General features: G+C 35.9%; 5 protein-coding genes across 6 annotated transcripts in view; 1 reads left to right on the forward strand and 4 right to left on the reverse strand.

Moving 5' to 3' along the window:
• The window catches only part of LOC110709645 (probable xyloglucan endotransglucosylase/hydrolase protein 25), a 3308-nt gene extending 2861 nt beyond the window's left edge, over positions 1–447 (reverse strand). Inside the window, exon 1 of the mRNA XM_021887853.1 lies at positions 1–447. This exon is cut by the window's left edge and continues 286 nt beyond it. The gene's annotated coding sequence lies outside the window, so the exon portion shown is untranslated.
• A 20286-nt stretch (positions 448–20733) lies between these two features.
• On the reverse strand, positions 20734–25982 carry LOC110709628 (purine efflux pump PbuE-like). The gene is made up of 3 exons (XM_021887834.1): positions 25152–25982; positions 22221–22963; positions 20734–21607 (listed from the first exon to the last, which is right to left on the reverse strand). Exons 1-3 carry the CDS (start codon positions 25443–25445, stop codon positions 21127–21129), a joined length of 1518 nt encoding a protein of 505 aa, XP_021743526.1. The 5' UTR covers positions 25446–25982; the 3' UTR covers positions 20734–21126.
• Positions 25983–27093: 1111 nt separating this feature from the next.
• On the forward strand, positions 27094–38889 carry LOC110709629 (FH protein interacting protein FIP2-like). 2 transcript variants are annotated; one of them, XM_021887835.1, is made up of 11 exons: positions 27105–27260; positions 27563–27672; positions 29219–29353; positions 31400–31552; positions 32691–32774; positions 32881–32927; positions 33118–33191; positions 34547–34605; positions 36371–36430; positions 36599–36679; positions 38320–38889. In XM_021887835.1, exons 1-11 carry the CDS (start codon positions 27221–27223, stop codon positions 38371–38373), a joined length of 897 nt encoding a protein of 298 aa, XP_021743527.1. In that variant the 5' UTR covers positions 27105–27220; the 3' UTR covers positions 38374–38889. The 2 variants fall into 2 exon arrangements, with proteins under 2 accessions (XP_021743528.1, XP_021743527.1); XM_021887836.1 differs by lacking the exon at positions 31400–31552 and having other exon boundaries at positions 27094–27260.
• A 325-nt stretch (positions 38890–39214) lies between these two features.
• Positions 39215–44857, reverse strand: LOC110709630 (post-GPI attachment to proteins factor 3-like). Its single transcript, XM_021887838.1, has 6 exons — positions 44698–44857; positions 44467–44561; positions 42586–42847; positions 42240–42433; positions 40851–41038; positions 39215–39863 (listed from the first exon to the last, which is right to left on the reverse strand). The coding sequence occupies exons 2-6, from the start codon at positions 44559–44561 to the stop codon at positions 39577–39579; spliced, it is 1026 nt and encodes a 341-aa protein (XP_021743530.1). The 5' UTR covers positions 44698–44857; the 3' UTR covers positions 39215–39576.
• Positions 44858–55156: 10299 nt separating this feature from the next.
• LOC110709550 (dual specificity protein kinase splA-like) lies at positions 55157–56491 on the reverse strand. Its single transcript, XM_021887768.1, has 2 exons — positions 55636–56491; positions 55157–55494 (listed from the first exon to the last, which is right to left on the reverse strand). Exons 1-2 carry the CDS (start codon positions 56489–56491, stop codon positions 55157–55159), a joined length of 1194 nt encoding a protein of 397 aa, XP_021743460.1.
• Between the last annotated feature and the right edge of the window lie 15598 nt (positions 56492–72089).

Below are 72089 nucleotides of genomic sequence, written 5' to 3' on the forward strand. Positions count from 1 at the left end.
GGTAAAAAGATAAGCCTAGAAATTTATATTATGGAGTTGATTTTATTTGTTGTAGTGTTTGTTAGTTGTAGGAGTTCTTATAGTAGTAGTGAAGACAAAGTTAAAAGCATGTGAATGTATGGTTGGGAGTGATGTATGGGAAAAGGCTCAGGTAGTATTTATATAGGTGAAGACAGGGGTTTAATTAGTATGTGGAGAATAAAATTGTATTATATGGAAGTTTATGTTTAGTTCTCTTTAGTTCAATTTTTTTTTTAGTTATTTCAAACAAAGTAAGTGCTTTACACGACATGAGTTGGACAAAACTTAAAATCCAACCCTATTTAATAAATAATATCTACTCGATTTTTTAATAGTCTTTTTCGACTATTGCATTATTTTATACACAATATAAGTCGAATAGAACAAAGTTTAAGACCTAACCCTACTTAATAAACAATATCTACTCAATTTTTGAATAGTCTTTTTCGACTATTGCATTATTTCATTTGGTTGTATATATAATTATATAAACATGTTTGATAAATAATGACTTTTAATTTTTTCTTGGCATGAAAGTTGGTTTTTCTTTTTTTTTTTTAAAAAAACCTTATGATATACAGAGTACTACAGAAATTCCGACGTACTTAAACATTTACCGGCGAGCATAATTGACCCACTTGATCTCAAAAGTTACCTCGAATGGGTAAGAAATACATATCTTTAATATAAGTGAGAATTCTGTTACTTTTAAGTGTCTGGACCGCAAATTGCTAAGCAAGAACCAAGGGGTACGGTAACAAAGATGAGAGTATAGGACCAAAGAAAAGAAAGAAAGAATTGCATGGCAAAGGAAAGGAAAGGAAAGGAAGAGATCAAAGTTAAAGAGGCGGTAGAGGAAAGGGAAAGCTAGCTAGCAAAGGTCGGTGAAGTTTGTCATGACGTATGTAAACACAGAAAGAAGAAGACAAGTAGCAGCTGCCTCACTGGCTCCCTCTCACCAAGCCATAAGGACCAAAACTCCTAAAAAACTCAGGAAAATTCACCACTTCAATTCATTAAAGGATTTACATAATATACCAAAAGGGAGATTTAACGTACTTATAAATATAGGACAAATTTATGCATATGGTACGGTGGTGATCATATCTTATTCCTCATAATATATATCACTAATAAATAAACCTACATATCAATCTGATCTAATATCATATCATATCATATCATATATATATCACTAATAAATAAACCCGGTCTCGCAGTCAGGTCACGAGACAGCGAAACTTGACATTCCAATTTTTCGCCAAGTGTTGCGCCACGTAGGCGAAAAATAAGTATTATTGTGACACATATGATACTAAGTAAGCAATTTTTGCCCGTAAAAAAAAAAAAAAAAAAAGTAAGCAATTTTTGGATAGATTTTTTAAGATAAAATTGTTGTATAGAGTTTTATTATTAATATTTTATATAAACAAAATTAATAAATATCCTATAACTCTGTTCTATTTCCATCGTAAAAATTTCGTTTTAAAAAGTTTTTTACAATAAGATCCATTTATAACATATTTAAAATTATAGAGAATTAGTAAAAATAAGTTTTAACCTGTAAAAATACTTTCAGTTTAGTAAAAATAATATAAGTATGATATCACATGCCTAAATATCCTGCATTATCAAAAATGATTATATGATCGTATTTAACATTCAAGCCAAAAGGTTTATCCTAAAACTCAATAAACAACTAGGGGATTTTTCTATATGTGGCTGGCCACACCGTGTAGCCGGGGTTACTCGAGTTACTCGGTCAGGAGTTACTTGAGTTATTCATGACCGAGTAAACCCCTAACCGAACCCTTAAGTAACTAGTAACCCCTGACTAAGTAACTCGAGTAACCCATGACCGAGTAACCCCTCGAGTAACCTTTGATCGAGTAACCCTTGACCGAACCCCTTAAATAACCTCTGACCAAGTACCCCTGCCACACGGTATGGCCAGTCACATATAAAAATTTGCCTAAACAACCTGGGCATTGCCCGAGGCACAAAACCAGTCACTAATAAATAAAGTCGGTTTCGCAACCAGGCCACGAGACAGCGCATTCCAGTTTTTCGTCAAGTGTTGCGCCATGTAGAACATATGATGCTAATTAAGCAATTTTTGGATATATTTTTTAAGATAAAATTGTTGTATAGAGTTTTATTATCGATTAAATTCTAATATTTTATATATGCAAAATTAATCATAACTTTTAATAAATATCCTATAACTCAATTCTATTTCCATCATCAAATTTGTTTTAAAAAGTTCTTTAAAATAAGATTCATTTATAATATATCTAATCACAGACTTTTATACTATAGTGGATTACATTATAAGTGGTTACTTTGTTAGTGCTATAGGGGTTACTTGGTCAGTGTTATAGTGGTTACTCAATCAGTGTTATAGATAGGGTTATTTAGTCAGTGTTAGTGGTTACTCAGTTAGTATTATAGGGGTTACTCGATCGGTTTTATAGGGGTTACTTTGTCCGGTCAGTTGGTGTGGTTAGCCGCAAACAAAATGCATTGTTATTTAATTTATTTAAAAATATAGATAATCAGTAAAATAATTTTTAATCAAAAATAATTTTAATTTGGGAAAATACTTTTAGTTTATTGAAAATATTTTAAGTTCAATAAAAATAATTTCGAGTCAATAATAACGTAGATATCTATTTACAAACAAAATTACACAAAGTACACTCCATATGATACTGTAAATCTAAAAATCCTACATTATCAAAACAAATTATTTGACCGTATTTAACATTCAAGTAAAAATGTTATCTTAATATTTTATCAACCATTTGGGCGTCGCCCGTGCACAAAAGTAGTCACTAATATATAAAGTCGGTCTCGTAGCCAGGCCACGAGACAACGACACCTGGCATTCTAGTTTTTTGCCAAGTGTCGCGCCACGTAGGAGATAAATAGGTATTATTGTGACACATATGATGCTAAGTAAGCGATTTTTGGATAGATTTTTAAGATAAAGTTGTTGTTTAGAGTTTTATTATCGATAGAATTCTAATATTTCATATATACAAAATTAATCCTAACTTTTAATAAATATCCTATAACTCAATTCTATTTCCATCATCAAATTCGTTTTAAAAGTTATTTAAAATAAGATCCATTTATAATATATTTAATAACAAACTTTTATACGTAGCTGGCCAAACCGTGTCACCAACTATTACAATAGTTACTTCGTTAGTGCTATAGGGGTTACTTGATCAGTGTTATATTAGTTACTCAATCAGTGTTATAGATAGGGGTTACTTAGTCAATGTTAGAGGCTACTCGGTTAGTATTACATGAGTTACTCGGTCAGTTTTATAGGGGTTACTATGTTCGACTAGATGGTGTGGCTAGCCGCATACAAAATGCATTGTTATTTAATTTATTTTAAAAAATATTAAAGAATCAGTAAAAATAAGTTTTAATCAGTAAAATTAATTTTCAGTAAAAATAATTTAAGTTCATTAAAAATAATTTCAAGTAAATAATAACATAGATATCTATCTACAAACAAAACTACAAAAAGTATTATTATATAAATATAAGCCATATGATATCGTATGTCTAAATATCCTACATTATCAAAAGGGATCACATGACCGTATTAATAAATATTTAAGCCAAAAGTTTTATCCTAAAATTTTATCAACAATCCGGGCATCGCCCGGGCACAAAACTAGTATATATATAAAGGGGAGTTTTTTCCCAAGATTTTAAAGAGCCACGTAGGATTTTAAATTTTTAAAAATTATTAGAGCGCCATGTAGGATTAGTATATTTAGAACGTTACGTATAGAATTATGCCACGTAGGATTATTATTTTATAGCGCCACGTAGGACTAAAATTAAATTAAGGTTTAAATTTATTATAAAAAAAATATTATCTTTTAAAATTGAAAATTTTATCTAAGAGAAAATAAACAATTTATTTTATTTCATATATATACAAAAATACTATTAAACTTAAAAAATGAAATTCACGTTCAATTGATTTTTTTTTAAAAAAAATTGGATTAGTTAAAAAAAATAATGAAATGAGGAGTGATTATAATAAAATATTTTTTTCAAAAAACACTAATAAAAAAATATGAAATCATGTTCAATTATAAAAAATAAGAAAAAAATCATTGATACTATAAAAATATATCCTTTCTCTTTTTCCAACAAAAAAAAATGTTTATCATTTATCATTTAATTGACTAAAAGATTAAGTTCTACGTTAATAAAATTTATCATATCTAATAAACTTTATCACCACTTTAAATCAGTATTTTTTCAATCCTATATAATCTAATGTTCCAAACAAATAAACGTAAAACTTTTGCAGGCAAAGAAGCATGTTTTAGAATTTGAACATCATGAAATTCTCGAATGCGATGAACAGTGATCATAATTAAGAAGTCAGTCATAACTCATAAGTGTTAATTTTGCAAAGATGTTAATTTTGCAATTCAAGGGGGTGGGTTTAATTACGCAACTTATCAACTGGCCTGGTACGATCAACAATTGATTTACAAAGGATGATGGAAGCGTGGAAAATTTAAAATTTGTTTGTATATGTGTGAACCTTAATTGTATAAGGTTAAAAAAATAGTAATATTATGTATTAATATTTTGTTATTTTGATTAAATATTAAATGTTAAGTTTAACTATAAATAAAACCTGTGCATCGCATGGGTTTAAATCTCGTGTATATATATTTATACTTACTGTGCGTGCTTATTACTGGAAGAAGCACTACATATATATTCATCTTTCATTTCATTTTACTTTTGCAACCATTATTCAAAAATGGATTTTGTCATTCATAGCCTGGTAGATAAAGTTAGATAGATATAGAGATACTACCTCCGTTAACAGTTATTTACAACGATTTGACATAAAGTAGAGAGGAAAAATGTCTAATCGTTGCAAATAACTGTTAACGGAGGTAGTATGTTATACAGTTCTTCCATTATTTTTGTGGTCACATTTTGACTTCTATACAACTAGCATTACAAACGAATTAGTTAATGATATCTTATGTAACATTTGGACAATTTTGCAATGTTGCATTCAGAAAAATAAAAGTTGGAGTAAATTTTTCATCAACAAACCTAGCTTAAAAATGAGTTTGATATATACAAAAAAGATTTATTTATGTAAAAAGTTAGAAAACAAATCAAGACAAGCAAATATGATTTTTTATTTAATTTTTTTTTTTTATCTAATATAATCTTATTTCTTGTTTGATTAAACTTTAACCAATACTGTACAAGGCATAACAATTACGATTTATAGGTAACATTTGAAGTATTACAAATTAAAGTATGTAGTAATATAAACAACAAAGTATAGTACTCATATTAGAGTTGTAACCCCACTAACTACATTTGCTTGGGAGTGGATATTTCCTTATGATAACACGATATTATACATGATTTTATATGTTATATTTGATCAAATTTTATTGTGTTTTCTCCATTCTCTTACTCCTTTAGAGTTATTATTCTCTATATTTCGATACTGCTCTCCTTGGTATGTTTTCTTATGTTTTTGTAGGAAAAGAGCTCGGTTTGCTAGATGTTTTCCTTGATCGTGGTTTGATTTGTTAGAGCAAGCGTTTAGTGCGCAATGGAAGGTGTGGCATCCTACTCCACAACCTGCTTGAGGCAAATTGTTCTCCGCCACAACTCTCTTGTGGTCGTTCTTTCAACTATGCGTTTAGAGTCCTAATAAAATAGAATTTCCTAGTTTTGTACTAGGATATATATATATATATATATATATATGTAAAAGTTAATAGGAAGATATATAAACAAGCTTTTCATATTACGTTATATTAGTTTTATGTTTAGCTTCCTCTTCTCCTTGTTCTTTATTATTTAATTTAAGTATTTTCTCTCCTTTATTCTCTTATTATTATTGTTATTATGTTTTCTCTTATTGTTTTTTTTATTTACTTAATTATCATGTTTGAATAATTTCATAATCTAAGGTTAGGTTGAACCCTAATATGGATTGATGTGCTAATTGATTCCCAATTCCCAATTTAATTAATTTATAATTCTTCTTTATTTGAGTTGGTTTTATTATCAATAAACAACTAGAAATAGTATTATTGAATGTGATTAGGTTTACAACGAAAGTTGATTCTTAATTGATTTTAGAACCCTAATTAAAAGTAAGAGCCTTTATGCATGAAAATAGCTAATTGTTCTTGCTAGGACTTATAGGATGTCATTCTCAATGTCTTTAATATGTATGATATGATTCCATGAGAATAGGTATGATTACTTATTAGGGAAGCTATTAGTTGATCGAAAGAAACTCTTAGTATTATTATAGGGAGCATCTGTCCTGTGAAATATTGACTGGTTTAATTGAGGGAGGAGGGATTGTTTTGGTGCATTGATTCATATTAGTGGGGATACTTAATCTTAGATGTCTTTTAGTTCTTGATTAATTCCGTATTATTTCCGTTGCTTAATAATTAATATTTGTTTTAGTAGAGATTTCTCAATATAAATTGGTTACTTGCTTAGTATTAATTTGAGTCAGTTTAATTAGTTAGTAGTTAGTGTCTTGGGATTCGACCCCTACTTGCTCAACTACATGGTAAAGTTAGTTTGGTTATTTTTGTTAGGTACGCAACATGCCTATCACCTTACCACCCTCTCTACTCTAAAGCATTGACTTGTATAGCTAGACTTGCTAGTTTAGCTTGTGAAAGGTGTTGATTTAGTAGGGTTCTTCATTAAAAAAAATAAATAAAAAAAAATTAAAAAAAAATAAAAAAAATTCCCTTAATATAGTATTTTATAAAGGTTTTTTTTTTAATAAGGAAACCACCTCCCCTAATTTTTTTTTTTTAGATAAATCCATTTATGTTAATCAATTCATACATCATACTCCGTACAAGTCACTTCAAATGAACCAATTTACTCAATGTCATAGTCATATATATGTCATATGTGCCTCTTTTTTGGTGACGCTCTTTTGTGTTTCTTTCACTTGTTTTGATATGTATTTACCAAATGTCATCTCACTTGCCTATATGAAAAACAGAGTGTTAAATTCTCTTAAAGCAGTCCGTAATGCACATGCAAGTCACGTAGGGTATAATTAAACTGGTACATTTTGGTAACTAACGTGTCTGGATTTTGCAAATTGATTAAGAACATCTTTGAAAATTGAGAGGATTATAATCTTTAATAATCTAGGTGACTTCATACTTAACTAACAGACAATATCACTGATTTCACCGCTACTAAGATCATGCTCCTACTAAGACGAACTAAGACAGTAATAGAAGTATCATTCATGTAATTATGGCAAAGTTCTTTTAGGCTTGTTATTCTCACCTTATTTACACGTATTTAGGTCTAATAAGTTTAGATAATTTTAATAGTGTGTAGATTTAATTCAAAAGTTCGGATAAGTTTAATGCTTATAATTTTATATAAAGATTAGGACTAATAAGTTTAGACATGTTAAATTTTGGTGAAGTGAACACTCTACCTTAATGTATGATCTAGTTGGGTTGGTTTAATCTCTTAGTCTAGCTAAATTCTAAGTCACTGTCTTGTTAAATAATCTCTATCTATGTAAAAGAGGAACATTTCAAGAGTATATAGAGCGACAAATAAACATGAGAAAAAGAGGAAAGCATTTGATTTACATCAACTAAGTATTACAAATAATCTATAATTATGTAATCACATTATTTCGGTATGAAAACAATGGGGCCTTTGGCAGGCCCTTTTGAGGTGGAGAAGACTGGTCTCGGTCTATAGAACGCTGGAGCCGAGGATTTCCTGCACAACAAAGAATACGTAAAACTGGCCTCAGGGGTTGTGCCGAGGAAGGCCCCAACGATGTCGAAGTCAGTACGGCGTTTAAAGGGAGAGAGAATGAGCTATGCAAGAGATTTAGGGCTTGAGGCTGATTGTGGATGCATGTGAAGTGAAGAGAAGGCTAGCTTTTATACCTTTGCTTAATTGAGGGGCTTGGGCCCTTGGAGTCAAGTGGGCTTGCCACTCGGACTGAACCTTTGACTGACTTGACATTGGGCCGGAGAGTTGAACCTTACTTTTGGGCTTTGGATTGTATCATTTGTGGACCAGACCCAATTGAGGATAAATTGGACCCAAACAACTTGCCCTCCAGACCCGGTTTGGAAGAATGATGAATCGGGTTTTGACTTGCAAAATTGGAGGGAAGCAAATGATGAAAAGTTTAATTAGTAGACGTTTAAGAGGTTACTGATACTAGTAACCGTTAACTTAGAGATAATTGGAAGTAATGGGGAAGTGGAGTAGATTAGTGGGTCATTAATTAGAGGAGAATACGAACAGTCATTGAGCGAAGTGGGATTAATGGGGTTATTAGTGGCGTGAATTCCGAAAATCTTGCTTCCAGAGGATATTTAAGCCATTCGCACCTTAATCCTTGCTCACCTTACTCATATTAGCATAAACAACCCAGCATTTCACTAAGTTTCCCTCTTTACCCGAATTTGCTTTTCGCACATACCCAACAATCCGAGGCTTTTAGGCGAAATTCGTTGCTCCGAACTCAAAGATCGGCGAATTCCGCATCTGATTGAGGTAATTTTTTCCTGAAATTCCCTCAGTTTTCTTTGATTTTTGAACTTCTTTCTTTTTCTGCTCTTTTGAACTTCCGTTCAATTGAAAATGGCCGGCGACCAGGGAAAGGAACCAGTTAGGTCCGAATCGAGCGCCGAGGAAGAAGAAAAGGAAATGCCGCAGCTAATTTGAGGCGGAATCGCCCTTTGGCGATGATGCCTTTTCTTAGTGGCCAGAACCCTAATGTTAGGGTTGGGTCAGCTGTTGTTTAGAGTGGCGATGCGCTGAGTGCAGTGCCTTTGACGAGCATTCCCCCCACTGACTCAGCTGAAGCCAGTACCTCTGGCCGAAGTGAGGCTTCGGCATCAAGGTCGTTGACTCCCAAGGAACGGGAGTGGACCGAAGTCAGAGAGAATGCGGGCATAATGAATGATGCGCCCTACTCTTGGTGGATTGAGAATAACGCCCAGTACCATTTTGCCGAACAACTCGAAATCTATTACGACATCATGGAAGAGGACGGTTATTGGTGCCGAATGCCCAGTGCCATTGATAGGATTCACCGACCCCCACTTGGTTACATCGAGGTTTATACTCGGCAATTACAGTATGGGCTTCGGTTCCCCACTCATTCCTTCATCATAAAATTGCTGAATGGATACAACATATCCTTGTCCCAGCTGACCCCAGTGAGTGTCCGAAGGATTATGACCTATCTTTGGGTCTGTTTATTTTATGGATTTGAGCCGAGCGTTCACTGTTTTCGCTGCATTCGCAAACTCATGCCGAACACCCAATCTAACAAATGGCATGGCCCTGGGTGGTGGCAGATAGAGGGTGAGAAGGGATTTCTTTCGTCTTATCCGAATGACACTTCGGATAAGGATTGGAGGGGGAAATGGATCTGGATTCGAGCACCCTCAGATGAAGCTCATCCGAACTATTTCGGCGCTCCCCGATATTTAAGGAAACCAGATCCCAAAATGTCTAGCATCGGCCCTGATGAGTTCACCGATGTTGATCATCGCCAAATGGAGTTATTTAGCCGATGCCGAATGCCTGGAACTACTGGGCGAATGGCAAATGTGCCGAGTACCTGGTTGCCTTGTTGCCATTACATCTTCCAAGAGAAGATGCTCGCTGTTGTCGGCCTCAGCCGAAGATACCAAGGCGGTAAAGGATTCGGCTAGGGCCGAAGTCTTTTTAGTTTTTTATTGCTCACTGATTTGTGAACTTAACTCTTTCAGCTGAACTCATTCTTGTTCTCTTTGATTTTCCAGAGCTGTACAAAGAGAACTTAGGCATTGACTACGAAGTGCTTAGGATTAGCCGGGAAAGGAATTCGATCACCAACACGCCGAAGATAACAGAGTCCAAAGATCGGCCCCTTTCCCTACATTCAAGAAAAAGTTTTCAACGCCCTTGAGTACTAGAGGCAGAAGCCTTGGTACGGGAAGATTGATCCCTTCTTTCTTCATTCAGCTGAAGAAGCCGCTGCTGCTACTATTGCTGCTGCAGCCCCTCAGAACGAAGCAGAGCCTTCTACCTCAGCTGCTGAACCGAGAGGAGAAGTAGCCGAAGAAGTAGAGAACTCCGAAGACGAGCGTCTATTGGCGACTTCGGTGAGTTTTTAATGTTTTTCAACTTGTGAAAAAATTGCTCAAGTATAGAACTTCGTCTACTTTGCTTTTTCTACTCTGAGCTTTTCAACTTGTGAAAATTGTCTAAGTATAGAACTTCGTCTACCTTGCTCCTTCTACTTAAACTTTTCAACTTGTGAAAATTGTCTAAGTACTAAGCTTCGGCTTGAAGTTTTTTTTTTTTTTTTTTTTGCTTGTACCTTTTGATGCTTATACTGGTCCTTGCCCCCCTTTTTCTCTTCTTCTGTAGTCTGACGAAGAAGAGGAGAAACAAGTAGACCCAACCCAGGCATTTCCTGTTCCTAAATACTCTTCAGACGAAGGAATGGCGGGTGAAAAGGAGGAAGAGGCAGCTTGTCCGACCTAGGCAGTTTAGGGCCCCGACTCTTCCTAAAAAAAGGCCTCGACTCGAGGAGGTTCAGCAAGAGGAGACTAAGGAGATCACTTCTCCACCTCCTGAAATTCCAGCTGAGGGGGTGATTGAGCTAAGAACGCCCCTTCCCTCTCCGAGCCACGTGGTCGGAGATTTCTCCGAAGAGATTCGGAAAGAAGCTGATGCGCTAATCGTCCATGTTGAGGACGAAGAGCTTGATGTGAGCGAGGATGGTCCGAAGGAAATCGAGGTAGAAACCGAAGCTGAAGCAGCTAAAATCAACGATGTGCCATCTACCTCGACTGCTGGTTCCTTTAGGACTTTTCAGTCCTCTACGATAGGGTTCGGCTCAGCCCCCTTGGTGCCTGTTCCTGAGTATGCTCGGAACCTTTTTGAGTCCAAGCGTAGTTCGGTGGCTGAATTCTACGGCGACACCTCAAACTTGTCTGAGCTGGACAGGGCCAGAGCGTGGATGGTAGGCACGGCATCTGGGGCATCTGAGCCGCTGGCCAAAGTGCCGAACCCATTTTTAGAGAATCAAAGATTGCTGATGCAGGTGAACTTTCTTACTTAGTTTTCTTTAAGTTTTTCTTACACTTTGCGCCAAATTTCTGAATTTTTTGCGAAAAATCTCTTAAGTGTTGAACTTCGGCTAACTTGCTTATTTCATCACTCTCTTTTTTTTCAGGTCGTTCATAACCACTTCCTTGCCGTGGAAGAAATGAACGACGAACTAAAGGCTAAGGCAGAGAAAGATGAAGAGGCTGAGAGCCGAGCTCGGTCTGCCGAGCTGAAGCAGATGAACGCTGAGGACGAGGCCTCGACTCTAAGGGAAGATATATATGCAGACAATGAGCTCCAACTTCCTCACCTTTTGCCAAGGTCTAGAGCAGACTGTCTTCCCCTGGCTAGATGAAGGTCATGCTCTGATCCAGGAGTATGGGGCCGAGAGTATTATTGCAGATTTCAAGGCCCGCATCGAGGATAGAGTGAAGAGGGAGGTTGAGTCTCAGCGCCTTTTGGTTGAAGACTACCAAAATCAGATTGCACTCGCTGAGAAATAGGCTAAGAAAAAGCAATCTGAGTTGGAAGCTGAAAACCAAAAGCTAAAGTAGGAGCTACAGGCCGAGAAGGATGAGACTGCCAAAGCCAAGACTGATCTTGAAGCTGCTGGAGACTCGGATATATACCGAGGAAGAATATGCTGAGGGCTTTGAGAATGGCTTCAAAACTGCTCGGCGATTGGCTTTCCACGTTGATCCTGCAATCAACTAGGATGTAGCCGAGGGCTGGTATATGGATCCAGATGATGCCCATATGACCGAGGCCAGCCCAGCTGAATTAGCTTTCTTGGTTCGTCAAGTAGAGGCTGAGGCTTGGGAAGAGAAGAATGAAGAGGCTGAAAAGCCTGAACAAGAAGTTGCCCAGCATGCCTCATCCTCAGCCGGAGCTGCACCTTCTCAAGTTCCAAGCGCTGATGCTGAAGCATAGGAACTCGGGCAGCCGTCTTCAGAATCATGCGGATCAACCTGTGCTTGATTGATAGATGCTGCATCTGCTTTTGCCTTAGTTTTTGTTTTCATCTTGCCTAAAATTTGTACAAACGATTATTATTTTCTACATTATGTACTTTATTCGGCAGCTGTGCTTTCCGCTTTGTAGGCGGTTGCCGATACTTAGAATTTCTTATTTGTTGTGTTGACATTTTGAAATCCTCATTTTATGCTTATGAAGTATTTTCTCATCTTTCTTCTCTCATTGCCTGCTTTAATGTTCTTTGTACTTTAGCTGCTTTTCTTAAATTTCTTCAAAATTTGGCTAAGTGTAGAACTTCGGCTTGGAGATATACTTGGCTGAGAATTTACTTTATTTGAGAGTACACTGTCTCTGCTTGTATTCCTTTTGCCTTACTCATTTTACTCGGATATTTCAGCTTGTGACCATTTTTTCCAAGTACTAAGCTTCGACTAGGAACTTTCCAGGTGAGTGCCTCTTACCCCCCCAGAAATCTGAAGATGATGTCTTCAGGATTATGGGATAATTACTTTGATTTTGCAATATTTCAGCTTCGGAATTTCTGCTCATTTTTCTTTTTCTCTTCTATTTTTGTTTTCAAAAGCTCTGATTTCTTGCTCAAAGAGCCCTAGGCTCTGAGAGCAATACTCTTGTGACACTTTCAATTCATCCGAGGGACCGACTATCCGAAACACGACGCCAGGGCTGTGATCTATCCGAAGTTTAATATTTCGGAAATACAATCACCACCTGGAACTGATTCATCCGAAGTACGAGGCATCACTATGCAATGCTTCGGGGCTTTATCAGTTCCTATTTTTTAGGCTATGTTTCAGATGCGCCTATGGCCTCTTTGCCCAGTGGAACAGATTCATCCGAAGTACAAGGCATCATTATGCAATATTTCGGGCTTTTATCTTTTATCCTCATCTTGGCAGGTTTTACGACTTTCCGAAGTACAATGCATCACTATGAAATACTTCGGACAGCGCCGAACGAAAACCTTGAATTTTTCAAAAACCATGGAAGACAGAAAAAATAGAAATATAGCCGAATTTGAATAAACGGTGGCTCAAAGGCCTTTCATTTAATTAATGAGGATGTACTTACATAGATTGTTCTTTCCCGAAGGGATTTACACATGATATTTTTTTAATACATCAGCATTCCAGTGATTTTTCAGTTCAGTATCATCCAACTGTCGAAGTCGATATGTGCCTGGCTGAAGCTCATCATATATTTCATAGGGTCCCTCCCAAGTTGCTGAGAGTTTACCATGAATGCGGCCTTTTTGCACAGCAGCAACATTTTGAAGAACCAGGTCTCCGACTTTGAGAAGTCTTTGATGGACTCTTCGGTTATAGAATTTGCTGATTCTCTGCTTATATGCAGCCATTCTATCCCGAGCTGAATCTCTGGTCTCATTTAGGAAGTCAAGGGACTCTTTCATGAGTTGCTCATTTTCCTCAGCTTAGAAGAGATTTACTCGCAGACTTTCTGAGCCAATTTCCACTAGAAGCACAGCTTCGGATCCATACACCAACTCGAAAGGTGAATGTCCCGTTGCCTCTTTTTCTATCGTCCGAAGTGACCAGAGGGTCCCAGGAAGCTCCTTTATCCACTTGGATTTTTTTATCTTCAACTCTCTTTTTGAGAGCGTTGAGAATTTGCTTATTTGCAGCTTCGGCCTGACCATTACTCTGCGGATGACAGACTGCAGAATATGCCAGTTTCATGTCGAACTGGTCTATGTACCGCTTCAGCGGTAGATCATCAAATTGCCTTCCATGATCAAAGACAAAAACTTTAGGAACCCCGAAACGGGTGATGATGTTTTGCTATATGAATTTCCTGACAGTTTGCTTTGTAATGTTCGAAGCAGCCTCGGCTTCGATCCATTTGCTAAAATAGTCTATACCGACTATCAGCCATCTTTTTTGATAAGGAGCATCAGGAAACGATCCCAATATATCCAATCCCTATTGGGCAAATGGAAGAGGATTCAGGATTGGCTGAAGATCTCGGGATGGCCGATAGATGACTAGTACGAATTTTTGGCACTTCTCGCATTTTCAGACCAGATCCTTTGCATCTGCGATCATGGTTGGCCAATAGCACCCGGCCCTTAGTGCTTTATGAGCTAGAGTTCTTCCCCCTATGTGGTTTCCGCAGATGCCGAGATGAATTTACCGAAGGACGTAGTCTGCATCTGTTGGACCCATGCATTTCAATAGTGGGGTTGAAAAGGATTTTTTCAGAAGTTCCCCTCCAAAGACAACGAATCTTGAGCTGACTCTTTTTATCTTAGAGGCTAACTTTTGATCTCCGGGGGATATTCCAAAGTTTGTAAGCTAGGATGGGATCCATCTAGCTTGGTTCATGCGCAACGCAGCATATGTTAATTGCTTCGTCCACACTTTTTTCTCGGCGCACCTCCACATATACAGACCGGCTCAACTCAGTTAAAGTTGAACTTGCAAGTTTGGAGAGTGCATCGGCTTGTGCGTTTTGACCCCTTGGGATCAGCTTGATCTCAAAAGTTCTCAGCTTCGCAATAACAGTTTTGATCTTTGCGAGGTAAGCCACCATTGAAGGCTCTTTGGCTTCATAATCACCTCGGATCTGATTTGCGACAAGCTGAGAGTCTGTCTTTAAACAGACATGCTCGGCTTCCAATGTTATGCACAATTCTAAGCCTGCAATTACCGCTTCATATTCGGCTTCGTTGTTCGAAGCTTTGAAAAAGAATTTTATTGCATATTCAAAGGTTTTGCCTTCAAGAGAGGCTATGACGACCCCTGCCCCCGAACCATTCACGGTGGAAGATCCATCCATGAAAATGGTCTAGATTTTCTTTCCTTCGTCAAGCGTCTCTTGATAAGAACACTCGGCTAGGAAATCTGCTAAGGCTTGCGCCTTAATAGCTACCTTGGCTGGTAACTGATACTGAACTCGGTGATCTCGAAAGCCCACTTCGTTAGTCTACCGGATTTTTCCAACTTGCCAAGGACTTTTTCTGGCGGCTGATCGATTAGGACCACTACTTGATGGGAATCAAAGTAGGGCCTCAACTTCCGAGCAGCTACCACTACTGCGTATGCAACCTTTTCGAGTAAGGGGTAGCGTGTCTGACAAAATAGATCGGCTGCTGAACTTTTTCTTCTTCCCTTAGCAACACCGCACTTACTGTGGTCGAACTAACCGCCACATATAAGTATAGAGTCTCTCCTTCAGTTGGTCTTGCCAGTGTTGGGAGTTGAGCTAAATGCTCACGAAGTTGCCGAAAGGCTTGCTTTTGCTCGTCTCCCTAGATAAGCTATTTCGATTTTGGGAGTTTGAGCGCTTTGAAGAAAGGTAGCCCTTTGTCTGAGGCTTTAGAGATAAACCTGGACAAGGTGGCCATTCTGCTAGTTAGGCGCTGAACATCCCTCTTTGTCTTCGGCTCGTCCAGAGCTGCTTTTACTTTGGCAGGATTAGCATCGATCCCCCTTTTACTGACCATGAAGCCGAGGAACTTGCTTGACTTTACGCCGAAGACACACTTCTTCGGATTCAGTTTCATTTGGTGGCGAAGGTTTCGGCCAAGTCCATAATATGGTATTTTTCTTCCTTGCTTTTGACGATAGAATCATCAACATAGACTTCCATATTACGGCCTTTTTTCTCGGCGAACACTTGATCAACCAGCCTTTGATACGTTGCCCCCGCATTTTTCAATCCGAAGGGCATCATCTTGTAATTGTACACCCCGAAACTTGTAACAGATGTCGTTTTTGCTCAGTCGTCAGGGTGCATGAAGATCTGATAGTACCCAGAAAATGCGTCCATGAAGCTAAGCAAGGCATGGCCACTTGTCGAGTCGACTAGCTGATCAATCCTCGGCAAGGGATAGAAGTCTTTCGGACATGCCCTATTTAGATCCGTGAAATCAACGCACATTCTCCAGCTACCATTTGCCTTTTGAACCATCACCACATTAGCCAGCCATTTCGGATACTGACAAGGTTCGATGAACCCAGCATCCAAGAGTTTTCTGACCTCGGCTGCGATGTCTTGGTTCTTTTATGCGGAGTAGTTCTACTTTTTCTGCTTAATGGGTCAACACGTCGGGTTGACATTAAGCTTATGAGAGATGAGGTTTGGATCAATCCCACACATTTCTTCTGCCGAGAATGCGAACACATCTTTGTTGTCCCGAAGGAGTTGGATTAGTTCAGCACGAACGTCTGGTTCAAGTCCTAGTCTGATGCTGACACACATTTCATAATTCCCTTCGGCCAACTCTATTGATTCTATCTAGTTATCCAGTTCCATAGCTTTGGCACCATATTCTTCGGATTCCGGCCTGCTGTCTATATCAGCAGGCTTGCTAGACTCTGGCTGATCTTCTGAGTCTTTCGGCTCAGATGAAGAACTAGCCCTTTCATTCCCCAAAGATTTCTCTTTTATCGGGGTTCCTTGGGCCAAAGCACTTAAGCCTTTAGGCTTTTTTGCGCTACGATCCCGATCTTTTTCCTCCTCATCATCCTGGTCGCTGCGGCGACCCTTGGAGGCTTGAGGTGGTTACATCTTCGGGCTTCCTTTCGGCTGCCCTTTATTTTTTCGGAGTGTCCCTCGTCTGAAACGTATATCATCGTTTACGTCGAGACAACTCCTTGGATGTCGTGAATGAGGGGTCTCCCCATAATCACGTTATACATAGAGGGGGCATCTACAACCAGGAATTCGGCCATGATGCTCCGCACTGCTCGGCCTTTGCCGATGGTGACAGGAAGTAGGATCTTCCCATCTGGATATGATGAAGAGCCATTGAACCCGGATACCGGGTAAGGTATCGGAGTTAGGTGCTTGGCCTCCATCTTCAGCTGGTCAAATGCTCCCTGAAAGAGTATATTCACCCCGCTGCCGCCGTCGACGAGGGTTCGTCAGACGTTGCGGTTTGCAATGCTCATTACTATCACCAATAGGTCATCATGGGGGTACACCACCCCCTCACGGTCTTCGGCTATGAACATAATGTTTAGCACCAGAGACTGAGGCGCCCGGAGCTCAGCATGATTTACTTGGTGGGTCAGACCCCTCAAGTGGTGTTTTACTGCACTCCGAGAAATTCCCTCGGAAATAACAAGAATGTCAAGGGTGTCGTTGTCTTGTTGCTTGTCTTTTTTCCGGAGAAAGTCAAGATCTTGCCGAGAGTCTCTCTTGGCTTTCTTCTCCTCGCGGTGATCCGCGAGGTATTTCTTCAGGTAGCCTTTCCGAACCGGATCCTCAATCTGTTCCTTCAGCCGAAGGCAGTCCTCGGTGCGATGTCCAGGAGACTCATGGAACTCGTACCATCGATCCTTGCCCTTCTGCTGATGCCATGGTGGCAACGGTCGAGGCTTCTTGAATCTCCCCTCGTCTCTTGTCTTGCTGTAAATCTTAGCACGAGGTAGAGTAAAGGGAATGTATGAATAGTATCTCCCGAATAGGGGAAAAATTTTTCTTTCTTCGGCTCGGCGGCCGAGGACGGTTCTGAGGCCTTGGCCTTCCCTTTCCTCAGCGCCGGGACCTCGGACAGTTGTCCTTTAGCTTTCCCAGCCCCTGATTGGGGCTGAGATTTCGCCTTGTTCCATTCTTCGACTCGAATAAATTTATCCGAGGCATCCAAAGCTTCCTCCAAGGTCTGCGGGGGATGCATGACCATGAAGTCCAGGAACTTTCCAGCTTGCAGACCATTCCGTAGTGCAAATACGGCAAGGCCTTAATCCATACTTGTAATTCTAGATGACTCGTTGCTAAAGCAAGTCAGATAATCGCGGAGGCTTTCACCTTCGGCTTGCTGCAGACTCATCAGCTCTGCAGTTGTCTTTTCTCGGCGATGAGTCGTAGAAAATTTGCTCTTGAATTTGTTGGAAAAGTCTTTCCAACCAGAGATAGAGCCTTCTTTTACCCCTTTGGTGATCCACGATTGTGCAACACCTTTGAGGGTTGTTGGAAAGTACTTGCACCAGGTAGCCTCGGACCTAGGGTTAAGATACATGTGCCCGTCATAAGAGGCAATGTGATCCTTTAAGTCCGAGGTGCCATCGTAAGTAATGTGCGCCGGTATTTTCACCGTCGGCACATGCTCTTCTAGTATCCAAGTTTGGAAGGGCGAGCTTGTAGGGGCCATTACGGCCTTCCCTCTTTGCTTGGCTGAAGGGACCTCGCTTCTCCCTCTTAGAGAGGTGGAAGTGGTTTTCGTCCCTGGCCGAGAAAATTCGAGGTAGGACCCGGTCTTTCCTGGGAAAGTGAGGCGGTTGTGCACATCCACCTCCCTTGAGCCTAAGCGTTCATGAACACTTCAGCGAGCGGACTCCTCCTTGTATGTGGAGGTAGTAATGCTGCTTCGGAAACTCATTGAGTCCTGAGTTTCGGAATGGTCGAAGAAGTGAGGGTTCTTCTTCCTTTCCTTGCTGGAGTTCCATGTGTTCTCCTACCACTTGTTCCCAAGCTCCTTGTAGGATGGAACTTGTCCATCCTTCTCTTGACCGATTCTCCTTCTCAGGTGTCTCGGCTGCGAAGATGAAGACTTAAGAGGTGTTGGTTAGAGTTGACCCCCTTGGGCCTTAAGGAACTCCATGCAAACCGCCACGGCCCTAGCCACTTCCTCCGTAGAAGGCCCCGATAGAGGGGTTTCTTTTGGCTGTGACCGAGAACGCTGGCTGTTGTTTGGTGGAGGACTCCTCACATTAAACCCATTCGGCCTAAGTGAAACTGTTGGATGTCGAGTTTGGTGCGAGGATGAGTCTCTTAAAGCCTCCCTTCCCTGAGAATTGGGGGCTCTTGATGCCTCCCTTTAGTGGGAATTGGGAGCTCTTGAGGAAGGAGAGGATGGCTCCGGCAACAGTGAAACCGGTTGATGTTCCCTCACCGTGATCAGGTCTCTTTCCTTCCTCTTTCTAGCACTTTTGGTGCTTTTGCCACTCTTAGTCATGTTTTTCGCTAGGAGTGATGGATTTTTGGCTTTGACTTATTGTATCATCCCCACAGACGGCGCCAAATTGTTTCGGTATGAAAACAATGGGGCCTTCAGCAAGCCCTTTTGAGGTGGAGAAGATTGGTCTCGATCCAAAGAACGCTGGAGGCGAGGATTTCCTACACAGTAAAGAACACGTAAAACTGGCCTCGAGGGTTGTGCTGAGGAAGGCCCCTCCGATGCCGAAGTCAGTACGGTGTTTAAAGGGAGAGAGAATAAGCTATGCAAGAGATTTAGTGCTTGAGGCTAATTGTGGATGCATGCGAAGTGAAGAGAAGGCTAGCTTTTATACCTTTGCTTAATTGAGGGGCTTGGGGCCTTGGAGTCAAGTGGGCTTGCCACTCGCACTGAACCTTTGACTGACTTGACATTGGGCCGGAGAGTTGAACCTTGCTTTTGGACTTTGGATTGTATCATTTGTGAACCAGGCCCAATTGAGGATAAATTGGACCTAAACACACACAATTCAAATCTAACTATCTATGTAAAAGAGGAATATTTCGAGAGTGTAAAGAGTGTCATAAGGTTGAGAGTTAAGAAAAAAGGATTTGAATGATTTTCAATAAACAATTGCAAATGATTAAGCTATGTAAACTAAATACAATGTATAACTTTTTACACACAATTCAACGATTTATAATCTACATACCATGAAAAGTGGAAAATAGTTTAAACAAGATCCACTTATGATTTAGAAGCCTATAAATTAAACCTATGTTTTGATATAACTTATGCATGTTTGATATTTAAAGTTTCATTTAATTTATCCATTTATAAGGGGAACTTTTCTGGAGCATAGGGAGTGTCAAATAGAAGTACAATTTAATACGTAGTATAAAGTATAATACATGGGCAATAATTCTAGAAGAAATTAGGCTATGAGTGTATGACTCGTGAATATACAAAGGTTTTATTTTTATTTTTATTTTTTTTATTTTATTTTATTTTTATTTTTTTTATTTTATTTTTTTTTATTTTTTTTTTATGTAGGGAGGTTATAATAATGTGAATGTATTGTTAATTTGTTATTGTAAAAAAAAACAAAAAGTTAGGGCCAAAAAGGAAAAACAACATTCTAAACCAGAGCAATGCGAGCCATATGTAGTTAGGGCTTAGTACCCAACATCAACTGTAATTTCAAGCCAATTTCCCACATACTCTGGTAAAAGATATCCGAGGAACACTAGTTGATAGCCCTTAACGCCCCTAAGAACGCCTCCTACTCTTCGCAGGATACCCAAAACAGTCGAGCAGAAAACGTTCATTTCAGTTAGATCACTTAGATAATGCAAACAGTATCTGAGCTGAATTAGCAGGCATGCAGATTGCAGATTATATGGTTTTTCCTCAAAAAAGCAAAGTTGCAAATAACTGTAAACGCCATGATCTTTCCTTACCTTCGTCTATAACTCTATATGCTGTTTCCTGTTTCCATGAATTCTGTTGAACATTTGATACGGTACCTCCAACTTGAAAGTCGGTCTGTCAATACTTGAAATGGAGGTTAGATAACTCAAAAGTACTGATCAATGGTAAAGCATATATACAGCACTACGTAAAAATCTAATGAAAAAATACTACACTCATAGAATTGGACATCATACAATGCTGTTCTGCTGTTCCTGCAGAAGTTTTGACGCAGCAAATATAGGTACATTACAGACTTAGACAAGCGTGACCCATATCCAATCAACCAATCTAAATTAGCAGACACGAATCTGAATTGTTATCGATATTACATGACCTAAATTTACACAAACAGAAAATTATGCAAACAAGGTAACAAATCCTATTCTGTACATTGACAAAAATACAGTTTGTTCTTCACATGTTTTCTTTTTGCGTTACAACTCAAAATATCCTAACCTTTCATGGAAAAATTTTGCAGCTACCATGAGAGTTAGTTGAGAGTAAACTTAAAAAATATCAGACATTTTTGTCACCTAAAGTTACATTACATTATAAAGCATAATCATCCTAGACGACATCAACTATCGATGGTGAAGCAACACTCTAGCATCACCGTCTCCCACTTTGTAATCCATCTCAATGCTTCCATCCTCGAAAAGCAACCCTTCAGATTTTGATATTTCTGCCAAAGTGTATTGCCCTTCAATCAGGTTATCAGCCTCCAGTTGCTGCATCTCAGACTCTACTAAAGCCTGCATTTGGGCACGCTCCTTATCTCTTGGGTATGTGCAATACAAGAATGAATAGATGATGCAGCACAAGGATATTGGAATAGCTATTGCAACATAAAGAGCGCTGGCTAATGATGCAGCATTTGCTCGATCTGTTGCTATTTCTTCTGTGATAGTGGATCCTTTAGAAACGGGCTTGTAACCATAGACATGCTGAGCCAATATGCCGACAACAGGTGGTGCAAAGGATGAAAGTATTGACTCAAATGATCGATCCAATGCATAGATACTTGTTCTTGATTTTTCAGGAACAATTTCTGCAAATATTGGACTGCGCACAGCATTTAAAATCTTGAATAAAAACATTCTCTTTTTAGACAGAGAATGTAACACAGATAAGTCCAAATATTGAAGTCCAAACAAAAATAAACCCACAAAGAAAACAAAACAATCTAATGGTCAACTTGGTTGACAAAGATGCAGGATATCAGGCAACACTAACACACCATAAAAATAAACAAAGATGAACTAGGTTATGAAAGTTGAAACCAACATTCTTGAGGCTACAGTTGATAGACATTCCTGTCAAAAAATTTACCGTTAATCTCACTTTATCACCTTGAAAATGACAGTACCCTATATATAGGCTGTTGAGCCAGCTCTTAAAAATACCTACGAATATTTCTGTAGATTGTTAGTAAAACACTTGGGACCAGCAATCATGGGTTTATCTGTGTATAATTTTCTTTGTTCCAATTCTTTGACAAATTAATTGATGAAAGGTTCACTTATAAGAGAATGTTCTATTGCAATCAACCTTTAATGAAGTTCATGACACAGCAGCATCTTCCATCAAGAGGCTTTTTTACTATATGAACTGCATATTGTGTGGCACGCAAAATAACAAACCATGTTGCATTATAACAACATTCTCCAAGACTTACTTGTTAGTGGCAGGAGCATTCCAGGATATGAAAAACCCTGTGATAAACATGAGAAAGCCATGCGCCACAGCAGTAGAAGGATCATCAGGTAAAACCAACAGAAGCAGACCCGTTAGAGGGATTGCTGACCCAGAGCTTATCTGTGCTAATATTATCCTTCCAGCATTAGGTAAATGCCTAGACAATTTGTCGCCCAGCCAACCACCAAACAGCCCCCCTATTGAACTAGCAATAGTAAATAGCCCAATAAGAATTGCAGTCTCTGTGTGAGAAAAACCAGTGAGTTCCAACCACATGGCTGCAAATGACAAAGCTGACCAAGGGAAAGAACCCATGACACCCTGGGACACGATAATCTGGAAAGATGGAATTTTAATAACCGATTTTGCTTCATCGACTAATTCTTTCACCTGTGAAGAAAATGATCCATTGGCCTTCACTGAAGTATTGTCATCGGAGAAATGTGGATCTTTGGCATATAAACGTACTAAAATTCCCACGATTACACTAATTATTCCAACAAGATGGAATGATATTCTCCAACCTGGAATTCCCATCACTGTTATTGGAGCAATCAAAACTGAACATAGCCCACCCACAACTGAGCCAAGATTGGATGTCAGCTGCAGCCACCCAAATGCTGTTCCTCGATTACTGTCATCTGTTGAGTCAGCTACAAGGGATTGAATAGCAGGAGCAACAATCGCGAGTCCTATCCCATTTAGAGCTCTCGAAACTGCCACCTACGCATAAAATTCATTTGACATATTTCTGAATAGTTAATAATTTAATCTCCTCCAACCTGAAATGCACATTAAATTGCAAATTTACTAGGAGTATGTAGCAGCTGCGCAAAGACTACGATAAGGTCACAATTTATGAGTAAGAACTGTAAATCCACATTCTTCTTGACAACAGATCAGACATTTCATACAAGCATTAGGCGTACACTATGACAGCAATGCTAAGGCTAAAGGCCAACAGCTGTTCTTAAGCAACAGCCAACAATACCGAAACTAGTTGTGAACGGGGTAATGGTGAATGTCAAAGTTGTAAATGCGGCAATTTTATTGAATATCTACTAGGAAATCTATGCGCATGCTTTTCTCTAGCTCCATTGTGTCAATCCTACCGTAGCAAATCTCCTTTCACTCTTTATTATGTACCCAGTAAGATTGCTGCTTTTACTAACCCAATTTTCAATCCACTCCTTCAACATTCCACCAGTCCTCTTCCATTTTTGAGGACAAACATCTCTTGAGTGTTTCATTGCCCTCTACCCATTTCATTTGACAACTGATATATCTCTTTCATTTAGGTTATAGGCCAAAGATCATTGCTTTTTAGTTATTTGGTTGAAATTTTCTACATACCTTCCTAGATTAACAATGAATCTCCTCCACCGAGGAGTAAAGAAGTGAAGTTGTGACTACAAAAAACCTAAAATGTTCCTTTCATTAGCTAACCAATGCTATGCTGACTGTCAAGTCATTTCAGAGAAAATAGCACATGACCCCAGCACCCCATTTCTCATGCATACAAATTCTGAACCCCTAAACTATAACTGGTTGGAATATTGGATTCAACTCCCCCCCCCCCCCTCTCCCCCCTCAACACACACCCACACCCACCAAAGTGAAACTTTGTACAAACAAACAGAGATTACGCATAAACTCCAGCCCCCTTTACTTCCCAACTTCAGAATGAAAGCATGATGCTAGTGCATTAGAGTCTTGATTCTACCGCAGCTTTGGCTCTCATTTAAGAGTATATACTTAATGAAATAACAGGACAGATACGTTCAACAAAACTTGCCATAAAATATTTAGAATATATATCCTGCCTAAAGTTTTCTAGCTAGTTCACAAAATAGTAAGAAATTTATTCACACTTGTATCCACATGGCCCGTTTGATAGGTGGTGGTGGTAATGGTGAAGTAAATTTGTGAACACAGACCATGCTAATCCCACCTCAAATACATCACTTTCTTCATTATCTTTCATTATCTTCCATTACCACTTTAGCAGTGGTATTGTGGGGAAATGGAGATTTATAAACAAAAACACATGTTTGAAGATGAATTTCACTGATATGTTAATCAACACGGAATTTCCTTGTGAGATTACATACAAATTTATTAGCATTTTCGCAATTTATGACTGCTTACAGCTTACCAAATTGGGCTGTCAATGGCATAAAAATAACCATTTGAACAACCCTATCACATAAATAACTATCGAAGCCCCAAACACCATCTCTTATCTTAATATAGTTCTAGCTCTTCCGTAGCAACCTCTATTCTTGTTCCCGATTTAGGGTGACAGTTGTTCAAATGCGCACACACAAAGTCTACTGTATAGTAGCAAGCTATAATACTATATGGAGAACATCAAACACTAACAGCCTAATTCTATTCCACAAATCCAAGACGAATGCATACAACACCATTAGAAAAGAAACCCCAACAAGACTCTCGCTTACAATGGGGTAAGGAATTGATATCCCTATATACCTAATTTACAAACCTAGACTTCTAATAATATGCTACTTCCATACTTAATCTAATAGGCCAGTGATCATTCCAATTTTCCTCTCCACAATAACAACAACAAAATGAAGATCAGTTCATCAAGACATTTAATTTGGTCCATCATAATCCAAAAGACGGAAAATTCCCAATATGTAGTTGATCAATAACTGTTCCATTTTTGTTCCAAAAATGGATTAATCTATACATGCAAGAACAACATCCATTCAACAAAACCAAACATGGGTGTAAAAATTGCAAAATTCACCTAATTCAGTCCCCAATTGCAGTCCAATTCCTCATAACTAGCTCAAACATCTACAATCAACAACTAAAACAAATTAAGCTAAAAATCTACTAAAACAAACAAAATCCAATTAAGATCAAAGATTAGAAATACTACCTGAAAGAAAGTGGAAGAGATGGCAACAAGAAAAGTAGCGGCAGCCCAAAGAAAAGCACCAAGAGCAATAACATGGGCACGGTTATGCCGTGCAGAGAGATAAACAGCAAGTGGGTAACAAGCAGATTGAACAATGGATCTAAGGAGAGTGAGTGACCCTAATTTAGTGGGGTCAGCATGAAGAGCTTCACCAACTTCTTTGTAAACTCCAGGTAAAATTGATTCGTCTGCTTTCTCCATTATTCCTGCTAAATTTACTAGTATTAATGTTAGGCTTTCTGCTTTAATCACCATTGTTATTGTTCTGAGATTTTCACAGATTTCTGGGTTATTGTGTTTGTTTTTTCAGGTGATTTTTAAAAGGGGGAAGGAATGAAATGTGGGAATTTTCTGCCCATTTTTTTTTACATCTGATTTCAAAGTTTAGACTTTTACACCCTTTTTTCTCGGGGAAGATGGGAGGAAAGAAACAAGAGCGGTGAGGGAGATGAGATCACAATGCTGACTGACTCTGCCACTCTGCTGATCTGCTCCCACTATTGTCAATTTGTCAATTGTGGAGAATTTTGAAGTTTCTTTACCATAATTGATCACCGAGCGTGTTTCGATGATAGTCCCTCCATTTTTATATACATTGCTCCATTTAATTTTTTATGCGCGAAGTTTTAGCGGAAATTTGAAAAAGGTAATAAAATATGAACGTAGTGGGGTAGGTGGACGAAAAAAAAAATTATAAAAATCAAAAGTAATTGAGAGAATTGGAGTAAAGAGAATATGAAATTAATAAAATGTGATTTAGGCTGGATCCACTAGTTGAGAAAAATAAATTAAATATTGTAAAACCTTTTCAAATAAGGAAATAGAACAATTATTTAAAAACGGCCGGAAATGAAAAGTTGAGCAAGTATTTCAAAACGGAGGGAGTAGCTTTTTGTGTACTCGGTTTGCCAAGTACGGAGTAATATCGCACAAGTATTGCAAAATTGTCAGAAAATACCTTGCTTTAAAGTCAATTTGTAAATAATACCTTATTTTATTTTATTTTTGTCAACTAATATGTTGAATTAAATTTTGTTTTAAAAATGGTACCTTGATGACGAATTCTAGTCGAAAAGTCAAATTTCCAGCATTTGACTCTCATTTTCTCTCCACCCTTTTTACGCGTGCAATCGTGTGATGCACGTACTTAAAGATTCACGCCCCTAAGGTTTATAAGTCTAATTTGATGAATCTACCATTGCCTCCCCAATTGAAAGCTGAAACTTGTGGGCTTCAACTTATGGAATTTCAACAACAACGAAAGTTTGCATAATTATAGCCTTTAACGGATAAATGAATGAGGAAAGGGAAGAATGAAGGTAGAAATGATTTGAATTTCCTATTTATGCATTGGCTAGCTCTCACATGCTCCATTGTGACCAAAACTGATGGAAAATTGAAAGTCCAAACATCACAAACTTGACTTTTTAGTCGAAATCTGTCATTAAGGTGCCATATTTAAAACAAAATTTAATTCAAAGTATTAGTTGGCCAAAAAAAATAAAGCAAGGTACTAGTTCACAAATTGCCTAAAAACAAGATATTTTCTAACAATCTACACAACGTTCCTAAAACAGAATACGTGTCACATGTCACATTTTTTTTAAGCACTACAAACATAACTAGACTTAAACTTGAGACCAATACGTGTTAAGCTACAACTTACAAGTCTTACCATTTTTTTTTTTGAAACAACAAGTCTTACCATTTTAGTAATTCATTTATTGTGCTTTTCTATCAAACAAATTATATTTAACTTGGATAAGATAATCAGTGCTTACAAATGTTTTTTTCAAGTCATGAAATTCAAGAAGATTATCAAAACATTAAAAAAAAACAGTCAAACATGATTAACAAATTAAACAAGTAAGTACAAACTAGCATCCCGGACAGGCCATTTTGCCGTTAAATGGCGTTCCTTACAAAAAAGTGTGAGAATGTGAAAAAACAGTGCCAAGTCAGTCGTCGGCGTGCGTTTACCATATTCTCTCTCCTACCCACTCTCTCAATCCTCACTACTCCCGTCGATCATGACTCCCGATTCTCCCTCTGTCGTCCGTCTCAACATTGGTATTCTCTCTCGTTCTCTCTCCTATCTCATCTGTTTTTCTCTATATATTTTCATTCCTTCATTAACAAGCAAAGGATTTTGATTTTCAAGAGTATAATTCAACTGTGATTCAGTTCAGTTTTTCTGATTTTCGTTATTCTTCAATCTTTTGATGATTTTTTGGGCAATTTTGAGCCAAATGCAACTTAATTGGGACTGAATTACTGTATAATTATACCATTTTTTGATAGTTTATGCTGAAAATTTAAGTGAGGTTTCTTGATTGTGTTTGAGTATTTGTTGTTGATGATTTGAATTGTAGGAGGGAAGAAATTCTGTACAACAGTTGATACATTGACGCAACGAGAACCTGATTCGATGCTTGCCGCGATGTTTAGTGGTCGCTACACTGTTTGCCAAGATTCTGACAAGGTTACCCTTGTTGCCTTTTTTTTTTAATTGACTATATGTTTATTATTTACATTGTTATCGCGGTGATTTTTGTACTGGTCATGGATTAAGGGTGTAGTTGAGTCTCCGGTATACTGAATAACGCGAATTTGTATGTTAAAGTGGTACATTTTGGCCTAATATAACAGTAGTAGGTTGTGATTTGCATACCCATTAATGGAAAATTAGGTAACATAGGATTATGGATCAATGTTATTTTGTTATCAGTAGTATTTCATTCCATTAAGAGTGTAGATCAGTTGATTGAGAGTAAAAAGTTCTCAGTCAATGATTTCGTTGGGGAACTGTAGAAGTTATGTGATGAATATTGATAAGTGAAGTTCACTCTGATTTTTGTGGGGCTTTGGGGAGGGGCGAGGATCCAAGGATTAGTGGGTTAAATGTCAGAATGAGCAAGTCCAAGTTCTTAACCTAACATTAGGAACAAAATTTTGTTTATTAGTTATAACTAGAGGAACATAGGGCAGGGGGGGGGGGATTTCGGGAGATTCAATGTTTTGAGAAATTTGAGGTTAACAGGATGAATTTTATAGATGGGAATGCATATGCCAAAATTTTGTCTTATGTACTCATATTGATGAAGAAAAGGAAAACGAAGAGAATTTTGTCTTATGTACTCATATTAATGAAGAAAAGGAAATTCAAGGGAATGGAATTTTTAATCGACATGACATATGAACCACATATTAATGAAGAAAAGGAAAACGAAGAGAATTTTGTATGATATATGTTCAAATTTGAGCTTCGATCCTATCATCCTAAATTAACAAGAACTAGTGAATAAATTACCATGATGTCTGTGTTTATGCATTTGTAACATGAAAAGCACATGCAACAGTCTTTTAAAATAAGGATACTGTTACATGAATGTGGTATCTGCATTCCACACCTGTGTCCAATTTTCGAATAATGTCCTTGTGTCCCAATGTTTTAGCTTTAAGGAGTTTAACACTTGGGTATGAACCTTGTTTCCGTGGTTGAGCAATATAGCTTGCTCAAGCAGTTCCGAGTATTCATTTCACATTGTATACAAACCTGTTGAAGGCTAGTTAAACAGGCACACTCACAAGCTCCTGATCCTAAATGAAATCCATTTAAGGTTCAATAATTTCAACCAGCCAGATAATCATTTTTGGTAAAATGTAACTGTGGTCTCGTAAGCTTTGCACAAAAAAGAACACTAGTCAGCTTCAATGCTTGGCATCTCACATAAACTCAGATGTCCATGATCTTACAAAGTCACAAAGTCAGGGTTTAAATTGCAGAGGAACCTCTCTTTTTGTAAAACTAGTTTGTAAGAAGGGATCACAATAGGAATTAAGTAAATTTCCTCCTCGTCAACCAAGCTAGCAAAAGCTATTCACTTATATAGGAAGAAAGAAAAATAGCTCAGTGACTGCCTTAATATCATCTATTGTCATGCAGCATCTAATTTTTCAATCTTCAGGCATATTATTTGCTTTGTTATAACTTCTATAAGTAATAAACTAACAGTAACCTTCTTCAGGGCTATATCTTTGTGGATAGAGATGGTGAACATTTTCGGCATATCTTGAACTGGCTACGGGATGGTATGATTCCCAACTTAAAGGACTCCGATTATGCTGAGCTACTACGAGAGGCCGAATACTATCAACTTCTTGTAAACAATACTCTTTTCACCTTTACATCTTTCAGATCTAATTTCTGTATGATATAATTGATTGTGCTATACTTCTATATGCTTTATGCCAATTTGCACTGCTATTGCCAATGTTATTTTAATCAGTGATTACATCCAACAGTGAGCAGGATGGTGATGAGTGTCTATACAAAAGAAAATGCAGTATAATTGATTGCCTATATCCTAGTCCCCCACCCTCCCGTCCTTGTTGACGATTACTAAAATGTTGAGAAATAAGTTTATAATTGTTGAGTGGAGTCTTCACTGATGTCTGCAATTTGAAATTTATATTGCACTTAAGATCTGAACTTACTTGATGTGACTAGATGAATAATTGGGGACAGAAGCATGCACCTAGTGGAAACTTACTTCATTAGAAGATATACAACTGGATGTTAATGAGATTGATAAGTAAATGAAATTTTAATAACAGAAGAGTGTGTATCAGTGTGATGTTTCTATATAAGCTGTATTCGGGGAAAGGTTCAGTAAGTCTCTGTGTGATTCCTCCCTTTCTCTCACCTGTTCTTAATGTTTGGTGGTGAGCCTTACTCAATTGCCTGGGTCTTGTCTCATACTCATATATGAAATTTATTTGTATTTACTTATTCGTTGCAAATTTTGATGATGATCTCTGTATTAGCGCTTCTCTAGAGGAATATAGTATTTAAGGCAGAGTCGGAAGGAAGACAATTCACTCTTTTGAAGGTTAAAAACTTAAAACAATAGAAGGAAATATTTTATTCATATAATACGTAGCATGGTCCCAAAGGGAATGAATACAGTCCATCTGTCTGATTTAAAGATAATTGAATTTTGTCATTATATCCTTCTGCTAGATGAGGATTTGTACCTTGAAATCTATGTTGCAGTGGGGCTTTTGATTCTAAAAAATCATGAGTGGCTGACTTTTTTTAAAATAAATGAAATTACTTTTGATTGTTATGCTAAAGTATGCATCTTTGTTGTAGGAGGACATGCTATGATATTTTAATCATATGCCAATATAATTTTGGGACTAAGGCTTTGTTGTTGTTGTTGTATATGCCAATTTTACACTTACTGCACATCCTGTTTAAGTTAGTACTATTTGGAATGGGAAAATGCAGCCTGATGTAATTTGCTAATTGGTAAAACCTGGAAAATTTATAACGTATAGATTGCAGTTTTAAATGACAACTTTATATTGCAGTTTCAACTGAAAAATTTAACTATTGCGCATCCTGTTTAAGTCGAATGAATGAGCAAGAAAATGCTACATTATTCCATCAGTGCTGGAGTCTACATAACGTCCAATATATTTCATTCTATTTCCAATTACTCAAAAAAAAAAAAAAAAGTTTACCAACTAAAAAATTATTCTGTGTGGGAACAGGGAGTGCAAAAGAAATGTCCTACATATATATAAATTTTATGGTTCAATAATTGTGGCTAAGTTCCACTGTATTAAGTCTGAAATTAATTGACATCAGTGGCAGGCAAAATTGTTGATTGTTGTTCCTTTTTTTTCCAAGTATTTGAAACTTTTAGGTGAATTTAGAGTTCATTTAATAACTCATGTATATATTTTATAATAACTAGGTATCCTTGTTTTGTTCATGTATATGTTACCATGAAGAGATATCCTCCTTTTGCATCATCTGTTTAATCTTTGAGATTTGTGCATAAAACAATGAGACTCTATTGACAATTTTCTGGGACATATTGTGGCTTACCTTGTTTCTTAATGCTGTTACTTGCTATTAGCGGACAAGAAAAAGGTTTGATGATTGTTCAAAGATTGAATTTTTCCATTGCTATTCATGCCTATTTCTCTTTTCATGCTTAAATTTGATTTTCTAATACTGGAAGGAAGACACTTGAAAGGTCGGAAACACTGCATGTTGTGTGTAGCTTATCGTTACCTGAATTTTTGCATGAACTTAAAATGTTCAGTTACAAGTTACAACTTTTGTTATTTTGAGTCAGTTAGCTGAAAAGGTTGATATTGCATTTACTGAACATGAGAATGGATTTTGTTGTCAGGGACTAATAGAGAGAATAAATACAGCTCTAAGTAAGAAGAGAGATGAGGATGATAATCCTGAACTAACCCGTCGTGATATTATTAAATGCATACAATCAGAGAAAGTTAAATTTCGAGGGGTGAATCTTTCTGGGCTTGATCTCTCTAAACTGGTAATGTGAAATGCTCATACTGTTTCTAAAAATGTAATCTACCTAATTTTCTCTTATTTTTTCTGCTATTCAGGACATTTGACAAATAGGATTTCACTTTCTGACATAATGGAAACTTTAGCGTTAGGTTCTGTTAATACCTCTGGCCCGATATTTTTTTCCCTTTCCTCTTCCATTAGCAAATGTGTGTCACTAGTTCCAGGTATAACGTGGCTGCCATTTACCTAAGGTGACATACCATTATGTAAAATCTTTTCCTTTATTAGTACTAGGATTACCGGATTAGATAAAGGCCTGACATTTCTCTTCCTCCTTTACATTCAGCAACTGTGTTTTTACTTGTTTTAGTTCTACTGGGTTGGTATCAGCCAGTGTCCAGTTCAGCTTGTCCCCCCCCCTCTTTAGTTCTACTGGGTTGGTATCAGCCAGTGTCCAGTTCAGCTTGTTCCCCCCCCTCCCCCCCCCCCCCCCCCACCCCACACAAATTATAGGCTAGTTTTCAATTAAATTGTGTCCTTTTGATGAGAGCCTGTTTTATTTCTATCTGGATGAAAGGTGAACTGGCTAGACAAGGCAATCAAAATCATCCACTGGGTGTTTGGTGTAATTTCTTCCATTATCTATATCTTTCCAAACACTTAGGTGGCATTTAATTGGGGGAGTTAATAAAGGTAGTTCAAACCTCTTTACCCCTTAGTGAGTGTTTGATTAGGCCTTTTCATAATCTTAGAGAGAGAGAGAGAGGGGCTGGGTGTTTCATTAATCAATAAAACCAAATAACTGTAAAGATTTTTAACCTTCAATCCCCTAACCAAACACATAAAGGGATTTTTTTTTTTTTTTTTTGGGGTGAGGGAGAGGGGGGGGGGGGTTGGCAAGTTAGTTTCGTTTCCTTTTCTTTTTGAATGGCCCCTGAATTCAGATTAGGTGATTTTGAGTGAAGGTAGAGTTGCACTTGAAAGTTTTTCTCAAAATTACCACTTTTTTTGGACCTGTGATTATATCGAGAACAAATTTCTTGCTATCTTTAGCACTATTTCTGTTCAGTTTTTGTTCCAATTTATCTACTATATATATATGTACTGTCGTATGAATGTTTTTATGTATGTCTGATACCCTGTAATTATGTTGTGTTCAGGATCTTTCAGATGTGGATTTTAGCCATGCTTCTCTTAAGGGTGTATTCTTCTCTCGTGCAAACCTTCAATGTGCAAAATTTCGGGTGTGTTAAGTTTAAGTGTATTAACGGTTTACTTGTTGCAGTACATATTATCAGATGCAACCCTAAGAGTTTCTATATAGTGTGATTTCTTCATTTATTTTTGCAGGATGTGGATGCTGAAGGTTCTATCTTTCATAACGCAACATTGCGCGAGTAAGTAACTTGAAGAAACTTTGAAATTATTTAATAAATATCTCATGGTTGAGTTGTCAATTCTGTATGTTACATAAAACATTTTTGTCTTTGCCACAGCTACTGTGGTTTCTTAAGTCTCTTTTAGATGGTTTACTTTGTATATTTTATAATTTCTGGGGTGCTGATGGGTTTGTCTTACCTCTTGAAGATGTGAATTTACTGGGGCAAATCTTCGCGGAGCTTTACTGGCAGGTGCCAACCTGCAGAGTGCAAACCTGCAAGGCAATCCTTCTTATCAATCTGAATAATGTTTTGAATTTGTTTTCCCATTATATGTTACTATGAAGAATACTGTGCTTTTTGTTCAAACTCCAATGCACATTGTGCACAACATAATCTTGTTACTTAAAGTATGTGATTTTCTATTCTGCAAGTGAATGATTTTACTGTATTGTGATTTTGCTTTCCTTCTTTTTCTCTATGTTGCTATCCAATCAATCCTACTCCCCTAAATACTTCCTTCACATGAGAACCTTCCACCAGCATCAGCTCTAGCTCTGTTGCTTCTTTGTCGCCACTAATGCTGTTTTTTTTTTCTGAGAGTTGGTTGATGAGAATCTGAGGCCATTTTTTTTCCATTCAGCACCTGAATTTTGGACTGTACTTGAAATTCCTAATTATATAGAATCCTGAGGTATCCAAGTAGTTTCAATACATTTTATTTTATTTAAATTATTACTTAATCTTATGGTTCATCTGACATAAGAAAAATTTGGTCCACTGTGTTTGACATAAGCTCTATAGAAGGCACACCGCACTCACCTATTATTGATCTTCATTGGCTGTTTTTTTTAATACTTCTCTTTTTTTTTTTTTTTTTTTTTTTTTTGGTTGGGGTGGGGTGGGGGGGGCACTCTATGGATTATTTTTAATGGTTTTTAGCTTACAGAGAAATTGCTAAGGTCTCCCTTGAGTTTTAAAATCCAATTATGTTCGTTCATTTTTCCATCACTGGTTCTCTTTTTCACTGATAGAATTGCTTGAATGTTCATGATTTGACTAATGGTGCTTTGATTCAGGGGATCTTAACTAATGTATAGTAACCCTTAGATGTTAGGGGGTAATAATAGTTTTTATGATTTGTTGTTTTGTAGTGTTACTATGAGAGATTAATGAAAGGAGATTTGGATATAGCCTATAATATCTATGTAGTGTATTATGGTGTTCTGCTGAACTTAATATCATTTCACATACAGTTATACACTTTGAAGAACTAAACGCTTTGCTTTAATTTTCCATCTACAAGTTACAATGCAATATAATTATGTAACACCAAATTCAAAACTCTAAACCAAATGTAGTACCTAGTGATACTATACTTATATATTATGACCCTAATGAATGTTGCTATATTCTCTAATTAACCTGGAATCACGAACCAAAACATGCAAATTGGGACCTGGTACATTGGTACACTATCAGATTAGTTTAACAAAATTAGATAGTGAATCGTGTTCTCATGCCTGTAGAGCATACCAAAGCATGATTGCTTAAAAATGTATGAACTTGTCTTTTTACCGTGGATATAATTTTAGGATATGCATTTCGAATTTACCAAACCTTTTCATTACTTGCAGATGCCTGTTTGATTGACTGTAGTTTCTGTGGAGCAGATCTGCGTTCTGCTCACTTGCAGGTTTGCTTCTTATCATTAAATCTTAATTCTTGTACACTTCCAAGTATCTTGTAATGGATTCAGATTGCTACTAATTTGCTAAGTCAAAATAACTGGAAAAATGAATATTGAGAATCGATTCTTCACTTACAAAGATTAAAGCTTCTTAAACTAGCAACATTATGCTGCAAATCTCTTAGGTAGTGATCGGTAGCTTTAGGCTACCATCCTCCAATAGTGACGGAAGGTCACCGGAGAGTATTTGTAGGTAGTGATTCTTCATTTAATTATGTGTTTGCTCTTGAGCATTTCCCGGAGAGTATTTGATGTATGGCAAGATCAAAGCTCTATTATCTTTTTGCTTGAGCTTGGTGGTTTTGCCTCTTTATGTAATCCTTCATTTTCTGGTGTAATGATCTTATTCCTAAAAATCAAAGCTTATGATGTGATTTTTCCATGATATACTGATAATGCCCTTTTGCATTTCTTACTATCGCTCTTTCCAGTAGTTGTACATCCATATAAGGAGATCACTGGCTCATGAGCTCGTATCATTTTGTTAAGCACTTAAGCATTTTCCACTGATTGTTAGATGAGTCCTTAGAACTTCTGGATATTTAGTGCCTGCTAGTTAGTCCTTCAGCTACTTTTACCATCCTCTTTCCTACTAGATTGTAGAATCACTTTTGGAGAACACGTTATTCAAACTGTAGAAGAGTATGAAATTGAATAATATAATCCGAATGGGAACTGCTTGTCTGTATGAATTACATAATACTAATGGTTTAACAATTGCCAAATGTTCAGGGTCTAAAGTTAATCATTTTAGTATAAAATATAAATTATGAAAAATACATACATACATATATAATGAGTACTACAAACCAATTTGGGCTGTTGGATCTGAATTATCAGACAATCGAGATGAGAAGTTGAGAGCTGATAGGATAATCAAGATGCTATACTAGTCTTTGTTGGAAAATGCATCCGAATCAAATAAACATCTGTATCATTTACTTTTACAGGTTTCTATTTTTTACAAATTTTAAATCAAATAAACTACTTCGGCTCAGAGCAACAATTTAAAGAAATTTGTTGTCAATTTTCCTGTTTGATTTTGATCATTATTAATGTGTATTTTCTCATTAAAAGTTAAATTATGGTTTAGAGATTTCCATTAGGATGTGTGGTTCTGATGGTTTGTCTGTGGACTACGATGAATGTACTGGGTAAGGGGAAGTTTAGTTGTGAAGTGTGAATTTGACCTATTATAGATCACAATTTGGGTATTAAACTGTTTTATTGAAGTTGAGATTTGCATGTGAACGGTGGAAATCTTACTGTTAAACCGTGGATTCCTAAAAGTTTGGACCAGAGGTTATTTTTATAATCTTATTCACTATTTAATAAGGGTAGTGTGACTTGATCTGCGGAGTTTGACTAGTTCGTATTAGTTAAGACTTAGGACATATTGACAAACTAGTTCATTCAACAGCTTAATTTGCCTAACACTTTTAGTGCACCAGATTAGATTAACCATTACTAGCTTCTAGCTAGCCCTTGCTAACTTCAGCTGATGTAATTTCAAATAGAGACTTAAGTTGAATTATCATATTGTATGATTGAAATTTTATATACTTTGCCCGAAATGAAGCTGTCTGCTTGCATTTTGTAATTGCTTGATTTACCTGCATGTTAAAGTTTTTTTTAAATTTCTGTATGTGAGCTGAGCTTGATTTAAGATGCAAGTTATGACGATGTTTAATTGACTACCTTTACTTGCCAGAGTGCAGATCTTACCAATACCAACTTAGAAGGAGCTAATTTGGAAGGGGCCAACTTGAAGGTAAGCTTTTAGTTGATTTTAGCTTCTCTGCTGTGCATCAAAACAGTCTATGTCAAAAAAACCTTGAAATTTGGAGCAATAAATGACATGATAAAGTCACACTAATCAGAGATGACAGATGAGACTGCAACAAAGCAGGCATAATAAATGACTTGCAATGTTTTTCAGGGGGCAGAGTTGACCAATGCTAATCTAAAAGGAGCAAATCTTCAGCGAGCTTATTTACGACTTGTTGATCTTCGGGAAACCGTAAGTGATGCATATTTTTCACTACAACTTTCAATATCCACTACTTTTCCACTTCAAGATGACCTTTTTTGGGGGAAAAGGGGGGTGGGTGGTGTTTTTTGTGGAACCAATGAAAAAACTAGCAAAAAATAAAACCTTAATTAAATAAATAAATAAACTTAAAATGAAATCAAGGTTTTTAATATTGTATCCCACATAAAGTATGGTCAAGATTGAATAATCACAAAGATTGAAGCTCGCAAAGATGCAAGTAGGAGAGAAAATTTTCATAAATTGATGATAGGCAAAAATTGTTCTCACAACATATTTCTTTCCATTTTATAGAGTGGGTTACACTTTTTAGTTCACCCTTAGTAACTACTAACAAGAGCCCTTAGATTACAAGTGAACAGTCAGGATTAACTAGTTAAAGTATAAAAGAAAGGCCGAAAAATTACCCTGTAGACTCACCCCGGACTGGGGAATCCAGGCAGGTTGAAGTATTTGCCAAACCTGGACTACTGAAACTGCAGATCCTTGAGCTGTCGGGTAAAAATCCCTGAGCGGTGAATTCTAAGGAATGCTCTTTGAGAAAATTCCCCTTGGATAGCTTTTTGACATAGAGTATTTCTCCGGCTGGAGCACTCATTAAGAAATTCCCCGTGGCCTCGCTTTTTGACATAGAGTATTTCTCCGGCTGGAGCACTCATTAAGAAATTCCCCGTGGCCTCGCTTTTTGACATGAAGAATCCTCTAACTTTTTCTTATGTAAAGCATTAAAGATAGAACAATTAAGGCTTGGGATGGTCAAACTTGTGGGTTGATCTCCCAAACATCCTCCACTAAAGCCTAGGAAACCACCGTGGTGCACACCACCATGATATGTGGCGTTTCTGTGATTTCCACATCTATCAATTCTAATGCTCCCGCATCTGTAAGTTCACCCAAATATTGCTTTTACAAACATCTGCCTCTACTGCACAATTTTGTTCTTTGAAAAATTTTAACTTACAAAAGTGTCCAGTATGAAGCATATGCTTAATTTTTGAATTCAATAGAATATCAATGAACATGTACGAACCAAAAAAAGTGTGCAAACCAAAGTTTGGGCGTTAGCAACTTTATGACCTGTCCATGCTCGTTTCTTGGTAGAGTGTTATCTAGTTTTCCTTTCAACATAATTGAGAATACTGTATGTGCATAACCTTGTAAATTTAGTATTTTATCACTTCCAGTTTAGCTTGGTTGTGTCTTTTCTATCACTACTATTAGTAGAATTGTATTTACAAGTCAACATTAACAAACTCCAGTCTGGCTTAAGAGAAAGCAAAAGTTGCTTTGTGTATACAAATTAGGAACAATGGTGTTTCCGTATTTATATCTATCATCACATATTTAAGACCAAAGGGTATGTTGCATCACCGAGGAGTGTTTGATAGGCATCTTGTATTTTTAATCAGTTATTAAAGCTACGGCCTGTTTTTGGTCAACAGTTCTTGTCAAATTTATCCTGGCTAAATTTCAAATATTTCTTTTGAGTACAGTATAATGTCTGGATTGAATATCTATTTTGTAAGTATATAAAATAGGGTGTCATGGTTTCTCACATTGATACAAGAAATCATTCAAAATCAAGTAATATTTTCTTTTTTTCACATCAGGATTTGGATGGTGCAAAGCTTGATGGTGCAAATTTGCTTGGAGCTATTCGATGACACAGGCATTCTGCACATATTGTGTGCACCTTTATCACTTACTAGTTACTACTTTTCAAGCCCAGAAATCTACATCGAATTCGGATGGTTTCAAGTCAAGTTTCAGATGTATCGAAGATGTCTAATGTCTGTTGATTGTGCTCAATATCCCCATTGCCCATATGGTTGCTGATGGACCTTGGACTGATGAATCTTGCCCATTTGTATAGCAAAGGATTCTCAACATGCTTAATGTGTGATCTTGTCCATTAATTATTATTCTTCCCTCAACGATTATAGCAAAGAACTCTGTATAACCCTTAGCTACTAAGACTGGCTTTATTCTCGCGTATAGTCCTGTCATTGCTTTGATTTTGGTAGTGGCCACTGGTTACCTGCACTGGCCCTTTCTGTGTACAAATTGATAGTACCCAATTTGTATTTAAACTTTTGTAGGTCCTAGTGTAATACTCTAGTTTTCACTGTGATACACCAATACATACCAATATTACGACGATCACAGAATGTTTCTTTCAATCGTATGGGTGTTAATTTTTTTAAAATATACTTCTATATAATTACTGGGTTTCTTTTGAATCTTTTCATTCATGACCTGCATACTGTTGAATAACAAAATTTTCAATGAACCCTAATGTGTGCCGCTGATTCAACCATCGTCCCTCCCCCCACCCCACACTTCACTGCGGCTTTAGTAAAATCACCAAGTATGAAAACTAAAAAGAAGTACCCCATAACAATTATGTGACACTTATTCTTATATTTTAGTACTAACGCAGTCAAAGTTAAGTGTAAACAATCGAAATGATAAATGGATGAAGTATTGTTGTTAAAGATTAGTCTGTAGCTGAAAATGTATTTCACCAAGTCGAACAAATGTTGAAAAACAACTGTATGTGAATTCAGTAATGGAAGATTAGCGAACTTAGTGTTAGACCATTAATCCCAATGAGAAATCTATAAATTAAAATCTGGTATTAGCAAATTACAGGCTCAAAGCTCATCCTTCATAACTAATTTCTTAATTTAACATCAGGAGCCTCTTCAAATTTATAGCCTTCTTGACTAAAGAATCTCACATCTGCAACCAAACCCCATAAACAGAAAACCAGTAGCACCATTCGAATCAACTGGCACAATTGAATCAATCGCGTGATCCTGAATAATGCCATGCCAACATTCTTAATGGTTTGATAAGAGATTTGCTCACTTTACCTTCTTTGTAAGATCAGCAGTTCGGTATACGGCATCATCCTTAATGAAGCTCCACCACAGGTAGGTGAGGGGAATGGTGCTGGCATGCCAAAGAGCATGTGCATCAACAAATCCTTCGTAAGGTGGGAAATCATATATCTCCAAAAGCATTGCAAGTCCACCAGCTATGACCACAAACCACAGCTTCCACCGCGAAGGATGATGAGAGACACCAGCCCAGATTGCCCATATGAGAAGCTGAGCAACAGCCATGACCACACAGACTTGCATGTTCCATCCTGTTTCCAATCACAGCGTGAGTAAGGCCAGATAAAGGGGTAAATTGCACTAATACGACTATAACCTAGCCATAAGCTGGATAAATGTCTACTAAGTTAACAGCATGAAATAGTAAAAAGTAGGTACTTCTAAAATGACTATTTTATCCATTCTTTACAAATCTTTTAAATGTACCATGGTGTTTTTTCTGGTCTACCCTTCTCCCATGGACTGATGGACAGCATAAGAATATAGAAATAAAGGCAAAACATTCTCGCATAGATCTATGATGCTACAAAAGAATATTATCTAGTTCAATTATAGTTTGTAAAATGAAGGCATTGTAAATTTGTTACGTAGCTTATCTTTGCCAGGTGCTATCCAAGAAATAATATATTGCTAGTTTGGACTTCAGCACAGGGAGAGCAGAAAAAACCATCATCTTCAACTAAATACAGTTGAATAAAGCTACAATAGGATTGGCGTGTATTAATCATCTCTATGCATCAACTCTATCCAAGAAAATCGACCTCAAATCCACAATTATCCATGGGTAAAGCTACAAGATCAAATGAAGCAGTAGCTAGCTAGAGTTTTTTTTCTTTTCAAAAGCCAGCTCAAGCTCAACACATCAACATAGTAAGTATTTGGATCCAACTAAAACCTGATTCCTAATCAATTAAAATGAGTTCCAAGTCATTTCAACTTTTAAGCTACTGATGAATTAGTGTACCCGCTTTGACAACAAAAGGAAATGACAAGGTTTCTGTAATAAAACGAAGTAAGTTAGATTGCTCATATGATATCATTACTATGTGGTCCTTTACGATGATAGGCAAAATGTTGACTTGCACACTTCAGCTTTTTTCACATTTATAATAAATTAAGGACCCTGAAGCTGGAGCTAACTTATGTAATGAGTATATTTAACCTATAGAGTGAAGCATCACCATTGCATGCAATTCTTAAGGCAGACCACTTTTAGTAAGATATTGAGTCTATCTTACCATAATCCATTTTGTAGTTGTTCAGGTACATTGTGTGAGTGGCTATGAAAGCCAGAAGTGGAGCAGCCACCATGACTCTAGCAGCCTCATCTCGAACACGGAAACTTCTCATTATTGAAACAATGAGTGAATACCCAAGTATAGCCACTGCAGATGAGTAATCAAGCTTCTCTGTTAAATCAATGTCTCTGCAATTCAAAAACCCATATTGATCAGTTTTTGTCTTTGAGAATAATAGGAAAAACATTACTTTTAGTCCTAAAAAAGAGAGTGCGTAAAAAACAGCTATGTTTATAATAATGCACCAAAGAGCAATACCCCAGAGAACCCAGCACTTTAGAGGTTCTATAATAGTTACACAGCATAACTTCATAAGAGCTACGAATTAGACAAGTTGCTTAATAACTATTCAATACACCACTCGTGCATCTTCACAAATATCTAAAAGTAATTGTAGTTATTGTACGCAATTCAACCCCATGACCCGGGGAGTGCACGAAAAAACTGGAGGAATTAAGAAATGTAATTCAACCTCAATATGAAAGTAGTTGCTACAGTTGACAGCTGGTTATGTTAGGATACTCAAGAAAAGAAACTTTGGTTCACTAAAAGTTTAAAATGAGCCTTGCTTGCTTAATGATAAGGCTACATACATCTTGACTTCCCTAGACCCTGCTTTAGTTCTTTAGTAGATAATATATAAGGCAGCAGTAGTGGTTGTTATACATGGCTGTACTACTGATATTCATGCCCTGCCTAATCTTCAACTTTTCTGTTCAAATTAGGATATTAGCTAGTTCTAAATTTTCCTTCTTACTCCATGCTTCAAATCATTTGGACTATATCAATCAGCCAAAATATAGAATCAGCTCCTACAAGATATATATCGGTCCTGAAGAACAAATCAACAGACTAAAAGACTCTTTTCCCTTGTTATTTAAAAATCCAGAAAATGAAAATCCAAGTGCATTTAACTTTCACTGAAGCACTACTTCATGCACCATGACTTCCTGGCCTCAAATGATACTCCCACACAATCACAAGATAGATCTGAGAGGCCTAGAAATGATGATGAAACAGAAAGTCATTAGGTAATATGAAATTAGGTTTGTTGCCTGGAAACTATTGAGGCATCCTGTGCCCGCCCACTTCCAGAGGTAAAGTTATTAATTTTAACCATTTCAAAATGTTCAAACCTAACATGGATAAAGAGTTCACTGCTGAGATTGCAGGCATCACCCAGTCAGGATAAAGAAAAAGAAAAAAAACTTCTTGAAGATGACCAAGAATAAAGGACTTTTGCTTCCCACTTTTCTTATGGATTATCGATATGTTCAATGAACAAATTCAAAAAGATGGCTTGAATTAATTTTAAGAAAAAAAACTTACCGGCTGTGGAAAACAGCACTCCAGAACCAAGAATTAAGGGATAGGAAGCCATAGATATGCCACAAATTGGTGTATTCATAATAAGTTCCATCTTGCTTTAGCGGAAGCTTATATTGTAGAAGGATGTAAAAGGAAAGCCAACCACTGAAATGCATTAAGAGGTTGAGGATAGATAGCGCCACTGAAACAGGTTCCTGCAAAAATAAACTGCTGACAATGGATAAGCCAGACATAAATGAGGAAAATCAAGTTATGACCAGAATTTTTGTTGTTCAAGCAGGTTTACTGAGTGCACAATTTATACAAAGATTATCTACAAACTTAACAGTATGAGTGTATGACAAACCTGAAGTCCCAGTACACGTGTGAAAGGCCATTTTCCATGATATTTAACAGGTTCAAGACCAAGTGATTGTCTTTCTCTTTCTCTGTCAATCATGCAATAGTAGCGGCAATCGCTGAGGCAATCAGATTGTTTCCATTTCAAGTAAAGAGGTTCTTGCGTGTACCATGGATTGTGGACTGAACCACCATCAGAAGAAGAATTGCATTGTGGAAAGCATTTCTCACCAATACACCCACTGCTTATGCACTGATTCACACAAGACCTGCAAACAAGCCCAAAAGATAAGGTTGATGAAGGAATACATAGGACATGCAACATTCCAGATAAGAGAAGAAAAAATACATAAAAGCATACAGGCTATCTACAATTAAAGGAAAATCCAAAATAGTTGCACATGAAACTAGAATACAGTATTATTGTCACCAATTGCGTTCCAGAGGCATGTATGATTCTTAGTTTTTCCAACAGTAAACAATGAAGCAATCCCACTTCATACAAAGAGAATCATCACTATCATAGAAAGAATCAGTCCCAAGATTTCCAGAAACTCTAGAAGAGATAAATGGATTAATTTGATGCTTCCTCTCTTACCTTTACAGCTTTACCTCCAGTGTTATACACAATAGCCTTATACTAGAGTCATCAAAAAAGGAAACCTGACTATGAAAACTAACATTCTGAGCCTCTACTTCCTTAGTACAAGTTATTACTTGTATAAATAAAGGTATGAAACTGCACTGCTTCCTAGTCCAAGACCCTCCTTCGGACCAGCTTGTTTCAAATTATCAGAACCCTGAATTTTATTAATCAATGTAATTATTGAGAAGGTGTCCTGATGGGCCCTAAAGCGCATTTTATAGAGCTTTGCACACATATAATTCTGTACTTCACACAATATGTTCCGCCACAAAGGCACTACAAATAATACATCTTATGCACCTCCTCACCCACCACTTTATACAGCACGTCACCCTCAAACTTTATTGTGGTCCTAAGGGGCTTATCATGAGGATTCAGAAGCCCTAGACTACTATCTCCTAAAAACCAACCAACCTACCAGAATTACCATCCCCATCTTTAGACAAACTCGACCAAGAGCCACAGTCACCCTCGCCAATATCTAAAACCACATCATCCACCACCCTTAAAAGCACAAACCTGATCTTCAACCATTTCCTCACTAAAACATTCAAACAAAAACCAAGGCGCTATTAGCTCTTACTCCTCCCACAATAACCCTACTTCATAACATTGCCCATTTGACCTAGTTTCTTCCTCATCCCACACAATAAATCCCTAGCAAAAGAAGAACCAAGCACCTCAATTACCCATTACCAGCACTACCACCCCAAAAATCCTGTATTACCTTTATGTTCTCAAACCATCATTATTAAGTTAAACATTACATAATTCAAAGGTTTGATCAAAGTTACAAACAGTTCATCAGGAAAACATCGTCAAAGGAAGTGAAAAATAGAGCACATTTCATACAAGAATAACATATATCAATTAACTACAACTTGATAACCCATTTCTAGTTTTCAAGTGAAGACGAAGAAAACGACGAGCAATATCAAAACGATAGGATCTCTATCTCATACTTCCAAACTTTTTTACAGTTCTGCAAATTTCAACACAAAGTTAGAATTTTCACAATCGCATCATCTGTAAGTTGCATCAAAATAACCAGACAATTGCAATGGCGAGAATTATATCAACATTACAACTGTTCTGACACCTTAATCAAAAAATCATACAACTTAAGCAATTAAAGGGTTTTCATTGTATAATTAAGCTGAAATAAATCCAAATAAAAAGTGGAGAATGAAATTGACAGGAAAAAAAAAAATAAAAAATAAAAAAAATTAAGATTAGGGGTACCTGTAAAGTGGATCGGCATCACCAGCACTAGCATAAGAAACCCGAATACAGCATGAAATTACCATAAACAACAAGATTGACCAATGATTCAACATCTGGGGTTTAGATTATATTCAAAAATCAGAAATTAGAGCTTTTCAAAAAAAAAAAAAAAAAATTCAGAGATTAGAAATGTTAACGCGAGTATTATAATTTTAGTAGCAATTAAATTGAATCAAAATGCAAAAAAACCTTTTAAATGAGTAGACTTGTTCGGACTTTAAGGCTCTTTCTTGCTCTGAGAATGCAGAGATTCAGCGGGTGCCGACTAGTGAATTCCCAACCAAGCAACCATATGTGTTCTCTCGGTTTTTACTCTTGTTACTAGTTTCATACGGAGCAATACGCAATAATAGTAAGGTGTGATTGCACTGATGGGCACGCTTGTTAATGCATAAACTAGGAGTAGTCCGGGCGTTGTCTCGGGTTACTACTTTTATAGTTGTGCAATTGCTAATTTGTAAGAGTATCTAATAGTTTATATGTAGAATGTGTCTTCAATACTTTATAGCATAATATTATTTATTGTGCAATGTTAAAGCATAATTAACAATTAGCCTAAATGGTTATACAATAACTTTTCTTCTATGAGGTCAAGTGTTCGAACCTTCTGCCATATTGAAAAGTTGACTAAGTGACGTGGCAAAATAAGGGGATATACATGGCACATAGACGTTCTTAGAAACGTCTTTTAATATATTAGTATAGAATTAGACGAGCCAAATTTAGTATGGCTACAAAATATAAGTCTCGTATGTATAATATATTAGACCTACATCATGTTCTTGATAACGTTGCGTCAATTTAATCGATCTTTTCGGTTGCTTTCTGATTTTAGGGTATGCAATATAAGTCCCACGTATAAAAAGATAAGGAAGTGTTTATTTGTTTACTCCATATAATTGTCTACCTACTCCATTAGTATGAGGTTTTTGGAATGGTGCCCAAAAACTAATTTGTGTGAGATAGGCCCAAAGCAAAACAACTGGTACAAGAGTTGATGGCTTGGCGAACACGCAGGTGTAGAATGGTGTGACTGGATGTTGTTGAGTACTCCGTACAAGTCTTTTGCAGTGTTGTGGCGGTGTAAGATGGTTTCGCTATAAGGGAGACTATGAGTTATGTGTTCCTTACATTGTAAAAATGTTCATCTACTCCATTAGCATAATACCTTTTGAGAAGGTGCATAAAAAAAAATGTTCGGGATAGACCCAAAGCGGATAATAATATCATATTAATATAGAGTGAAGTTGGTCGATCCTGCTCTAACATCTGGTCTATTCTATATGTCAGTTATATGTATTTTTCCAAATATAAAATTTTCATGATTTATTTAATAGCAAAACTAGAGATAAGTAAAAGCTAAAGAAAAACCTGATTTGATGTGATAATTAATTTCTAAAATAAGCTGAAATTCGCTTAGATTAAACTAAATATAGCCTAATACATGGGTTGAATTGCTTATGTGGACGACAAAGAATTACAACTTCGTTTAGGTGAATCATACTTCTCTCATCCATAAATAACGTTTTTCATTTCTCCTAATTTTGTCTTCAAATAAAGTTTTCAAATCTAACCTAATGTTTTATTCACCAAGTATACACATGTTCTTGTTTTTAATATTTAGTCGATGCATAAGCATCATTGAGGATGTTTGGTAGACGCATTTTGGGCACCTTTTTCATTTACTTTTGATTTCGACAATGTGGTTAAACAACAAAAATATATGTGATAAATGTCTTAGCTTTTAGATAACCAAAACCTTAACTTTTCAGCTATAAGTAAAAAGTTGGTTTTATTAATGGACATTAGTTTTTCTCTTTTCTCATTTAGCATTAAACAGCCAACAATAATACAAGTATAGTAGTTGATTTCACTAAATACATTTATAAAGAGTCAATAGTCAAACAACTAACATCAACAACAAATACAAGCAACTAGGCAAAATTACACAAATAAAACAGCCAACAAGCTAGGCTATATATAATTGTCAAACACTCTATTATCATTTTACCTACAACCTTCTATCCAAATTCAATTCAACTCCAATGCACCTTAGAATGATTAATAAGAAAATGAAGTATTCTTCCTCTTTATATTTTGATAGCCCAGCCAAATCACTAAATATTCTAAAGAAAATTATTGGCTAAACATCTTAAATCAAGTCGATCGAAAGGTATTGAAACCAAATTGCTAGAAGCCTAGATCATTATAGGCTCTTTCATATATTGTCAAAAAAGTTACTCGTGTATTTTAGTGTTTAATTACTCATATAATCTAATCTATTGATGTATAATTTTATCATACATTATTCACCTCTAACTTGTATTTCAAACGAGGTATGTAGAGAGGGTACTCCTAACGTAGTTACTACCAAATACTTGGGAGTAGAGGACAAGTCAAGGTATCATAACTTCAAGTCAAGGTCATAAATTGAATATGTATCCTTATCAACTACATTAAAAAAGCTTGATTATAAATTGGTAAATGTATTACGGAGTACTATTAAAATACATACCGTGTACCATTACTTTTGTTGTCGTACAGTCATACATATCCGTGGTCGAATTCGTTTTGAGGTAATTTAGCCAATCATACAAGCATAATATTATGTTGAGTGTACTTAAAAGGGGGTCCGTCCTCGAGGAGTAAGGGGTTGGTTTAGCATTAGCAATTAATCAAGATTGGAAAGTAATGAAAGTAAATGGAGCACCGCCCCCTACACCAAGGCCCACATAGGAGGTGGATCCTACAAAGAGGGGGACAGATGAGATTTAGGCATCCCCCTCTCTCCACGTGTCAAACCTCATCCTGTCAACTTATGTGGCATTTTTGTTCCTTGAATTCCGCTCTTTTGTTTTAGCGTGATTCAAACTGTAAGCTGATAGTTAAATCTCAAGATTGAATTTATATTTTACTCCGTATATTGTACAAAGTATTAGGTTTTATTTTCATTCTATCACAAATCTTCACATAAAAGTTATTTGGGATTGAATGTGAATGCAAGATCGATATACATTCCTATACTCAACGTAATTAAACATTTTATTTTAGAAGGAAGGGGGTGAATGAGGAATGAAGTCATGAACCCATGACCTTTTTGTCACGTAAATACTTAACTTGATACTATGTCAAAACACTAGCTCGACTAAAAGTTTAAGATAATGTTTGAAGTATGTCCAAGATTGTTATATATATTCTATTACGCTTTATATTTTTGGAATACGAGTAAATATTATGTGTTCTATTCACTTGATGTTTACTTATTTGAACTTATCTTATCTAAACTTACTTAAACTTATTAGACCTTATTAAAACTTATTTTAATTGTAGTTTGTACTTAGATAACCTTTATCAGAAATTATTTTTTCCGAACTAATCTTATCTGAACTTATCATACCTGAAACAAGTTAGATAAAACATATTGTATGATTTTTGTTAAAATTAAGCTCATGTGGAGGTAGCTTAGTTGCTCATGTATGTCTCATGGACAATGGACTTAGACACTCAAATTCAATGTCTTGTTAATTTTAATTGTCTTTTTGGCCCATAAAAAAGCTTTACAAAATTTAACAATTTATTTCTAAAATGAATGGCGCAACACATCAACTGAAAGTTTGACTCACTTTGTAATTGCGCGGTCTCCAATAAATATCTTTGATCATGAATAACTCTGGTTGTGTATAAGTGAAATTTGTAAAAAGTTGATATTTGGATTATTTATAATAAGGGGAGTCTAATATGATCTCACATGCTAATATATTTATATTGTATATAGCTCATAAAATATGGTCAAAATTATTTTATTTTGACCACATAAATAGTAAGTGAGTCGAACTTACAGTTTTGGAGGTAGTATAATTATTTATAATACATTACTACTGTATTATTAGACGTCTCATTAAAAAAGCTTCTATTTATCAAGATTTGTCAATGTGGACAATGTCCAATAGATGTTGAATTTAAACAAGATATCACATATACAAGTCTTCGTTAAAAAAAAATAAAAAAAAATTTAATGGATGACACAATCACACAAACTCACAAAAAAAACATTTAAGGATTCTTTGATAATTATTTCATCAAATAATTACTTTAATTTGATGAATAAAAACCTTCATTTCCACGTTATTGTATTTTTACTACCAACGGTAAGGAAAGCGGAGAATTGGACGCCCGTGGTTTGAACCTACCATGACGTCCCTCAATACGTCAGATATGGCGTAATTTACTTTTGTGTCATGATAATATGACGTCATAATTTAGAATAAGCTAATTGTTGTGTAATTAAGAACTTTAATTGTCATGACGTAGCAAGATTAAGTGACATGATCATACAATCTTAAGCATCGAAGACATAAGAGAATTTTAAGCATCTAAGATATATCTATCATACAATCTTGCATGTAACATGACTTATTACATGACCAATTAGTAGCACGCAGCTAGCAAATGACTTGTACTTACTTGCACCTTAATTAATACGAAATAAGAAATAATAGATGTCATATGGACTAAATATATAAGTAAATAAGTAATCCCCTTTAATTAAAAACGTGTTAGCAAACTATTAAGAAAATCAACAATATCAAAAGGTTCGTCTTTTGGCCCTCAATTATTTAAAAACAAAAAATCTTTTAAATGCCGTATAACTATTAAGCACATAAGCTTCGCACAACTTTTAGTGCATTTTTTAATTTTGGAATAGTTTTTGTACAAAGCAAATGAGATACTAGTAATATAGAAAACTTAAAAAAAAGAACATAATAGAGAATGTAGTAGAAATTTAGAAGTATGATTGCCTGTAAAATAAAGAAGATCATAATTTTATTCTCTTGGGAAGGAGCAACTTAACTATCATTGTAATTCCAAAAGTGAGTTATGGAGAAGTGAGAGCCCTAAGTACAATATATGACAAGTCACAACACACAAAACTAGCCATCCCTCATACTCTATACATAGTAATGGACTGTGCAAAGTGGGATACTCGATCTCTTAATTATGCTATTGAGTATGGTTACACGGGTATTATTTTAAAAGTTTCAAGTATTATATAATCGACATAATTTAACCTTTTTTTTTTTATTATTATTTTTTTAGTTTTTATTATTATACTACCCTCATTTCATATTATTTGCAACGATTAGACATTTTCTACTTTTTATGTCAAATCGTTGCAAATAATATGAAACGGAGGTAGTACGTACTTAAGTTATTTTCTTAAACCCTACGTACTTAAGCTACTCCTATTAGCTTTTAACTTTTGCCTGAAAAAACAGCTTAAAAGCCAACAATCAAACATATTTTTTTGACAGTTTGACCAACTAAAAAGCTAAAAACTATTTTCAAAACATCCCTTTGACAGAAAAGCTGTTTTTCAGCCAATCAAAAAGCCAGTGTGTGGTTCCTACAGACGTTTGTACCTTGCATCGTGTAGACGTTTCGTGGAAGAACATATTATACAAATGTAAAAAACATACAACTATAATGAAAAGAATACTATTAAAATGTAATGAACATATATCTAAAGTAAAAAGAACATATATTTGCACCAAAAAAGAGTGAAAAGAACATGTGTCCATGTTCTTTAATTGTCAGTGTAATGTACTTTTATCTGTGATATAATGTTCATTGCTTATTGTGAAATGTTCTTTGAATTTTGACTTTAAATTATGGTGGATCGATATATATAGATAATGTACATTACATAATATTATTATGTTCTTTATTAATATTACAAATGTTCTTTAGATATTAAAAAAAAAATTACATAAAAGTGGATGTTCTTTACAAAACAGTTGTATGTTATTTACAAAATAGCTATATGTTCTTTTTTGTGTTTTTTATCTGTACCAAACAAGGTTCAGGCGGATGTACTTAAAATTTTTATCAAAAAGCTAGTCACGATATTTTTAAAATTGTTTATCTATTTAGCCAAATATCAATTAAAAAGCCAAACACCTTTGATATGGGGACAAAAAATTCCATATAAATTAAATTTATTGGACAAAGAGAGCATCTAGCTATAGTATAGCACTATGTAATGAAGATATATTTGTATAGAGAGGGGGGTGGGGGATGGGAGACGGAGACACAATAGGTTAGCGTATCCTCACAAAATCTCATGGCTAATCATTTCTTCTGGCTATATTGCCTATTCATATGATTTTGACACTCTCACTCCTTATCACCCTCTTTATTAATCATCACATTTTTGTGACTATGCACTACATTTTTTCCCAACTTAAGATTTTTTTCGTGTCTCTTTCTTTTCTTCTTTTGTACCTCTATCATCCATCTTTTTCTATTTCAAAATAGGGATAATTATTCACTCAAGATAATTAAAGAAATTTCAAATAAACAAGAATTAATTAAAGGAAAATCACTAAAAATAAAGGAAAATTATCCTCAAAATTATTCTAGAGTGCCAAGGAAAATCATGCATGTCTCACTTGATAAGAATATTATTTTAGATCTTGAAGGTGTAGGTAGAGGTGTCAACAGCACACCCGACCTAACCCGACCCGATCCGAAAAATATCTGATTCAGATTTGGACTTACGTGGACATAATAATTTAGCATGACTCAACTTTAAAAATTATCCCGATCCGACCTGATCTCATAAGACCCGCTCCAATCATCCAAATTGACACCTCTACTAATACCAATTGAGAATACTTGAAGGTGAGAATCCCCTTACCTGGCCTCTCCCCTAACTTTCAAATACAAGTTCATAAGTACTAGACAAAAAAATCTGTAACAATTGAAATATTAGTTAAGTCGTTCGCCTTATCTAAATAAAACTTTTCCCCAAGCTTACATTAATTTTTTTTTTCAAAAACGTCCCATAGCGAGTAATTAATTGAATAATTATTGTAAACCCGTAGAAATACTTTTCTTTTTATTCCAGTTAACACCATACCTTGGCAGTCAAATCTTGCTGCAGTTTGATGAGTGCATTGTGTAGAATTTCGAACACATGCCGACTAATCATTCTAGTTTTGACAATAATAATTAGGATCAATATCTAGATTGATTAATCATGACTATTGATAATTGTGTTCTTATTGCTTAATTAGCTAGCTAGGAACTTTTCATCTTGTCAAAAAAGAAAAAAAAAGGGAGGAACTTTGCAATAGTTAAAGGCTTATACACGTTAGTTATAGTAGCCCATAGCTCTTAATTAGCACACTAATGAAGTCATGATGACTCATGCATCGTTTTTAATTAATCTCTTTCTTTTTTGTATGATATGTAATTAAACTCATTTTTATTAGTTCAATTTTAACAACATACAGACTCAATATAATACTCGTATATGGGTGTATTTTATTTTACAATTTTTTATTACAAGTTAATGCGTCCATTACTCAATTTAGATTCAATATTCATTAAATTCGTGAAAGCCTTGTATTTATATTTGTCCATGCAACTATTTCTTATATAATTACGCTCACCCCTCTTCTCATAATATACTAGTATATTCGAACCCTAACCATGCATTAAAACGAGTTATTGATTTAACCTAAATTTGACAAATGATGGATTACTCTATATATACAACCAAGTGTACTTCTTTGAAATAAAACCTCATTTGAGTTATACATTTGGACATGCTTACAACATAAACACACAAAATCCAATTATGTGTGCTCTCACAATAACTAAGATTACAAAAATGCAGAACTTGAATGGAAACAATTAATTCATACAATTTCTTTAATTATCATAAATATTTGCACTTATAGAATTATCCATTTGTAGTTTTGTACTAGCTCCTTTAATATGTTTTGCTCCATTTTTGTAGCATTATTTAAGAATGCTCCAAACATTTGTAAAGGTACAAATAAAAATTTCCAAAAATACACAAAAATTCCAATTACATTAAAATGGTCAAACAAAAAGTTAAACAAAAGAAGCAAGTCAAAAGCAAAATAAGAAAATCCGGGGATATAGTACTGATAGAAATACAGATGAATAATAACATAACATTATATTTTTGTTGGCATCTTTGCTAGGGTAACTGGCAGTCATCTGTAGAGAAGTTGCAGACCAAAACATGTGCTTGGATCGAGCCAATTAGACTTTACATTACATACCCATCTTATTCTTTATAGTCAATCATCTCACCTGCTACTATATTGACAGCTATCTATCTACTTTGATGGATTTTAATTCACTGCTCTAAAAGAATTATGGATGTTGTTTGTGTTATCATATCAGGTATGTTGTGCTTCATATATCTTTCTACATTTGGATTAGAGAATCTATATCCACGAGTCTGTACTTGATATATAGGCATTGGTCGTTTAGTTGAACATAAGAAGTATTGTAAAATTTTCATGTAATTATTGAGATTTACTATATTCTTGCAAGGTGATTAATTGATATACGACTTTTACAAGAATTATTAAACCTCGTTTTAAATGACTTTAATTTGCTAAGTTTATGTTAACTGAAATTTGGCCTTCCATGTAGCTTAACTCTGATCAAACATGTGGTAAATAGTTAATCCATTGGCTTAAAGCCAGCTTTTTCATTGAAAAAGAAAAAACAAACTTGAACACCATTAGTTGTTTTTATCCAAAGGTTGTTACTCTGTAGTTTGCACCAAAATTTGATAAGCTCACTAAATACAAGTAATGCAAACTATTACAACCAATGAATTAGTAATACTAGCTAGCTGGTCAAATGAAATAAGCAAAATGAACAAGTGATCCAGTGAACAACTAATAAATTCCAAATAAAGCCGTAATATAACCACACGATTCAAGAAGACACACTCATATACTTTTCAAACTTTCACAAAAGTCTAGGTTGAATATCTATCTATTACCTAAACAAAATAGAAAAATAAAGAGTAATATAAAAGGTGTGATTAGAAAAGAAATATAGAAGGCAAATTTTAGTTCTCATATGATGATATGGTATAGAAGGAACTAAAAATTTTCAATAAAGTCACCCCCATTCCCTATAAGAAATCACCCACGTCTCACCATACACCTATCTCGCACAAAAATTACTATGTACTTGTTTAATGCGAAGATCACTTCAAAACTTACAGGCTCTCTCTAGATCAATTTGATCAATTGCAGAACAATTTTTCATTTATACTTCGTATGATTTTTTCAAGTCTTTACATTCATGGGCATTCATTTGTGAAATAATTCCTCCTCTTTTACACACAATAATTGAGGAATAAATGTTTATATGCTCTCATAAAAATAAAATAAATTATGATGACTATATATTATTACACACTCTATTTATCATTATTGTACATATAATATAACCTCATAATTCACATTTCACAATATAATTTATTCAACAAATGTTAATAAATAAATAAATAAATAACAAAAAAAAACAAACTTTTTCAAGATACCCAAAAAAGGACTTGAATTTAGAAAATATTTTTTATACACACCTTTCAGCACGTTTTGGGTATTTTTAATAACTTATTATAAAAAAGTGTGATAATCATTTTAGTGGTAAGACAACCATGCAAATGAAAAAAAATGGTGCAATGCATATGAGCACACAATAATTATGGTGGAAATAGATAACAAATGAAAATAATGTTGTAAAATTAGTACAAAAGCCAACTATACTATATTAATGTTTCCCATGCATTTTACATTATTTTTTTGCCTCCTTAATCATGGACTTTTACTATTTCACATTGGATTTGATCCGCACTATAACGCAGTACTACTGCCTAATTAATTTAAATGGATTTTCAAAACGACAAATCATATTACAGTATATTATAAATATATAAGGAGCAAAAAAACTCAGAGAAGGAACTTTCAAAGCAACTACAAAGGAACAAATTGAATGCACTAATTCATTTTTTAGTGCCATAAAATCACCGACTTAATTCAATGACTACACTTAATTTTCTTGCTAACTTTTCCATTCAATGACATAAAACCTTTTGTTTGGATTCAGTCGTCACATTCATTAGTAATACATACTCGTTGTACTAAATAATTATGAACAGACTTTATTCTTTATTTTTAATGGCAATTACAACAACTCTCAAATTGGTTGTAAAGAAAGATAAGGAGAAATAGATTCATTTAACCTTAACTTTAGTTCTTATACTAGTACTAAAAACAGTTTCTATTGGACGCGTAATTGAAGTCATCAATTGTAATAATGATTTATGCAATGAAATCAAATTGATCCAAAATTATGAACAAAAAGTACCATTCAAATGTGCATATAATATTTTCAGCTTTGATTAGCATAATAAGATATAAATAATAATTAAAAAAGAGAGGAAAAAAATGATATATTGCCTCCGTTACATATTATTTGCAACGATTAGACATTTTTCCTCTCTAATTTATGTCAAATCGTTGCAAATAATATGAAACGGAGGTAGTAATAATTATAATAATGTGCGTGGTTGATATTCAACCTTAGATTGTCTGATCTAGGACTATGATTACAGCTATTATTATAACAATAACAAACCTAATCAATTATCTAATCCACCCTCCTTTTTTTTTCAGCCCAAAATTCTCCATTTCTTGTATTCATTCCTAGGACTATATAATTCGGTCCTAATCTATATAAAATTTGGTATATAATCAACAATGTAATATAATTAAAAAAAAAAAACTAAGTAGAAAATTGAAAAAAATTAACCAAGAAAATCACCCAACGTACCTTGGGTAGAATTGTCTAAGGCTTTATCTCTTGAACAATTGATATTCACATTATAATTGGAAGTCCCACCCCCACTAATTGACCCCCCCATTTGCTGATTACTAACATTATTATTATTACTCTTTTCAGCACCCGTGGTTTGGTGTTGCTGACTCATTGCACCTCTCATATTCCCATCATCATCTCTTTGTTGTTGTTGTGGTTGTGGTTGTTCTCCTCCACCTCTCCAACCACCACCACCACCACCCCCACCCGTAGTGTCCGATGGTAATCGCATCGGCACGAACCCGAACATGGTTTGATCATGATTCCCTAGCACCCCACCAAGGTCTGGGAACATAACGGGTGGTGGTGGTGGTGGAGGGTTAGCTGCTGCTGCTGAGGCTGAGGCTGATTGCAGTAGAGATTGAAATGACGAGTTATGATTATTAGTTGAATTGTTGGATATTGTACTATTTATATTTGTATTAGTATTTGGTTTTTGAGGTAAGGGTCTGAATGGGTAATTGTTGTTGTTGTTGTTGTTGTAACCAGCAAGGAGACGTTCTAGTGAACTCGGGTTGTGACCCGACATCGGATGTGGTAGACCCGACCTAGGTCCGCCCGAACTTGAACTTGACCCGGATAGAAGATCGGTGAGTCTTCTAGATATAAGAGGTGATGCAGCTGCTGAGAATGGAGATGATGGAATGCCAGTGAACTCTTGAACCATAGCTCGGAAATTAGTCGTATCCGTGGTAAGTACCGTCGTAGGCGCTCTTCTTGACGCTCGAGTTCGCTTCCTCGGGTTCTTACCACTGCTGGTGCTACCACTACTAGCACCAGCAGTGGCGGTTTGTTGATGTGCTGACATAGTTTGTGAGGGTACCGATCTTGGAGGTGGAAGGTGGGTGGTATTAGGGGTAGTGGTGCAACTTTGATTCGGCATCGAAGGAGGAGGTGGAGGTGGATGTGGGTTAGGATCGGACAAGTTGTTACTGGTAGAGAATTGGTTATTAGCAGACCATCCGAACATCAAGTTCTGATAATTAGTTTGGGTATCAAAAGAGTCTAAGTAACTAACATGTGCTGAAGAGGGCGGTAGTGGTGGCGGCGGAGGTGGTATTTGATTGTTGGCAGATAACATAAACATAGAATGATTGTGACTATTGCTAAAATGAGATGATGAAGGTAGGGTGTTGTTAGTACTACTAGTATTACTCAAGAAGTAATTACCTCCCGTTGTTGCTGATACTACTCCGCCGGATTCATATTCTTGATCATCGCCACCACTCGATGATTGCATGCTACTACTATTCCCCGATTCCATGATGGAGGCGGGGAGAAAGTTAGGAGCAAGATCGATCTAGAGAAGAAGAAGATACGGAAGATTTTGGAGGCCCAACACAAAATCTAAAAAGATTGGATATGCAATAAGGTTTATGATCTCTTGTCTTTACTTTTTCTCTTCTTACATTTCAGAAAAGGGGTGTTATATGATCTAGAAAAAAAGATTAAATTACTGTTTTTAGAAATAGTGCAGTGCAATAGCTAATTAAAAAGGAAGAAGAATGAAAAAGAAGAAGAAAAAAAAAAGGGGATTTTTGAGATTTTTGAGCACTCTATGTAGCTGAGCTACCAGCTCTATGTTCTGATGAGAGGAATGATTAGGGTTTATTATTTTTTGGGGAGAGGAGAAGAAAAGGAGAGAGAAAAAGAGGAAAGGTGATATTTAATGAGGAACTTTTTGTTAAAGAGGAAAAAAAATTGTAGAAAAATTGAAAAAAAGAGAAGAAAAATGGAAGTAGCTTACGTTTGAACTTGGGAAGAAGATCCTTTTAGGGATTGAAGGGGATAGGTGGGCTTTGTGTTTCTCTCTCTCTCTCTCTCTTTTTTTTTTCGATTATATATTTTTTTTCGGATTTTTCACCATATACTATTGAGTTTAACGTTAATTCACCATATACTACTAAAAGTTTTCTAATTTACCATATAACTTTCAGTTTTATGAAAATGTCACAACATTTCATTTCCGTTAACTTAGTTAGTCATTAATGTTAATTGTGTCATGTGACAGCTTGTAATTGGTGATTATTAATATTATTTATTTAATTAACTAACTTTAAAAAAAATAAAATAAAACACCACCAACTTAGCCACCGTCGCCCCCAGCCCAACCCCGACCCCCACCCTCAACTGGCTGGCGCCTGGTCCACTTCCCGGCTGGTTGGCGACCATCACCCTCCCTCGTCAGCGACAACCCCGACCCCAACCACCACCTTAGCACAACCACCACCTTAGCCAAATTCCCCAACCACCACCTTAGCCCAATTCCCCACTCCTACCTAAAACCCAGCCACCACCCTGAAATCCCTTCGCCGGAGCCCAAGCCTTCACACACACGTCGCCGCTGCCCAACTTGCCAAAAACCACCACTGTAAAACCCTAAAACACCGAAATTGAAACCCTAGATTTTGGTTTAGGGTTTCAGCGTACGTGGTGGTTTGTGGGGTGGAGATGGCACCGCAGGGGCGAATTGGGTTCGCCGACGTGGGAGATAGGGGTTTGGGCACCGACCAGTGGTTAGGGGAGGGTTTTTCGAGAGATATGGGGGTCGAACACGATTGTCCAAGGGAAGGGGAGGACCGTTGCCGGGGGTTGTGGTCAGATTTCGCACCGGCGTGAGGGTTTTGGTCGGATTCCGCATCGGTACCGGTGTTCTGGTCGGCTTCTGCGCTGGCGTGGTGGTTGTCTGGGGGGACGTGGGTGGCTGGGCTTTATTTTTATTTTATTTTTTTAATTTTTTGATAATTAATTAAATAATTATTTTAAAGTTAAATAATTTAAAAGGCAACCAATTATACGATGCCACATGACATTATTAGCCTTAATGACTAACGGTGTTAATGTCCGTTAGTCATTAATGGCATGTTGTGACATTTTAATAAAACTGAAGGTTATATGGTAAAGTAGAAATTTTTTGGTGATATATGGTGAATTAACGTTAAAATCAGTGGTATATGGTGAAAAATCTGTATTTTTTTAATTCGAAAGTATGGTGTGGACAATGGAGGATGACTCTATTAGCCTATTAGTATATCTTGTATGTTCACGTAGTTAAGAGAAAGGATAAAGGAGTCACTACCTTTAAGAACTGCAACTTTTATAAGCCTAGCTGGTGCGTGACCTTTACAATCCGTACCAACTTCACGTCACAGTAATGTCTATATTAGGAGTATACTTTTAAATATTAAAAAAAAATGAAAAACACAATAATAATAAAATTCAAAAAAAAAAAAGTGAGGTGAGGAAGAATAAGCAGCAGTTGGCTAATGGGGGTGAAGGAGTCAAACTCAACCAAGGAGAGAGAAAGAAAGGAGGGGAGGATGGGGGGTTGGTTGGCGAACTAGTGAGTGGAGTGTGAAAGCAAGAAAACTACGAAAAGGATGTATTACGATTACTCATTTCTGTGGTATTTACAAGGGCCCAATGTATCTAATGCCAATAAACATTAATATTATTATAATTAATTCTTTATTATAATAATTGGTTATATTTAATTTAAAACACTAGCGTTGTAGCACGCAAACATGAAAATATCATAAAAGTTATGGGCATTAAACAAGGATGGGTTTATATGGGTAAGCTATCCTTTACCTAAAAGTGAATTTATAAAGAAGGGAAAAAAGTGAACATAATTAATTGATGCTAATTATTATATGGAATGAAAGCAAGGTTTTGCTTCTATGGTCACTATTTCATGCACTCATTACCTTTTTCAACATCTTTTTCTCAATATTCCCTCTTGTATTTTGTGTTTGGTTTTTACTTTTATTCATAAATTAGGTTTTTATTACCTTATATATATATATATATATATATATATATATATATATATATTATATATATATATATATATATATATATATATATATATATATATATATATATATATATTGAATAACTTTAATAATTAACTACCTTTTTTTCTGAGCCGAGTTTTTGTAAGTCTCTATTTTTCTTACTGATTGTAATTTGAACTATTAAAGGTTATAACAAAAAATAATTATCTTAATTGTAATTATGTTATCACTCAATTATAGAATATGTAAAAACATTGTTAAAGGAGGCACTATCACATTCAAATTAACTGGTAAACTTTTGACACAAGACATACAATAGTTATAGAACCTATAATGGACGCAAAATAGTGGTGATTGGTGGCCACGACAAGGGTAAAGTCGAGCATAAGATGCGCTGATGTTGATAGTAAGGTTTATTTAGTTTATTTGGCCCTCGAGTAGCTTGTGAATATGTTCAATTATATCGATGAACCTTGAGAGATGTTAGGTTTCATTATCACCCCTATGTAATATCAACATATCTCATTAACTTAGACCAATATATTCAGTTATCCTCTATCAATCTCTTGTTTATTAGATTGTGTTTCAAACAAGTTGACTAAAAGTTATAACGTATGAACCAAAGAAAGAATATATGTATACAAATTACTCAATAATATATATTTTGGTTGGTATAGAGTAGTTAGCTAGCTAGCTTTCAAATTAATGAATCTTGGTTTCTAGCACTATTGCATTAGACATTAGCGGTTCTCGAAGAAACTCGTTACTACAAACCCATAAAAAGTTCATGAAAATATATTATATTATTCTATAAAAATAAAATAAAAACATAGACCATGGTTGGCTGGTTGCCTAACATCAACTTCACAAAAGCTAGCTACTCCGTGCATGGTATAGTATATGGGTTGCTTAGCAAGTAATCAACATTATCACATGCCCTGAATTAATAGTAATTTTTTTACACTTGTATTTCTTATTTGGTAGGTAAATATGTATTTTTTTTTTATTAATTTAACTTTCTTGCATAATTTGTTGAGTTCTTACTTGGTTTATGTGGTTTTTTGGGTGCATAATTAAAAGTGTATTATTTATACAATCATGCGTCATGAACTAGATTAAACTATAGTAAAATCAAATAAACAAAATTTGAATGCTTTGACCCAATTAATTAAGAAGTTATTACATTAGTTAAAAAAAAATTGTAAAAGGTTGACAGAATCTCTTATTTGCTACCTTGTTAGAATTGAGGAAATAGATATTTTACTTAATTCTAGAAATTTTTGGTTGAACGACTTGACTGTTCTACCTACTTGTCGTGTTCGTAGTAGAAATTTATATTTTATACTCTATATCACTTAATTGTTTGGCTAATTTTCATATTAAGAGCTTACATTTTTAATTATTTTGGTTAGTATTTTATTTTAATTCTACTATTTGATATGATTGGGGTTGTGTTATGCCTAACAATGCAAGATATAGCTTACGTGATAGTCTAAACACTATCTTAGACAAATGTCATTAGTGTATATCTAGCTCAAGATCTTGTGGTACGTCAACTACTTAAGCAATTAACCTTCTCTCTGTTTCTTCACTTAAAGCCCAACATTTTCACAACATAGCCCTTTTTTTTTTTACTACCTCCTTACGCTTTACCAATGGTACTTACCGTTTTGCAAGCGATGATCATTAATGGCCTAACTCGATAAAAGTTTGGGTTTGAACAGCGCGGGAAGTGTTTTACAGCCAAAGTCTAGCCTGAAAAGGTCGGTCGTGACATAAACAATTCTACATGTGTTAGTTGAGATGAAATTCTACAAGAGAGGGGGATGAATTGTAGTGAGTTCCTAGTGACTACTTTTTGCGGAATTATAAAACAGAATATTAAAGGAACTTGCAATGCACACAGAATTTTACGAGGAAACCTTCCAAGGCCTAACTGAAATTGAAGTAAAATCTCGACCGTTCAAGGGATTTCAAACACCAAACCAATCCACTATAATAGGCCAAACACTCCTAGTTACAACCTATTACAATCAGACCTTTCTCACAAGTTCCAGACTGAACTTGATATACAGTAAAACCCTATTTTACCCAACCTAAGTCCTAGACTTAGATTCACTCAGCATTCCCAGAGCACTCTCAACTCAGCTTCAACATTGAAGCCTACAAACTGTGTGCAACATGCTAATTACTCACCCAATACCAAAACAATACAAACTCTTGACTCTAATATGTGACTTGAAAGTTACACGTGAAATCCGAAACTAATATGACAAAGTTTAGACTTGGCAACCTTACTCTTAAGCATTCTTTAGAATTTTCATGCATAAACTCACAAGTTATTTCAATTATGAACACTTCTTTATATACATAAACTTATGTATGTAAAGTAGGGTTTTCAAAAGATAGAAATTGTAAAACTGCCGTTTATCAAAACCCTTTGTGAATAAATCTTTTGAAGAAAATCTTTTGGAAAACTTAACAAAGATACAATTTAGTAAAAGATTGTTATTTTGCAAAATCAGAGTTTATAAGATAAAATCTCTCAAATATCTTTTCCTAAATTAAAACTTATCTTTTATAAAACTTTCCATATTTAAAAGCTTGCGAAGCTTCTAATTGATTTCATGCATTAACTAACTAAACATATTTACAACAATCCTAGTAAAAATAAACATAACAAAAACCTTAATAATAAGATTTTTAGTCTATTGCTGGATTGTCTCCTTAATCGTTGCATGGTATGAATACTTGGGCTCTACGCAGACCAGGTTTAAGTTCCCGCTATCTTCAACTCTCCAGCTCCTTGCTGGAACTCGCAGACCAAGTTTTAATGGAACTTGATGTCTTCAACGCTGTCCAAGCTAGTCTTCTTAGCTTGCTGTCAAGCTCCTGTTAGGGAACTTCTTCTTCGTGTTCCTGTTAGGGACCACTTCTAGTTTCAATGAGGAACTCTTGTTCTATTCTCTTTATCTTTCCTTAAATTCTCCTTGGATCTTCATAGGCAAACTACTCTCCCACTTTCAAATTCAACTTCACCTGTTCTAATTAAATACTTAGAGAAAACGTATTAGTTGAAGTTTGCTTTTACTCATCATCATCAAAACTCTTAAGCTTCAACAACATGATTTTGTAGATTTGGACATGAATTATTTTTTACTAAGCCCAACTTGGCTTGGAATTTAATCACTTCTACCATTATCATTACATCTTACCAATAGTAAAAATCAATTAATCAAATCTCGGGGTTAGGGCTATCCATGAAAAACAAGATTAGTTGTCGATAAATTACAGTACATCTTGTTTTGACATTGTATATTCTCTTGGCAATAATAAGTTTGGAAATTTATTTGTTTTAAGCTGAAAATTCAAACCTAAAACGTTGTTGGTAGTTTTAGCTGAATTGAAACAGACTTATCCAATACTTTGTGCTATATAAAGACAGAGTGAGTACTAAAGATCAATTCTTCAAAATAATGACATTGTGTAATATGAATTCATAATCTAACTTACAAGGCATACAAAGATTGATCTACGATTTTGGGACACAACAAAAGAAAGATGTGACTAATTCAATTAGAATGGTGGGAGCCTCAAATACGTAACATAGTTAGGATTGCTTTTAATCTTAAACTATGCTAGGGTATAATAATTAAGGAGTGATTAAGCACCTAATCAAAATCTTTTGTGATTAATTAAGCTTCCGTCCCATGGGGTATAATACATCCTCGATCGCTTTCATATTAATTACTTGCAATTGCAACGTAATATTTTGACACATTTTAAGGAATGAAAAATTTTGATGGTGTTGCAAACAAGCAAAATAAATTAAACAAAAGTAAGATGGAAATTAGCTATTTGTTACCGTGTTGTTAAACTTATTTTGATTATTGTAATGTTTACACCGCACTCATATCTATTTTTTAAAATGTGTATGTCAAAATGTTATGTTGTAAATAATATGGAACATGGGAAATATAAGCTAATACGCATTTTGAAATCAGTGGTTAGTAATGATCAAATCCACATCCATGACACCCAAAATTTTTGGCTTCTATAACTGCACAACCAAACACAAATTTGATTTCTTGATTGTTAATATTAGCTAATATTATCATTACTTAGCTTGTAAAATTCTAGATCACTTATGTCAATTGTCGTTATACGTGATCAAATACCACAATTGATGAAATTATCACTTTGATTAATGCTCACTTAAAATATGTGAAAATTTTACAGTAGTCGTTTGAAATATGACTATCATAATATTTTTTAATACTTATATAGTTTATAATTGACATATTTTTTCAAAGTAATTAATTACATTATTTTATTAATGGTATTAAATAGTATTATCAACATTTTTTTTATTTATCAAATTTTTAGTTTCATTTCTGTACTTTTTATTCTTATTTTATAGTTTGTTAAAAAATATTTATTTTATGTTGGATTAAAATTTTCAAAATTTATATTTATATTGTAGATATTATAAGACTAATTGTGACCATTTTATAACGTGAAAAAATAAACCGATCATATTATATATCATTAAAATAATATGGTAGTCATTTTTCAAATGACCGTTGTAAAATCATCCTAAAGTATGCTAGTCACTTCATTACTCTAAAGTGACTAATTAATACGAGTAATATTATAATTTATTCGATAAGTAATACAAATATCATTTTCATTATGAAGGATTATACAAATTAAAGTGATGACTAGTGTAAATTGGGATAAACATAAGCATTAGATATCTAGGGTCGGAACTTTGACAACTACAGAAATTAAAAGTTGTTAAAGGAATTACCCACATTTTAATTGAGTGCAGTTATTCCACGTTATTAAAGAAGAGAGGAGGATAATTAATTTATAAATTTGGTGGCTACTCTACATATACCACTTGGTTTAAGGATGAAATCATGCAAGAGTACTTGTAATTGTATCGCTTGTATGAGATCAAACTCTCATTCGTTATAGTTGTATACCAATGAAATTCTACATATCTTCTTGGTCCAAGAGAGGGCCTATTGCATGAATAATGTGTTGCCCTTGATGTTTTGATGATAACACAAGTCAAACTTATGTTTGAATCTAATGCTTTTAATAATTGTGTAGCCAAAGTACAAGTTGCAGAGTTATTCGAAGCAAAGGAACTGGATCTCAAGAGTAAAGGCTGATTGCAGTGTTCCTTTGAAGGAACAGAAGCTTCGGAGTAGGAGCTGGAGATTGAAGACTCGGAGTAGAGACTTTTTTAGAGAATTAATAAAGACTAAAGTATTTATATTTTAGGATTTATGTAAGTGGAAGTCAATAGGCCGGAGTTTGATACTTTAGTAGAATGCTTAAACGGTTTTTCTAAAAGATAGAATTTGAGTTGCTTAATTCTAGGAGATTAGTTATTTATGAAAAATATTTTTTTCTGATTTTTGGTTGATAGAATATCTTTTATTTTCGGAAAAATATTTTTCTAAATATCTTTAACTGATTTCCTAAACTTGCGCTTCTAATATTTGATTTAGTCTTCCTCCACTAAGCTAGGAAATCTCTTCAGGTTGCTTTAACATGCCCTAAGTTTTAGGACATGTTTGAAGCACTAGAAGTGGTGGAGATTAGTAACGTAAGATTGTAGCAGTAGTGGCGTAAGTTTGGAGCAGTAATTGCATTCTAATTAAGCTATGGTTTTTCTATAAATAGAGAAGTTTTTTGGAAAATCTCACCTTGCTCAAACATACTTTCTATCTTCTAAGTTTTCAAAGATTTAAGAGTCGCATTCTACTTTAGTTGATAACTTTCATATTTTCTTTCATTAGAGTATTTCTTCCAAAAGTTGTAATTGGGAATTGGGGAGTTTGAGTGAACTCTAGAGAAACTGTGAGAGAAAGAGAGAGAAGAGAAAGAGAAGAGTAGTAAGTTGAGGGACTTATTGCTGGGAACTCTAAGTTGGTTGAGGAATTTAGAGATAGAGTCTTTAACTTATAATACGTTGTTTGCCCTATTCTAGTAAAGAATCTTTCCTAAAACCCCAAGTGGTCGTGGTTTTTCTTCTTGTTAGGGCCAAGAAGTTTTCCATGCTAAAATCTCTTTCTCATAGTCTTAGTAGTGTCTATAAATTCTTAAATTGGTTTCAATTAAGTTGCAATTTAATTGTTTTTTTTTATCCGAAGGGCATAATTAACTGTTTGGAGTTGGATATAGACTAATTTGTATATATTTTGGTTGGTTTTACGTGATTAGACCTAATTAGTCTATTTAGACTTTAGAATAATCTACAATGTCTATTTAATTTACTATTAATCTCATGTATAAAATTATATAAAAATTTAATATTTTAAAATTTTACATTAAAACGAATCTAACAAGATCAATAGTAAATTATGGAAGTAACTAGATATAATTGTCTCCTAATAAACAATAAAACATATCCAATTAGTACGTAGAAGAAAATCCTGATTATTGTTATCCATATGTATAGGGTTATTTGAATTGTGGAAAAATTTTCTTGTTTGCGCACAAGTCTAGCCATTAAAATACTACTACTCTTAAGGAAAAATTCCAATCTACTTATTGTTTTTCTACAGTTCTATAATATAGTGCCAACTAGGTTATCCCCGTGCGATGCACTGTTAGAACTAATCTTTCTTGTAATCTATGTTTCGTTGCATTACATTGTATATGAAGGTTAGAATTAACTGTATATAAAAATAATTTACATTTAAGGAAATTAAAGTAAAAAAAAAATAAAAAAATAGAATTGAAACCACAATCAAACATCAAACAAATTAGGTATGTGAAACTATAATTTAGGAGAGAAACTTGGTTAATTGAATTTTATATACACACTTAGTCACTTACGCATTAAAGTCAAAAGTGTAAATTAAACAAATAAAATTATTAATAATTGATGACATCACACATAGAATTGGAGGGAAATTTTTTAATGTAAGAATGATACATAGAATAATTTAAGGATTGATGATGTCGGCAATGTTTTGTTTTGTTTTAGTAACAGTTGATAAATTTTATGTTATGCGGTGTTCAAGATGCATTTTTTACCATCAATATGGAGTATGAATTAAAAAAATAAATTTAAAAAATTGACATTATTAAACTTCAATGGAGCTGAATTTAAAAAATATCATACATGACTATGGTTTTTGTATATATTATTGAGGTCAAAGTTTTTAAATTTTTGACCATGAAGATATAAATGAGCATTATATTACAAGATGACAAGGAGAGTATATCAAAAGAAAAAATTCAAAAAATTATAAGAAAGAAAGATCATTTATTTTTCTCTCCAATCATATGCACGCCAATGCAACAATTAATTAATAAATGACATGTCATCTCCTTTCCCTACCCTAGCTCGTCTCTCCATTCTCTATCCGTTGGCACCAATACTGAATTGACATATCTCTTCCTTCCACATTTCTATCTCTTATAAAACGACTACTTAAACCGTATGACAAACACGTTATATAATAAAATAATTTTATATTATTATTATTTGTCATAAATAATTTGATTGAACTATATATAAATACCATAATAAATACTAAGTCAAAACTTTCCTATTCCCTTTTCTATTAGCATTGTTCACACTAATTTAACAACAATAATAATTGAAAGTTTTTCTTTTTTTTTTTGTTTTTCCTTTTGACTTTATCTCCATTACCTACTACCACTACCATTGCTAGTTTGCTAGCATGTCAATTCCTCCAACTATTCTATCTCTCTACCTTACAAACTCTTTTCTCAAGCCATGCAAGTTTCTCCATGCATGTATCCGTTTATGGCACCAGGAATGAAACTGCAACTACGGCGAGCTTCCCCCCTCTCCTTCCTCCTCGCCGTCGTCAATTTCCTCACTTATCCATGATCCATCACCAAGTAGCCAAGACCACGTACACTCACAAGTCCAATACATACAATCATTCTCAACATAGCCTAATGAGCTTCCTAGAAGCATTGGTTTGACTAAATTTCGTGGTTGAGCGAAGGAGATTTCTTCCAACTAAATGTAACTTAGCAACTATATTTCGTTAATATGTACTACTAATATAGTTATATTACATATGGTATACCAAGTATTCTTATGTGATCCATGAAAAGATGTTGCTTTCTGGAAATTTATACTGGTTATTTGGTTACAAAATAAAAGTCTCACTTATCTTTTACACTTGTCTTAATTTAAAGTAGATAGATACGAAATAAGCTATGATCGAAAAGTTGATTGACTTAATGTGAAAGAAGAGAACGAATAAAAATTGGTTTATTGGTTGGTAAAAGCAAATAGAGAAATAATAATTAAAAAAAAAAAAGTAAAATGAGATTTTTATTTAAGGAAAAAGTGATTTTTTGGTGAAATAATACTTTTAATTACAGATGGAGGCATTATATTAAGTCCAGATATAGGTAAAGTATAATAATATAGAAGTGACAAGAATATGGCCTAACTATTAATTAATATAAACTTTACTTATACAATATATTAATGATATAATAGCTATACTTATTTATTAATTGAAAAACCTTAACATGAGTACTAATGAGCAATTGAATTCAAAATAGTTTAGTGAATTCCAATCGAAAAATATGCCATTAATTTCAATAAAATAAATTCCATTACTGCACAAATAATACCAATGCTATATATCAATCAAATTTGTCAATGTTTTCTAGTTGTTAAACAACTAATATGATTAAGACATTTCTCCCATGCCTAATAAACATATGGATTGAGAATATTAAATACTCCTTCTTTGTTTAAATGTTGCAACAATAAACTTTTAAAAAAAGTTTCACAAATATTATATTTTATATTTTTAAGGAAGATTATTGTATAGGCAAGGACTAGCTAGTAAGGTGTTAAATTTTGAGATAGTATGAAATGAATCTAGGTAATCCGAATAAGGAGGAGAAGAATTTGGTCCATACATAAGGCTATGGAGATTCCATACTAAAACGAATTGGTGGCAATAGGAGTATTTCTCTATCTTATAAAGTGGAATTATCGTTTTCATTTCTCTAATGTGGGACACTCACAAGTGGGTTTATAATAGGTTTCTAACATAAGGTGTCCATTTTCTCAAGAGAACATCACTAATTATTCTACTAAATGGAGTATAATGTATGAGAGTTGCATTGCTTTATTGATATGGTAAATCAAGTTAATCAATAACTTAAAAAATTCCTGTTCTTTTATGATAAGTTCTCAATAATTCCTTCAAGCCTAGCTTTTTGGAGGATCTCGATTTGAATGTTTTATATGCCCCCCTTTTTTCCTTCAAAAGAAAATTAACGAAAATGAAAAGATTGCAACACTAATACGGTGCTACTACTTTATAGGAATTTTGAGCATTATTAACCTAGAGACAATTACATATGGAGTATGATTAAACACATATGACATATTATAATGAGAAGTCATAAACACAATAGTAAATAATCCAACTGACTCGTGGCCTATTGCTATCTTTGATTATTGATTCTAAGATGAAACTTTTAAAACTGATCAACGTTCCTCTTGTATAAATCGGTTTGTAGACCTACTTAAACTTTTAATCTAAACTGATTAGGGGATTTTGCTCCTACCAATCGGAATGCGCCACGTGGGCCAATCAGGACCTGCCAAGTGTCCCCTAGTTGGAACTGTCAGGGCTTGCCACGTGGCACGCGCTTATTCGTCCACCTTGGACCTGTTATGTCACGACATGTGGCATACTCTATGCCTAATGGAGAAACCGGCCACCCAGGCCCAACTTCCGAGGGAAGCCCAATCGGCCCTAGGTTTACCTAAACCTAGGATGGGCACGTTTCCCAAGGTTATAAATACCTCCCTTAATCCTCATTAAGGGGGGGGGGACAAAAACAACACGCGAAAAACATTACGGAACACACTAATAACCGGCTGATCTCGCTAACAAAGCAGATTACCTACATTAAACATTCTCACCTAGAGAGACCTTATTACTTTAATTTCCGCATTAATTACTCCTTAATCAGGTACTAACTTGACCGTTGGAGGCGGAGCTCACAGGAGTCTCCGTTATTTTGCAGGTACAGGCGTCCGGTTCCAGTCTCGGAATTGTAACTCTCCCGCAGGACATCAGAAAACCCCGAAACATTTGGCGCCGTCTGTGGGGAGAGTACTTCAGAGATGGCATCCAAGTCTGTACCGACTCCTGAAGAGAGGCGTCCCGTAGACGACCCTCAAGTTCAGTCGGACCATGACACCGAAAGTGAATTTGAAGTTGAAACTCATACAACTTCAGACGGGACCCTAAGGGCCCGACGTACCCGTCATACCGAAAGGAGGGAACGGGAGCATCTTCAAACAGGAAGCGAGCCAGCAGGCGCACCGCCTGTTCGGCAACAGCCGACTGATGGGTCTACTCCCATCACAAGGAACGAACTCATGACCTTCATGAGGGACTTCAAGGGAGAGATTCAAGAGTTGATCAACAAGAAGCCGCCTGCTTCAGTCAAGGAGCAGTCGGCCAAGAAACCCTCCACTTCACTGAAGAGGAAGCCAGTTCAAGGGCGAGAGGCGACTCCTCATCCTAAATCTAGGAAGCGGGAGCCACCTGCCCTTGATTTCACAAAATTCCGTTATCCTACAGGAAATAGGAAACCGGTTCGTCATATTCAGGCGGACGGGTCAAAGCAAACATTCACAGATGCTCGGCTACTGCTAGAGCAGAAGAAGAGTGACCGATTGTCAGAGTCGGCTTCTACTTCAAACTTTCAAGACAGTTTGCGAAATGCCTCGATGAGGCATACTCAGTCGTACCATGAGAGTCAGTCAGGCGGCACCTCCCGTCAGTCCGGCTTTCATAGTGCCCAGGCGGTACCAAACTTACCATTTGTGCCGCAACAACAGTATTTTATGCAGCCACCTCCATTTGGTGGACCTGCAGCAAAAAACGTCCAACCTATGGACTGGCAGCTACGGTTGCTTAGACTTGGTGAACAGCCGTCGGCCTTCTCCAAGGAAATTACTGAAGCCGCTCAGCCGGCCAAAGTGAAAAATGTACTAGTAGGCGCCTATGACGGCACTACTAACCCAGAAGACCATCTGATGACATTCACCAACCTGATGTACCTTCAAGGGTTGGATGATCCCACTTGGTGCAAGTGTTTCCCAGCGACTCTCAAAGGAATCGCACAGCAATGGTTCGGCAACCTGCCGACTGGTTGTGTAAATAGCTTCAGGACGCTTGCTTACTTATTTGCCTCCAACTTCGCCATGAACATCCCTGCGAAGAAAACGACCCTTGATTTGGGAACAATTCAGCAGGGCGAGAAGGAGGGGCTTCGTTCTTACATCAGGCGGTTTAACCTGATGAGAATACAGATTCAAGGGTTACCGGATGAGGTAGCTTATACCGACTTTTTTAGAGGTCTCAAAGACGGGTCTACCTTCAAATTTGATTTGGTTCGAAAAAGGGTGGCGACTCTTCAAGAGGCCTTGATTGAAGCAGAAGCCTATATACAGGCGACTGATCTGTGTACGATAAAACAGTCGGACGGGAAAAGGTTCGACAAAAGAGAAGGACGACAGAAACAGTCGTCAAACAAAGATGAGAAAAGAAAAGAGGTCTGGGCGGCTGATTCTTCTAAACAGCCGGCCCAGAAAAAGAAAAAAGAATTCAAACCATACTCCCCAAAGTATGCGTTTAACAAGGATAACCAGTTTATCCTAAAAAAAACAAGGGACGGATCTCAATTGAGAAGCCGGTCCCCATGAAGGGTTCTGCAAACAACCGGAACCAAGATAAAATCTGTGCTTATCATGATGACGTTGGTCATCACACCAATGACTGCATCAGTCTTATGCGGTACCTAGACCGCCTGGCTGAGCAAGGTGATCTTGACACTTATGTCAAGAAATCTACGGGGAACACTTCCTCAAAAAAGCTGTCGGCCAAAAAGAATCAACAGGCCGACAGCTCCGATACAGATGATGCAGTCGTCTACACCATTGCAGGCGGCTTCTCAGGAGGCGGCCCCACTATTAGGGGCAACAAAGATAATATAAGGCGGTTAGATGTAAATTCCGTTCACCAAGAACGGCCGTCCAAATATACATTTCCTGAGATTGTCATCACTGAAGAGGATCTAGGAGGGGTAAGGGGGCCGCATGACGACCCTCTCGTTATTGAATGTAAAGTGGCCAACCAGAGAGTTGGCCGAATCCTCATAGATACCGGGAGCTCCTCAGATCTCATCAGCAGCAAATGTCTGTCGAAACTGAAATATCAGACTGACTGCATACATCCGGCCTCCCACCCTTTAATAGGGTTTGGAGGAGGAGTCGTCCACCCACTGGGACGAGTAGATTTACCCATTCGCCTGGGCGAAAAAGGGGAAGGACGACACATGGTAGTCCGGTTCCTAGTAGTAGAGGAACTCTCGGCCTACAACATGATTCTGGGTCGACCAACCCTGAATAATTCCAAGGCTGTTATAATCCCGTCTCTTATGTTGCTCAAGTTTGAGAGGGATAATGGAACAGTCGGCTCCCTAAGGGGAGATCAGAGGATGGCCCGAGAGTGCTATCTCTCGGATGTCAAGCCCACTGTTATGGCCACTGGGTCAAGTGGTGAAAAAACAGACCTTGACAATGTCAAGGAGAGTGCGCCTGTTCAAGAAGCAGGCGGCAAAAAGAGAAAGGCGTCCCAGACAGAGTCCGCAAGAAAAGCAAGAAAATAGCAATCATTGGCAGAGGAGCGGCCGGATGAGTTCCGCCCTCAGCCGGCTGGTGAGCATGCGGACCTGATCTTAGACGACTCACGTCCTGACCGAACAGTCAAAGTTGGGACGACTGCTCTGAGAAACCTTGGTGACGACTTTCACAACCTATTGAAAGAATACAAGGACATCTTTGCATTTGAAGTCCATGAAATGCCAGGCATTAGTCCTGATCTGGCGGTACATAAACTCGCCGTGGATCCGAAAAAGAAGCCGGTACGGCAAAAGAAGCGGAACCATGGCGAAGAAAGAAGTCAGGCGGCAGCCGCCGAAGTTAAAAAATTACTTGATGCAGGGTTCATTCGGCAA

The sequence above is a fragment of the Chenopodium quinoa genome, unplaced genomic scaffold (assembly GCF_001683475.1).
Source record: "Chenopodium quinoa cultivar QQ74 unplaced genomic scaffold, ASM168347v1, whole genome shotgun sequence".
NCBI lineage: Eukaryota > Viridiplantae > Streptophyta > Magnoliopsida > Caryophyllales > Amaranthaceae > Chenopodium > Chenopodium quinoa.

Coding starts and splice junctions, on each gene's coding strand:
- LOC110709628 (XM_021887834.1), bottom strand. CDS start 25,445: ATGGTGATTAAAGCAGAAAGCCTAACATTAATACTAGTAAATTTAGCA. Junction 22,964..25,151: donor TCTCTTCCACTTTCTTTCAG/GTAGTATTTCTA, acceptor TTTTATGCGTAG/GTGGCAGTTTCGAGAGCTCT. Junction 21,608..22,220: donor AATGCTCCTGCCACTAACAA/GTAAGTCTTGGA, acceptor TGCTGTGCGCAG/TCCAATATTTGCAGAAATTG.
- LOC110709629 (XM_021887835.1), top strand. CDS start 27,221: ATGACTCCCGATTCTCCCTCTGTCGTCCGTCTCAACATTG. Junction 27,673..29,218: donor TTTGCCAAGATTCTGACAAG/GTTACCCTTGTT, acceptor AACCTTCTTCAG/GGCTATATCTTTGTGGATAG. Junction 29,354..31,399: donor CCGAATACTATCAACTTCTT/GTAAACAATACT, acceptor TTTTGTTGTCAG/GGACTAATAGAGAGAATAAA.
- LOC110709630 (XM_021887838.1), bottom strand. CDS start 44,561: ATGTTGAATCATTGGTCAATCTTGTTGTTTATGGTAATTTCATGCTGT. Junction 41,039..42,239: donor AGTGCTGTTTTCCACAGCCG/GTAAGTTTTTTT, acceptor TTTGAATTGCAG/AGACATTGATTTAACAGAGA. Junction 39,864..40,850: donor CAACTACAAAATGGATTATG/GTAAGATAGACT, acceptor GATTGGAAACAG/GATGGAACATGCAAGTCTGT.
- LOC110709550 (XM_021887768.1), bottom strand. CDS start 56,491: ATGGAATCGGGGAATAGTAGTAGCATGCAATCATCGAGTGGTGGCGAT. Junction 55,495..55,635: donor TACTAATACAAATATAAATA/GTACAATATCCA, acceptor GTGGGGTGCTAG/GGAATCATGATCAAACCATG.